Below are 69,015 nucleotides of genomic sequence, written 5' to 3'. Positions count from 1 at the left end.
GCTGCAAAAATTTTATTACCACACTATGGGCATAGCTTATTTTGTGGGTGTAGCTTGCTGGCCATGTGACCAGGTGGGAGTGGCTTCATGATCATGTGGTGGTGTGGCTTAAAGGTCATGTGACTGGCTTAAAGGTGACCAAATTGACATCACTCATGTCAAGGGTTTGGGTTAGGGTAGAATGCCTGGCCTCTCCTTGCCTCAAAGATTTCCAATCACAATTTCCCAATCTATTTACTATTACTGAACATCCAAAATATATTATTTAATTCTATGTATACAGTATATGCCATATGTATACATACATATTACAGGCACACAAAAATATACATTATCTACTATATAAACTATGTGTATATACACACACACACAAACACACACACATCTCTTCTACAATTATACATATTCAACCTCATTTACTGAGATAGGAAAAACATACCCAGAGCCCAGAAGGGGAGGGGGGAATTCAACTTTTTTCTACCGGTTCTGCGTACCTGACTGTACCTGTAGTATCATCTGCAAATTTGATGAGTTTCCCTTCTATTTCCTCATCTAAGTCATTTATAAAAATATTGAATAGTACTGGGCCTAAGATGGAACCATGTGGTACCCCACTGCTGCTTTCCATGTGGATGCAATACCACTAAGCACTACTTCTTGAGTACGGTTTTTCAGCCAGCTGCAAATCCATCTAGTGGTGATTTTGTCTACCACACTTTTCTAGTTTATCAAGAAGTAGATTGTTTTATTTATTTATTTATTTTATTTATTTATTTATTTTGTCCAATACACAATGAGACTCAGAACAATCTACATACATATACCCATGAAAATCTACGAAAACAAATATATATACATTGCAAAACAATCAAATAGCCTGCAAGCTCCAACTACTCAGGATATCACGCCTAATCAACAACCATTAACTAATCAGCATACTTCAGCTACATCAACGACCCCAGATGTTACCCCACTGACTCACCAGGAAGTTTCTACACAGCAGGCAATTGCTGAGCCATCAAATCACACCCAGCCACCAGTATTTATAGAAGGAAGGCAGCTCAGGTCTCGCAGTGTTCGCCTTAGCACAAGGCCAGAAACACCAGCCTGAAGATATATATATATATATATATATATATATATATATAGATAGATAGATAGATAGATAGATAGATAGATATAGATATATAGATATATAGATATATAGATATATAGATGATATATAGATATATAGATATATAGATATATAGATATATAGATATATAGATATATATATAGATATATAGATATATAGATCTAGATATATATGACGGTCTTGGTATATTCGGGTTTCTTCCCGTGTAGGATTTGGAAATTTCTGGTGACGTTTCGACGAGGTCCCACTCGTCATCTTCAGGCTGGTGTTCACCTGAGAACAAGGACAGAAACACCAGCCTGAAGATGACGAGTGGGACCTTGTCGAAACGTCGCCAGAAATTTCCAAATCCTACACGGGAAGAAACCCGAATATACCAAGACCGTCATACCTGTACCCGTGAAAATCTACGAAAACAAATAGATACACACACACACATAGTAAAATACATGATGAAGGTTATAAAGGAGATACTCATAGTAAAATATATCTATGAAAGAATAGAAAAGAAGATATAGTAATAGAACATATCAATGAAAGAATAGAAGAAGAGATATAGGAATAGAAGAAAGGTATAGGAGATATAGGAGAGCAATAGGATAGGGGACAGAAGGCACTCTAGTGCACTTGTACTCGCCCCTTACTGACCTCTTAGGAATCTGGATAGGTCAACTGTAGATAATCTAAGGGTAAAGTGTTGGGGGTTTGGGGATGACACTATGGAGTCCGGTAATGAGTTCCACACTTCGACAACTCTGTTACTGAAGTCATATTTTTTACAGTCTACTTTGTCAAATGCCTTACTAAAATCTAAGTATACTATATCCACGGCATTTTGCTGGTTTATTAATTTAGTTACTTTATCAAAGAATGAAATAAGATTGGTTTGGCCTGATCTATTTTTAACAAACTTGTGCTAGTTCCCACTTATAACTTTATCTGCTTCTAGTTGTTCACAGACCTGTTTTTTATTATCTTTTCCAGGATCTTCCCAGGTATTGATGTTAGATTGATTGGATGCTTTCCTATAGGCCAGGGTTTCTTAAAGCGTGATCCGAGGATTCCCCCAAAACATCCAGAAGAGTCCACAAAAACAAAATGACTTGCCAGATACTAGAGAAATTTACACAAATTTAGAACAATATCACTTTTTTGTTTATAGGATTTTCATGAATATTTTTATTTGTGTTATTATCTACAGGGTTTAATATTGCTATTTTTATGTGATTCAGTGTTCTACCCATGCATTAATGTTCATTGTTAATATGGTAAATATAGATAAATGTAACCTATACAGACAAAAGCTCTTTTGAAATTCTCCATAATTTTTAAACGTGGGAAGCATTCCTGAGAGCAAAGTTTGAAAAACACTGATTTAGAACAACCGGGCACAGCTTTCTACCCAACTGTTGACAGAAACTAAATACAGTAGTTGACAAAATGTATATTTTGACTGAATATAAATCAAATAAATTAATTAAACCACAACGTTATACATACTACTTCAGGAGGAAGATCTGGTGATCTTAATATGACAGTGATAGTGAATCTTTTTTTCCTGTCTGCATGCATGTTATCATGCATGTGCGAGTGCCCACACCCATAATTCAATGCCTGGGAAGGGCGAAAACAGCTTTCCCCAGCCCCCCGGAGGCCCTCTGGAGGCCAGAAATGGCCTGTTCCCCAATTTCTGGTGGGTCCAGTAGGCTCGTGTTTTGCCCTCTCCAGGCTCCAAAGGCTTCCCTTGAGCTGGGTGAGGGTAAAAATGTCCCCCCAGAGGCTCTCTGGAAGCCAAAAACACCATCCCAGAGGCTCTGTGTGAACCAAAAATCAGCTGGCTGGCACACACATGTACGTTGGAGCTGACCTATGACAACGGCTTGTGTGCCAGCAGATATGGCTCCACGTGCCACCTGTGGCACCCGTGCCATAGTTTGCCATCACTGGACTATGGCCACCATTTGATTCCAATGGACTATGAAAGAGTAGTGGTGAGGTGATCTACATTAGTCTGCTTGGTTTATTTTATTATGCCTTTATACAGATTTAAAGTTAATATTAATAGCTCCAAACTTGACTGTAAAAAATATGACTTCAGTAACCAAGTTGTTGAAGCGTGGAACTCATTACCAGACTCCATAGTGTCATCCGCAAACCCCCAACACTTTACCCTTAGATTATCTACGGTTGACCTATCCAGATTCCTAAGAGGTCAGTAAGGGGCGAGTACAAGAGCACTACAGTGCCTTCCGTCCCCTGTCCTATTGCTCTCTTATATCTCCTATACCTTTCTTCTATTCCTATATCTCTTCTATTCTTTCATTGATATGTTCTATTACTATAACTTCTTTTCTATTATCTCTTAAATATATTTTACTATGAGTATCTCCTCTATAACCTTCATCATGTATTTTACTATGTGTATATAGATATACTGTATACCTACTAAAACCCTCATTGTGTATTGGACAAAATAGATAGATAGATAGATAGATAGATAGATAGATAGATAAATAAATAAATAACAGGGCAGCTGGTGTTTACAGAACATGGCCAGAAGTAAACAGACTCATCCAAAAAATGAAGGGAAACCCCCCCCCCAATTTATTCCCTCTTTTTCCTTTTTCTGGCAGCGCTAACTCCAGGTATCAGAAGCTCTTGGCAAGCAAGTGGATAAATTATTATAAAATGAAGTATATGGCTATATATAAGCCATAGGAGAAAATCTATTTTACTCCACAACCAACATCAGCAACATGTAGTCTGCTCATTGAGTGTGCACATGTATACATGGAGACATGTGTATGCTGAAGAATTTCTAGTGGTTGTTAAATTTGGAAGCTATCAGCTTCATTTTCCATTGCATCCTGTAATGGAAAATTAAAATGGCAGCTCCTAGAACCAGTCTTGCTTTGCTGATCAGACAATGACAGATAAAAATATGGAGGGGAGTGAGTGTTAAAAAAGTTACTGATGGACTTATTTATTAATTTTTTTATTTATTAGATTTGTATGCCGCCCCTCTCCGTAGACTTGGGGCGGCTCACAACATACATTAGAACAATTCACAACAAATCTAATAAATTTAAAAAACATTAAAAGACCCCATTATTAAACCAGACATACACACAGACATACCATACATAAATTGTATAGACCCGGGGGAGGGGGGAATGCCTCAATTCCTCCATGCCTGACAGCAGAGGTGAGTTTTAAGGAGTTTATGGAAGGCAAGGAGGGTGGGGTCAGTTCTAATCTCCGGGGGGAGCTGGTTCCAGAGAGTCGGGGCTACCACAGAGAAGGCTCTTCCTTTGGGACCCGCCAGATGACATTGTTTAGTCGACGGGACCCGGAGAAGGCCAACTCTGTGGGACCTAATCGGTCGCTGGGATTCGTGCGGCAGAAGGCAGTCCCAGAGATATTCTGGTCCGATGCCATGAAGGGCTTTATAGGTCACAACCAACACTTTGAATTGTGACCGGAAATTGACTGGCAACCAATGCAGACTGCAGAGTGTTGGTGTAACATGGGCAAACCTGGGGAAGCCCATGATTGCTCTTGCAGCTGCATTCTGCATGATCTGAAGTTTCCGAACACTTTTCAAAGGTAGCCCCATGTAGAGAGCATTAGAGTAGTCAAATCTCGAGATGATGAGGGCATGAGTGACTGTGAGCAGTGAGTCCCAGTCCAAATAGGGCCGCAACTGGTGCACTGGACTTGTTGGAACTAAGGCTCTGTGGTGATTGACTGAGGATAATGTGTACCAACAGAGTGTAGCTTTGTGTTAGAAAATGTTACAGGATGGTTCCTTGAAAATCCAAGAGATTAATCGGTTTTTTTCTATTGTGAATCTTTTGTCCAATGTATAACATAGGTTAAATGGACAGGCATCTTTTCATAATTCTGAAAGCAGCCTATAAAACTTTTATTTGTTTGTTTGTTTGTTTGTTTGTTTGTTTGTTTGTTTGTTCGTTCATTCATTCATTCATTCATTTATTTGATTTGTATGCCGCCCCTCTCCATAGACTCGGGGAGGCTCACAACAATAATAAACAGTATATGACAAATCTAATAATTAAGATCATTTTAAAAAAAACCTTATTAAAAAGAAAACATACACTTGCCTACTTTTTATTTGATTTGTAGAAAATGGAAAAAAAGAGAGCAGAGAGATCTTAGATATTACAAGACAATGAAGCCTGACGTTAGATGTAGCAATGAATAATGGGCTGGAGAAGTAGTGCTAGCATTGAAATAACATGTAAGGCTGAGCTCCTGCAGAAGGGAAATCGTATGTGGTTAAGCCCCATACAAGCTTTTCTTTAGCTGTTCCTAAGCCTAAGGAAATAAATAGATTTCTATACACTGCAGAGTGTACAATCAGGCTCACAAAAGATGAGCAAGCAACAATACATCATAAACCATTCTCATCTCCCCAAATCCTAGGTACACTTATCTCACTCCTGTCTGACTTATTTCTGAATAGATGTGAATGAAACTTGAACTGGGGACCAGAGGATGTTTTCCCCTTCTTCTAAATATTGTTTTCTATTTGAAGCCAGTTCTCAATCCTATAAGCCAGGAGTAGGGAACTATGGCCTTTTTATGACTTGCGGACTTCAACTTGCAGAATTCTTGGCTTTCCTGCTGGCTCGGGAATTCTGAGAGTTGAAGTCAACAAGGCATAAAGGGGCCAAAGTTCTCCACCTCTGCTATGAGCATAAGAGAGAAAGTCTGCTTGATTTTGAAGAAGGAGGGGGTTGTTTTCTATGCCCCTGTTCACACACTGAATTAAGCCATGCTTTCCTTTAAGCAGAGCCTATTGCAGCAATCCCAGCTGACTGGATTCACCTAGCACGTTAAGCCTTAAAACATGGTTTATAACCACATATTAACTTGGACACAAGCAAAGCACATTATAGTTTAATGTGTTGTGTGAATTAGGTCTGTGTGTAAAGCTGCTCCCGGAAGGATGGATTAAATTTATAGTCATGGAAATACTGTAAGTCAATAAATAATAGAGAAAACAAGCCGAAACCAGTTGTGACCCTCTGACCCCAGCTTTGTCAACTGGGATTTGCAAGGGTCTGTAGGGGTTTTGCGAGCTATCATGATGGGAAAATATAAACATTGCTTCGTGAACTTCATGGACTGCGCAATGCAAAAAGCTCACCTTGGTGAAAATTTTATGTGCTGTGACTCATATGCTTCATCTGCTGCTTTATTGCTGTTGTAAAGGTTATAAAATGTGGAATATATAGGTTAGAAGTGAATTGTCTTGTGAAATTGCATATTTTATGATTTTTATGCAAGACTTTCTGAGACTTTATAATTGAGTGGGATTCAAAAGTTTCCGCAACCGGTTCTCTATCAGGTTGCTGGGTGGGCGTGGCCATGGGGGGCGTGGCCAACTTGGGCTCCTGCACCAAAGTGGGGGGCTTTCCTTGAGCCTCCAGGAGGGCAAAAACAGCCTTCCCTGGGCTCTGGAGGCCCTCTGGAGGCCAGAAACCAGACCATTTTCAGATTTCTGGCACTTCTGGGAGGTCCATTTTTCACCCTCTCCAGGCTCCAGAGAATTTTCTTGAGCCTCTAGGAGGGCAAAAATGGCCTCCGGAGGGCAGCTTGTCTTGCCTTATGCCAGTGCTTTTCAAATAGTGGGGTGCCCCCTTGCCCCCCTTGCCAGAGGGGCACATGACACCGGGGAACGTGGGCTTTTTTGCTGCAGAAAGTAGGACACACATCCTACCTCACACTTATACCAGTACCTCTGTCGCATCCTCGGCATTGTGTCCAGGACAGACCATTCTGAGAGAAAACGTCTCTCGAGTTCAATCAAGCTTCCCGAACTCACGAGACGTTTTCTTTTAGAACAGGCTGCCCCGCACACAACGGCGAGGAAGGCAACGGAGGTACTGGTACAAATGTCAGGTAGGACGCATGTCTCGTGATGGGACGCAATTTGGAGGTGGCAGGTGAGGTGGAGCAGGCCGCAATATTATTTACAGTCATGGCAGACAGTTGTGGGGGCGCACAAAACGGTTACTTCTTCCTAGAAGGGGCGTAAGAGAAAACAATCGAGAAGCATTGCCTTAGGCCCAAAGCCAGTTGGGTGACATTAGGCCTGTTTCTCTCTCACCTTCCCTCCCTCCCTCCCTCCTTCTCAACCCTAGGAAGCAAACAAAAGAAAGCCGCTTCTGAAATCTTGCCAAGAAAACTGCAAAGGCTTGACCAGGAAGTGGCCAGGAATCAACACAGGCTGGAAGGCATCCAGATAAATAAATAAAAATGAAATACAGGACCTGAGCAGATGGCATCTGGGCCTGTTTAACTGTGACTGGAGCCCAAGATGGGCATATCTGCTGAGATAGTTGCTGGTTTCAAAAGGAAGGGCTTGACTGGGTAATCAAATACTGCCCCTTTTTTCGTCATATGTGGCTTTGGAAGAGCAATTTTGATTCAATCAGACTAGAGCTTGGAGACCTTCTAGTTTGGGGTTGTCAAACTCCCAGCCCATGGGCCAGATGCACCATGCAATATTCATGCCCATGCCTAGTTTAGTGAAGAAGAAAAAGTCCTAATACATCATGTGATGACCTGAGTTTGATATCCCGGTTCTAGTTCAGCCCCCTGCTCAAGCAGGAGACCCTATACCAGGGATGGTGAACCTTTTTTCCCTCAGGTGCTGAAAGAGCATGGGTGCGCGCTATTGCACATGCGCGAGTGCCCACACCCATAATTTAATGCCAAAAACACCTTCCCCCACCCCCTGGAGACCCTCTGGAGGCTAGAAATGATCCATTTCCCAACTTCTGGTGAGCCCAGTAAGCTCATGTTTCACCCTCCCCAGGCTCCAAAGGCTTCCCTGGAAGAGTAAAAATGTCCTCCCCAATCCCCCCGGAGGCTCTCTGGAAGCCAAAAATGACCTCCCAGAGCCTCTATATGAACCAAAATTAGCTGGCTGGCACTCACATGCATGTTGGAGCTGAGCTAAGGCAACGGCTCGGGTGCCAGCAGATATGGCTCCGTGTGCCACCTGTGGCATCCGTGCCATAGGTTCGCCATCACTGCCCTATACCATTTCATACAAGGGGCTGTCCAATCTCTTCTTAAAAATCTCCAGTGGTGAAGCACCTACAACTTCTGAAGGGAAGGTGTTTCACTGGTTAATTGTCCTCACTGTTAAGAAGTTTCTCCTTAACTTCAGGTTGCTTTTCTCCTTGAATAGTTTCCATCAGAGGTGGATTCCTGCCGATTCGGACCCGCTCTATAGAACCAGTAGCAGGAATTTCCCCCCACTTGCTGAACCTGTAGCAATGGCTGGCTGGACATGCCCCTGAACCGGTTCTCTCAGTGGAGCCGTAGACACCGCCATCTTGGTTTTTGCTCCAGGCATGTGCAGAAGCAGTGTTTTTAGCACTGCACATGTACATGCGCCCTTACAGTACGCAAAACTTGTGAACCGGTGGTAAGGTAATCCATCCCTGGTTTCCATCTATTGTTCCCTGTCTGAGTCCTTGGAGAGGGGCGGCATACAAATCTAAATAATAATAATAATAATAATAATAATAATAATAATAATAATAATAATAGTTGTTTTGTTGTTGTTGTTATTATTATTGTTATTATTATTATTATGTCAATACAACTCAGAAAACGAGATCACTATGCTGGATTTCGTATTTCATCACCAATCGGGCGCTTCCCAAGCACCTAGGACTGCGTGATGTAGCGGTGAATTATGTTTGCCGATCCCAGTAAAGCGGCCTTTTGCAATTGACAGATGGAGATTTTGTCAATTCCGATGGTTTTCAAATGTCCGCTGAGATCCTTTGGCACTGCACCCAGCGTGCCAAGTACCACTGGGACCACTTTCACTGGCTTATGCCAGAGTCGTTGAAGCTCGATTTTTAGATCTTCATATTTCACTAATTTCTCTAGCTGCTTCTCCTCAATTCTGCTGTCTCCTGGGATTGCGATGTCGATGATCCATACTTTCTTTTTCTCCATGATCACAATGTCTGGTGTGTTATGCTTCAGAATTCGGTCAGTCGGAAGTCCCACAGTAGTTTTGCTTGCTCATTTTCGACCACTTTTTCAGGCTTATGATCCCACCAGTTCTTTGCCACTGGTAAATGGTAGTTCCGGCACAAGTTCCAGTGGATCATCTGTGCCACAGCATCATGTCTATGCTTGTAGTCAGTCTGTGCGATCTTTTTGCAGCAGCTGAGTATGTGATCGATTGTTTCATCTGTTTCTTTACAGAGTCTGCACTTTGGATCGTCTGTTGATTTTTCAATTAGCAATAATTCAATTTCAATTCAAATAACAATTTATTATTATTGTTGTTGTTTGTTCTGTCTGGGTCACTCCAGAAGCCTATACCAACCCAAAAAGAGAAGCCAGACACACCGATAAAAGGCAAATGCAGTTTATAAAATTCAAGAAAAAACACAGGTAACAGAAAATGTCCTTACAAACAGGAAAATGCTGTATCTTCAGATATATCCCTGAATGCAAAAGTCCATGCAGCAATACAGGATTCTTGCTGCCAATACGAGGCTGTAGATAGCAGACCTACACCTCCCACGGGTCTTCCAAACTGCTGGGCCACAAGCCAGGAACAGAGACGCCGAGAACAAAGCAGGACACCGTAACTCCAATTGATAACACTCCACATGGCTTCAAGGACTTGCCTGCCTTTTAAACCCTGCTAAGGAGGACCACACCCAAGCCCAGCTGTTCCTAATTCAGTGCTGATAATACTTCTTTAATTGCTCCTTTCTCTGATCTGAACGTCTCTGTCGCATGTCAATGACGGCTTGTGCGTCATCACCTAATGACTCCAAGCTACTGGCTGGGGAGAGCCCCCCCCCCGGGCTCTCATGCTGTTCTCCTTCATCCCATTCCTGACTTTCCTCTCCCCCGTCCGACTACTCAGCCCCCTCCTCTTCACTGTCATCCTCCTCCGGGCATGGAGCCAGCAGAGACACAGCCGGTCCCTGAGCAGCCTCAGGCTGAACCACAACATTGTTGTTGTTGTTGTTGTTGTTGTTATTATTATTATTATTATTATTATTATTATTATTATATTATTATTATTGTCTTGCCTTCTGGTGCTTTGAAAATAAGTTGACCCCCTTCTTCCTTGTGGCAACCCCTCAAACACTGGAATATAGCTCTCACGCCACCCCTAGTCCTTCTTTTCTCCAGACAAGCCCAGTTCTTCATATGTTTTTCTCTCCAGACCTTTCATTGTCTCTGTTGCTCCTTTGCACTATCCCCCAAAGCCTCAACATCTTTTTCCCTTCTATATCCTGCATGATGTGTTTTGTGACCATCTCCATGGGTCTCTGAGCTTCTAAGGGGTTCCAATGTGTGCCTTAAATGTAGTTCAAGGTTTTGTGCTCCCCCCACCCCCCCGATTTAATTCAAGGCTCCAGAGGAGGCTTGAAAATCCAGTGGGGCAAAGAGTTATATTTGCACTGTGCAGTCCATCACGCAAGCACAGATTACAGAATGTTTGACTCCTACAAATCCTGGAGCAAAAAAAATCTATTTTTAACCCCACCGCATTCTGAAACCTTGGCCAGCGTTGTGGAATGGAGCCTGCTACTAACATGACATCCACGCCTGATTCTCCTGGCAGCAGTGTGATCCAAGGAGAGTATCCGTTTTCTTGCCCCATATTATTGGACTGAATATAGGGAGGGGGAGGAAGCAGAGAGAAAGGAGCAATAAATATACTTCCGGGGTGGGGGGGGGGGAGGGGGGAGGGAAGGAACTTCTAATAACAAATCTCATTTTTTAAAATTAACATCATCTCATTTAGAGCTGCTGTAAAAATATGCTGCATTTGGGCTTATTTCTATCATTGCGCAATGGGGAAATAAATGGCTGTAGATGGCAGATCCGGCCTGTTCTTTCTGAGTCCTTCTTACCCTGGAAAACAGAGTGGGTTCGTTTGGATGGGTCATAAAATGGGTCTGTTCTGGATTTGGCTTCATGTGATTTGTATGAAAAGAATATTTATGTATACAGTACAATGATTCTCATCATTCCTATCACCCATTTCCTCCCACTTAGGACTGTATGACTGTAACTTGTTGCTTGTATCCTTAAGATTTTTATTAATATTGATTGTTTCTTCATTGCTTATTTGACCCCTATGACAATCATTAAGTGTTGTACCACATGATTCCTGACAAATCTATATTTTCTTTTATGTACACTGAGAGCATATGCACCAAGACAAATTCCTTGTGTGTCCAATCACACTTGGCCAATAAAGAATTCTATTCTGTTCTGTTCTGTTCTGTTCTATTTTATTCTATTCTATTCTATTGATGAACCCATATGCTGTCTCAGTCTCAGCATACTGGTGTGTGTGTGTATGTCATTTGGCGGGGCCCAGGGAAAGAGCCTTCTCTGTGGTGGCCCCGGCCCTCTGGAACCAACTCCCCCCGGAGATTAGAATTGACCCCACCCACCTCGCCTTTTGTAAGCTCCTTAAAACCCACATCTGCCGTCAGGCATAAGGCAACTGAGATATTCTTTCCCCCCAATTTATGCATGGTGTTTGTTTGTATGTATGTTTGGTTTTACAAATAAGGGTTTTTTAGCTGTTTTAGTATTGGATTTACATGCTGTTTTTTATTACTGTTGTTAGCCGCCCGAGTCTACGGAGAAGGGCAGAATACAAATCCAATAAATAAATAAATAAATAAATAAATAGATAGATAGATAGATAGATAAATAAAATAAAATAAAATAAAATAAAATAAAAAAATAAAAATAAATAAATAAATAAATAAATAAATAAATAAATAAAAAATATGTACCGTGTGCCTTTGAGTCAGTGTTAACTCCTGGCAACGGTTTCCATCCCTGATATTTTCTTGGCAGGGTTTTTCAGATGTGGTTTGACCTTGCCTGCTTCCTTGGGCTGAGAGAGACTGACCAGACCAAGGTCATCCACTGGTTTTGTGCTAAGGTGGAACTTAACCCCTACACCAAAATTGGATTTAAAAGTGCTTTAGATATCCTAAAAACTCCCTTTTTTTAAAAAAAAACATCAGCTTTTCAAGTCATTATCCCTCCCTTGCCCGAATGGTTCTATTTTTAATGATTCTGATTTCTACTCCATTTATATTCTATTTTTATCTTTTCCCCCAAAATGCTTCTGTTTGTGTGGTGTTACAATTTCAGCTTTGTAAAATGTTTTTTTTAATCAATGTTTGTACAAAAAAAATCAATCATAAGGTGAAGACGTGCACAGGAAATGCTTCTGGTAAACCACTCCCCTCCTAATCAGCAAGCGCATGTTCCTATAATTCGTATTAAAAACATTCCAAATGCCGCTTGTGTCGGAATAACAGGCTTGCTGCTTCTAACAGTGATTCACTCCTCTCGCCGGCTATATAAAGAAAATCCGGGGCTCTGGTACGAAGAGCTAAGAGCGGAGCCTGTATATGTAAGCATCTGCGTCAAGGACAGAGGCCTTGCATTTCTGGTAGCTGTTGGCATCTGGCCAAGCAGCTTGGTGCATGATATAGTAACAAATCGTCCTTTTCTCTTCTGATGAGATGGCAAGAATGCAATTCTGTTCGACAGCTGAAGGTCAAAAGGAGAAACAAAAGCCCAGCAGCTGAATCTTGTGCTCTTTTTTTTTATTTTGCTTTCATCCTGCGGGTCTTGAAACGGCTCACAAGGAATTATTTTACTTTCTGCTACCTTCTCCTTCCTGGAAGTTGAAAATGTGTATGGTGATTTCTGTTCGGAGGGAAGGGGATTCACCCAAGTGTAGTTGTTGTGGACACAGGGGGATTTGAACTCTGTCTGTCCTTATTCCACTCTCCTATTATGATCCACGCTGGTTCTTTACCTTATTAGGGCAAGGTAAAGAAAGAAAACAGATGTACCGCATAAGATCTTATCGCCGAAGCAAGTGCCGTCTCTGGGGAAATAAATTTCCCTCTGGCATGTTTATTGTAATTGTGACTGCTGAATGGAACAGGCTGGGAGGAATGACATAACCCCTTTGTGGCTATGCCTCTGCCATCATCCTGGCAATTCACCCACACACACACCCCACAACACACACAGCAAGTTGCCTGCTGTCTTATCTCAAAGGGCTACTTTAAGACAGGGTAATCCAGCCCCATGTCAACGCCTCAAGCTCTCAAAGGTGGCATCTAAACAATGTCGTCTGGCGGGACCCAGGGGAAGAGCCTTCTCTGTGGTGGCCCGGACCCTCTGGAACCAGTTCCCCCCCAGAGATTAGGATTGTCCCGACCCTCCTTGTCTTTCGCAAATTCCTTAAAACCCACGTCTGTCGTCAGGCATGGGGGAATTGAGACATCTCCCCCAGGCCTATATAGTTTTATCTATCTATCTATCTATCTATCTATCTATCTATCTATCTATCTATCTATCTATCTATCTATCTATCTATTTGATTTGTATGCCGCCCCTCTCCGTAGACTCAGGGCAGCTCACAACAGCAATAGAACAATTCATAACAAATCTAATAATTTAAAAACATTTTAAAAACCCCATTATTAATCAGACATACATACAAACATAAATTGTATAGGCCCAGGGGAGATATCTCAATTACCCCATGCCTGGCGGCAAAGGTGGGTTTTAAGGAATTTACGGAAGGCAAGGAGGGTGGGGGCAGTTCTAATCTCCGGGGGAGCTGGTTCCAGAGAGTTGGGGCCACCACAGAGAAGGCTCTTTCCCTGGGACTCGCCAAACGTATGCTTGTGTTGTATGTTTTTTAAATAATGGGTTTTAGATATTTTTTAAATATTAGATTTGTTCTTTGTACATTGTTTTATTATTGTTGTGAGCCACCCCGAGTCTCCGGAGAGGGGCAGCATACAAATCTAATTAATAATAATAATAATAATAATAATAATAATAATAATAATAATCCGTCTCCCAGCTCCATCCTTGACTATCCTGCAACAGTTGGTTACCACAAGGTTTACAACAAAATGCGATGCTTGCTGGGTTTACATCTAGATGGATGCTCTATATCCATCATGGCGAACCTGTGGCATGCACAGCTGTGTCAGAGGGCACATGAGGCATTGCCAGGGGTGGGTTGCTGCCCGGATGTGGGAGGGAACGCAGTGGGGTAACAGAAATGGAGCTCCATCCCAGAGCACCCAATTTGCGCTGAAAGATGTTGAAAGAAAATGCAGGGTGTCCTGCATAAGCCACACCCACATTATGGTAGTAAAAATTTTGGTAGCCCTTCACTGGGTGTTGCTCTATGTCAGTGCTCATATGTGTGCTAGCCAGCTGATTTTGGCCTTGGGAAGGACCATTTTTTCCTCCGGAGGCTTCAGGGAAGCTTCCCCGAAGCCCCAAAGTGCAAAAAACAGCACAACGGGCAAACCAGAAGTCCATTGTTCCGAACTTCTGGTTTGCCCATTTGGCCGTTTTTTCACTGTCCCAGGCTTCAGTGAGGCCTGTGCACATGCGCCAGGATGGGGGGGATTGTGCACATGTGCAGGGGCAGTGCAGGGAGGGGGTGCATGCATGTGTGTGGCGGGGGGAGGAACTGGTGTGGGCACATGCGTGCATGTTACCCTTTTGGCACATGAACCGCCATCACTGCTCTATATTGTATGCTAGATACACTACAGGCAGTCCACAATTGAGACCATTATTTCTGTTGCTAAGTGAGACAACTGTTAAGTGAGTCATGCCCCATCTTATGACCTTTTTTGCCAGTGTTATTGAGTGAGTTACTGCAGTTATGAAATTAGCAACACCCTTGTCAAGTGAATCTGGCTGCCTCATTGACTTCGCTTGGCAAAAGGGGATTCCATGACTCTGGAACACTGCAACCATAAAAAATGTGAGCATCTGAATTTTGACCACCGGGTATCTGAAAAATGGCCATAGGTCACTTTTTAAAAATGCTGTTGTGTTATGCTGGCCCTTCACTAAGAGCCCCTCTAATGAGTTAGCAAAGTAAACTCAAACACAAACACACACACCATCTCAGAGTAAACAGAAAGTAAGTTTATCAAACAAAGAGTGCTGTACGCACGCACTTTAAACAGCCAAAGTGCTCTCCCACAAACAACAAGCCTGGAATGCTGCGAGAGGCAAAAACAAAACAGAGCAGATAAAGGCAGCTGTGAAGGCGTCACAGCCACCCCCCCTTCACAAGATGTACTTAACTGTGAAATATCCAAAAAGTCTTTGTAAGTCCTGGAACAGTACAAACCAAAACACTTGTTCTTCTCCAAATGGATAAATTCCCATATACGCTCTCTGCAGCGCTGGTAATTTATCAGCATCCCCATTAGCCTAATTGCCTCAGCAACAGGGGTTCTCCCTTATCTCCAATGATACCTGCGCAGTTGGTCCCTTCTAGCCACGAGCCTGCACATTCAGGCATCTATCCACCAATCCTCCTCTGAATCTGATGACGTACTAATGAAGTCATTAACTAATGGGCTGGCTGCATCCATCTCTCTATCTGATTCTTTTCCCCCAGCGTCTGACCTTGGCAATGACTCTTCACTGTCAGAAGCTGGTGGCAGTAAGATAAGTCTCTGGGAGCCTGAGGATTCTCCTAAACCAACATCCAAATTCCCCGTTGCAGGAGCTGGCCCAGAGCCAACCACAACATGTTGTAACTTCAAAAGGTCACTAAATGAACTGTTGGAAGCTGAAGACTTCCGGTACTGGGTGTGTCATCTCATTAAATCTGCTAGATGTTTGAATTCTGTCCATTTAATTTATTATTGCATTCTCTGGATTCTCAAAGGCTTCCTCACAGTTGCCCTGATGAGTATACAATGCTGATCCGACACTCGAAGAAATCCAGTTTGACATCCCAGGTGTAGAGGTATTGCGTTGGATGCAGACAGAAGAATGGATTTTTTTCCCCAGTGGAAGAGAATAGCAAAAGCCATAGCAATCACATTTATATACTGTTTCACAGTGCTTTACACTGCCCTCTCTAACATATTCCCCCCCCCAACCATCTGGGTCCTCAGTCTTTTCCAGTTATACGTCCTTTAGATGTATTGGGCTGCACCTCCACAATCTTCAGCAGTTCCAGAGAAAAGTCTTTCTTAGGAATCCAAATTCTTCATTTAAAAATAATTTTTGCATTTGGGTAACACGTGCTATAGACCAGAGGTGTCAGACTCAATTTCATTGAGGACCACATCAGGGTTGCAGTTGTCTTTCGGGAGGGGGCTGATTGTGTGGGTGTGGTCAACTGGGTGGGTGTGGCCAGATTCATGCCACTCCCCAAATTGCTGGCGTGTTTCCTCTTTACATTGGATAGACTGGGCCGAAACCATGTTGGCCTAATCTTTCCTCTTCAAACTGGGTAGACTAGGAAGGCCCTGCGGGTGTATCCGTTCCATTGCATGTTGTATCCAGCCTGAAGGCTTTGACACCCCTGCTATAAACTATGCATCTAATATCTGTTCAGAAATGTCCCTGGGAGTTACTTTAAAGAAAGTGTGCTTAAGGTTCCAGAAAGATATTGTGCTATATGGAGAAACTTGAAATGATGAAAATTCCAAAGTCAAAGGCTTTGATATGGGATGGCTGCCAGGTTAACAGTAGTTAACAAATACAGTACAAGTTGATTGTTTGGAATAGCCCTGATAACAATGCATCCAATCTGACAATGTCCCAGTAGGGTCCTCTTGAGAAAATGGACCTGTATGGGCTTCTCTTAAAGGCCCCTTGCTCTTCTCAACCAAACACAAAAGTTCTTTTAAGCCAAAAGAGTCCAAGGAAATCTGAGTGGAAAGCCTAAAATGCTTTGACCTCAGTACTCTTTCGCCAGAGCCTCAGTGCCCAGCCTTTGCAGCCTTTGTAGGGCACACTCAGCTTGCAGGCGAGCCTCCGGTTCAGGATCCCAACAGTCTTCCAAGAGCTCTTGCAAGGAAATAGCTACCTAGGGGAGAGGAGAGAGAAGAGGAACAGCAATGGTTAGGAAGAGACAAGAGGAACTCCTACTAGAACCTAGAACAGTGGTCCTCAACCTGGAGGTTGTTCTGTCGGGCTCTCTGGTACACTCTTCTCCCAAATTCACAGGTACAAATTTCAGGCACACACACGTTTGAAAATTCAAAACAATGTTCTTTATAATGAAAATTCACTTAAACCAAGCCCTCTTTTGGTATAGCAAAGAGCACTCGTCTCCAAACAAACTGGTAATTTGTACAAGTCCCTTATCAGTTCTGAGATACTTATCTAGCAGCTGTGAGGCAATTCACAGTCCTTCTTCTTTCACAAAGTGAAACACACTTTGCTCTGGTTTAGTTTCAAAGCAGGGAAAAATCAGCACACAAAAGGTCAAAGTCAGTAAAGCAGTCACGAAACACCACGATCAGATAATCCTCCACAATGGCCAAACCCACAGGCTGCTATTTATAGCAGCCTCACTAATTACCACAGCCCCACCCAACCACAGGTGGCCTCATTTTATTTGATAATAATCTCTCAGTTGTTGTTGCCTATGCATCGCTCTCCGCATGCGTGGCTGTATCATTAACTCTTGTTCTGAATCCAAGGAGGAGCTAGATAATTGATCTCCTTCTGAGCTGTCTGCCCCACTCTCCTCCTCCCTGTCACTCATGTCTTCTTGGTCAGAGGAGCCTTCATCAGCAGATTCCACCAGGGGCAAAACAGGCCTGCAGCATGTGGATGTCTCCCCCACATCCACAGTCCTTGGGGCAGGAGCTGGGCAGAGCTAACCACAACAGGGGTCGGGACCCCTTTCGGGGTCAAATGACTGTTTCACAGGGGTCGCCTAAGACCATGGGAACAGACAAATTTCCTATGGTGTTAGGAACTAAAGCTTCTATTCTGGCGCCTTGGAACATATTTTTACAATCCGACCAATCGGGCGTTTACAGTGGGGGGGGTGTCCCTCTGACCTTCCTGCCAATCAGCTTAAAGCTCTGTTGGGAGAATTGGGGCTAGACTTATGGTTGGGGCTCACCACAATATGTGGAACTGTATTAAGGAGTCACGTCATTAGAAAGGTTGAGAACCACTGATATTTTAGTGTATAAGAATCCTCTTTTTCATTTGAAGCAAAATCTATTGTTGCTTCCACTCCAATCTTCTTCTGTTTCAACTATTTTTAGCACAAGGAAAGGAAGTTATTTTGTTTCTCCTGCCACTAATAAATAGGGAATAAAATTCTTAATGAACTTGTAAAATGCCCAGAGTTCTACCAATGGATCCAGACTTAATTTCTGCTCTCCTTGCTGTTGTTATAAGATCATGGGTCTGTTCACTGAGTTCCCTTCTTGCCTTAGCTCCAAATCTTTCCTCTCCATTAAAGTTCTCTAGGAGCTTGTTCAATCTTCACTTGCGATAATCACCTGATGGATTTGTCCCCTTGATAGCACTATTATCTTCATTAGACTTCAACTCCCAGAATTCATGGCTGGCCAGGAATTCCACCAGTCCACATGTCAGAAAAGAGCCATAGTTCCCCACTCCTGGAATAATCATTTTCATTCCTTTTACTGCATCTAAATTGGGCCCAAGGTTTTGCTGTGCTGCCCTAAAGCAAAAGGTCCTCAGGGCTCTTGCCTATTTCCACCTCTCAATTAATACCCCCAAACCTCCACCAGCCGTGCAGTATTTTTATTCTCCACAGCTTCTGCCTTGAACTCGAGCCATTATTTCAGGGCAGGAACAATATTGCCCAAGAGTCAAATACAGGCTTATCCTATCTGTGGCCTCCAGAACTGACAGGGCCGACATTTCAACCCATGTCATCTCTTTTTTCCTGCCTTTTTTGCCAGAGGAACAAGGCAAGCTGTGTTCCTTTAACCCTGCAGGGTTTAAGGGACCCAATTATATTTCTTAAACTCAACTCCTGATCCCCTCTTTTTGGGAGTGTGGCTGCCAAACAAGCAGGGGTGAGCTACTGCCCAGATGGGGAGCAACACAATGGGGTAGCAAAAATGGAGCTCCACCCCAGAGCACCCAATTTGCACTGAAAGATATTGAAAGAAAATGCAAGGCGTCCTGCATAAGCCACACCCACAGTGTGGTAGTAAACATTTTGGTAGTGCTTCACTGCCCCCGGTCACATAATCATCAAGCCACTCCCACCTAGTCACATGGCCAGCAAGCCACACCCACAAAATAAGCCACACCCACAAACAAACCACACCCACAGTGTGGCAGTAAAAATTTTGGTAGCCTTCACTGCCTCGTATACAAGCCTACGATGTTATGGCATAACGTACTTGCCCAAATTTTGTCCAAGCTGGTGGGACAATTGGTCTTCGCCTTTCCTCAACTGCCAACCTTCGCAGTTCACTGTACGTAGGGGTGCTACCTAATTCGGCTTCGTAGGCAAGCTGGAAGGCCGGAATGCCGTTCTCTGAAGAGACAAAAATGGCCTGTCTTAGCAAAGCAGGGTTTCGTGTGGACACACATGTGAACCAAGCATCTCCAGTGCACGAACAGCAAAGTTATCGCTTCAGCTGACTTCTTCACACTTCACAGTACCTACCCATCCCGTAACAAAATTCCACTTCCAAGTGGTTGCTGCATTTATCATTATTTATTTATTTATTAGATTTGTATGCCTCTCTGCAGACAGTGGTTGTCCGTGGGCTCCGTGCAGGTAGTCCTCCATTTATGGCCACAACTGAACTCAAAGTTTCTGTTGTTAAGCAAGACAACTGTGCACTTTGCTCCATTTTAGGACCTTTCTTGCCACAATTGTTAAGGGAATCTCTGCAGTTCTTAAAAGCACGGTTGTTAAGTGGCTTACAAACAGTTGCCAAGTATCTGAATTTTGATCAGGTGACTTGGGATGATGTGCAACGGTCATAAGTGTGAAAAATAAGCAGTGATGGGCTACCAAAATTTTTACTACCATACTGTGGGTGTGGCTTATGCATTTTGTTTCAATATCTTTCAGTGCAAATTGGGTACTCTGGGGTGGAGCTCCAAATTCTGCTACCGGAACTGGGCGTGCATAAGTGCACCAGTGTGCCTTCCGTCCCCTGTCCAATTGTCTCTCCTTATCTCATTTATGTTTTCTTCCTTTCAAATATGTTCACCTATACTTTTATATCTTTTCTTCTATTCTTTTCTTTACTTATATTATTACATATCTTTCTCTTCAATGTGTATTATGTATTGGACAAAATAAATAAATAAAAATAAATAAATAACTGCGTTCCTGACCGTTCCCGTAGGTGCCCATCACTGGTCGTAAGTCACTTTTTAAAGTGCCTTTGTAACTTTGAATGGCCACTAAACAAATGATTGTAAGTTGAGGACTACCAATAAAGAAAACTCAGCAGCTTGCACTGTTGTTACTGGTCATTGACACCCCCTGTGTACCGAACATTGATTCACAAAAGGCAAGTCTTTCGCACAGGAACTAGCTATCCATTTATGGTCGTTGGTCCTGAAAATTATCAAGAAAAAGTGGGGGTTATTATACCAAAAGGAATCTTTAGTGTGTTACTGCCTATTTTCATCCTGTCACCTTTTGGTGGGGCTGAGCCTTGCATGGATTACTGAGGGCAAAGATTGTCTTTAGTTTAAAAAATAATGTGCACCCCCTCGCTCTGACCTGCAGAGCAAGCAACCTTTATCAGCCTTGTCAACTTTAAGCCTTGGGGACCTAAAACTTTGAGTATGCTGACTCAAAGCATTCTGGGAGTTGAAGTCCACATATCTTCAAGTTGACAAGGTGGAGAAACACTTCCGTAGAGGGATAAAAACGTTCATATTGGAGACCCATACTGCTATTAAACCTTAGTGGCCCCTCAGTAACGCATGCTCAGCCGGTGTACAAGTAAGTTCTCAATTTACAACAGTTCATTTAGTGGCTGTTCAAAGTTACAGCAGCACAGAAAAAAGTAACCTCTGACCATTGTTCACACTTATAACTCTTGCAGCTTCCCCGTGGTCAAATGTATTCAAAATTCAGACACTTGTCGCTGGCCCATATTTATGATGGTTTTGCAGTGTCCTGGGGGCCATACGATCCCCTTTGGGAACTTTCTGACATTTTTAGCACAAGGCAAGGGAGTTATTTTGTTTCTCCCGCCACTAATAAATAGAGAATAAAATTCTTAATGAAATTATGTGTTGTGGTTAGCTCTGGCCCAGCTCCTGCCCCAAGGACTGTGTATGTGGGGGAGACATCCACATGCCGCAGGCCTGTTTTGCCCCTGGTGGAATCTGCTGATGAAGGCTCCTCTGACCAAGAAGACATGAGTGACAGGGAGGAGGAGAGTGTGGCAGACAGCTCAGAAGGAGATCAATTATCTAGCTTCTCCTTGGATTCAGAACAAGAGTTAATGATACAGCCAGGCATGCAGAGAGCGATGTATAGGCAACAACAACTGAGAGATTATTATCAAAGAAAATGAGGCCACCTGTGGTTGGGTGGGGCTGTGGTAATTAGTGAGGCTATTATAAATAGCAGCCTGTGGGTTTGGCCATTGTGGAGGATTATCTGATCGTTGTGTTTCGTGCCTGCTTTACTGACTTTGACTTTTTGTGTGCTGATTTTCCCCCGCTTTGAAACTAAACCAGAGCAAAGTGTGTTTCACTTTGTGAAAGAAGGACTGTGAATTACCTCACAGCTGCAAGCTAAGTATCACAGAACTGATAAGGGACTTGGACAAATTACCAGTTTGTTTGGAGATGAGTGCTCTTTGCTATACCAAAAGAGGGCTTGGTTTAAGTGAATTTTCATTGTAAAGAACATTGTTTTGAATTTTCAAACGTGTGTGTGTCTGAAATTGTATCTGTGCATTTTTGGGAGGATTCTACCAGAGAGCTCGACAGAACATTATGTAAAATACCTAGAGTTCTATCAGTAGATCCAGATTTAAATTTCTACTCTCCCTGCTGCCGTTATATGTTCACTGAGCTCCCTTCTTGCCTTTAGCCCCAAATCTTTCCCCCTCCGTTAAAGTTCTCTAGGAGCTTGTTCCATCTTCACCTGCGATAATCACCTGATGGATTTGTCCTTTTGACAGTCGCGCCTGCAGCATTATTATCATACAGAAGCCAGATTCACTTAACAACCGTGTTACTCCCTTAAGAACCGCAGGGATTCACTCAACAAGGAAAGAACAGAAATTTTGGGCTCAATTTTGGTCGTAAGTCAAGGACTACCTGTATTCCAATTCAGCCTCTATTCTTTTTTTCTTTAGATTTTTGCATGGAGGACACTGCCTGTTCCCTGGATATAAGCTCCAACATATTAGTTTGTAAAAATAAAAAAAGAAAGAAAAAATCTGATTGATTAACAATTGTAATTGTATGTATACAAAAATAACAGTCTGGTGCTTATTTTATTTCAGTAAAAGATTGAAATAAGATATATACGAAAACCAAACGTATCTATTTATAATTTTTCTGCTATTTCATACTCAACTTTATCTCTTATTTATATACAATGTAATTGTTTAACTATACTATATCGGGATATTCAGAATATTCATAGCACAACTTATTATCATAGATCTGCCGTTCACCCACCCAACCTTTTAAATGTATTTTCTGTTGTTATTGTATATTGTCTATAGATGTTTATATGTTGTTATGTTTTTTGTATATAGTCTTGTAAATAAAAAATATTTTTTTTAAAAAAGAATATTTTTCTCCTTCAACAATCTTTTTTCTTTAACAAATCAGTCTTGCTAGGAGGCTAGGGGTCTGGCTGGTGCCCAGAGAGGCTGGGATGCTATTGCTCACGCTGCTCCACAAATGACTCCATCTCATTGTAACGGAGATGAGTCACCGTACTGCTGAAGCAACAGAACAAAAGCCTCTTGTCTCAAGTGATTTAAAAGGTCACCCAAAGTCTGAAGATGGGAAGGGGGAAGAGGCAGCAGAATGAGATTGAGTTCAAGAAGACCAAGATCATATAATCCCACCCCGGAAGTCTGCCGTTTAGCTATATCCTTGTCAAGCTTAAGACGTCTGCATTTGTTGTGGATCAAAAGGCAGGATGTGCTCTTGAATTGCCACCAGATGGCAGCATACCCCGCACCATTATCACCACTGTATGCTTGCTCTCCCTCTTATATATCTTGACACGATCCGAAATCAGACCAAGCTATAATGTGGTGCCTCAAATAGGCAAGGGGTGGCCATCTGTGACTTCAGCATGTGAAACTGTTCTCAGTTATTAGTGCAACCCAGAGGTGGGCTCAGTGATTGGCTACCAAAATTTTTACTACCACACCGTGGGCGTGGCTTATGCATTTTGTTTCAACATCTTTCAGGGAAAATTGGGTGCTCTAGGATGGAGCTCCAAATTTTGCTACTGGAACTGCGTTCCTGACTGTACCCGTAGGAGCCCATCACTGGGTGGGCTGCTGCCCGGACCGGGGGTGGTGGTGAGGTAGACACCACACAGTAGGGTAGTGAAAATGTAGCTCCACCCCAGAGCACCCAATTTGCACTGAAAGATGTGGAAAGAAAATGCAGGGCATCCTACATAAGCTACGCCCACAGTGTGGTAGTAAAAATTTTGGTAGCTCTTCACTGCCCCGGGTCACATGATCATCAAGCCACTCCCACCTGGTCACATGGCCAGCAAGCCACACCCAAAAAATAAGCCACACACATACAGTGTGGCAGCAAAAATTTTAGTAACTTTCACTGCAAACAAGCCTACTGCCCCGCAACCGGTTGAGACCACAATAAAGGGCAGAACCCAAGTTCTCTCCTGCCACCTTTCTCTGGTGCTCACCTCCTGCAGGGGCCAGGGCGCAGGGAGAAGGCTGGGTGGCCCCAACTCTGGCCATGTGGTCTGCTCTATGCTCTCCCACGCCACAGGTGTCTTTCCTGCAGCCAGGGAGACCAAAGAGCAGGCCACGTGCCCAGAGCTGGAGCAAGCCACTTTTGCCGCATGTGCAGCAGCCGAAATCTATTTCCGGCAACAAAAATTGCTGGTTTCTTTGCTTCTGAGCATGCGCAGAAGCAAAAAAAACCAGTAACTTTTACTGGAATCACGTCGGTTGCACATGCACAGCATGTGCACGCTGGGCGGCAATGGAACGAGCCTACGCGCTCCATTCCCGCCATTGGTACAGCATTCCCGGCATTCCGGTTTGAGGCCCATCCCTGCCTAGTTTGCATAATGAAACATCTTCGGAGAGGGGCAGCATACAAATCTAATAAATTATTATTATTATTATTATTATTATTATTATTATTATTAAAATAATTTTTATTACAAATAAATGGGGGAAGGGAATACAAAAAACAAAAGGTCTATTTAGTCATTGGTATAAATTCGTGCAGTTTTAAAGTATGCAATTCTAAAATAGTATATATATTTACATTGGGAAGAAAAGGGGAAATAAAAAGTAAGAGCATGGAAAAGAAAAAAAAGAGGGGTAGAAAGAGAAAGAGAGAAGAGAAAAGCTAAGTAAAAGAAGAGAGAGCATATAGAGAGAAGATTGAGAATAGGACCAGCAAACAGCTGGTGTATCGTATCCTTACGACGTAAAGTTCATATTTATCGTTGGAGTGTCGTTCTCTAATTGTAAATTTCTATTAGTTAGATTAGGACTATAGTTTAAAAGTTTTTCCCGTGTTATATAATAATAATAATAATAATAATAATAATAATAATAATAATGATGATGATGATGATGATGATTATGATGATGATAACCAAGCTCAGAAAGCACCATGGACCTCTCAAAAACAGGCTTCATTGTTTTTTTAAAATGTGCATACCAACACATGGGATATGAAAATATCGAAGGCAAGGGTGACTTCATCTTGGAGGCTGCCAACATATGAGCTCTGGGTTTTGACCTTGCCCTTCCTGTCCTTTTGCCTTAAATCTTGCAACAACAAAAACACACACACACAGTGCCTGGGGCCTTGGCAGCAGCAACGGCAGGCAAGTAGCATGGAGGGGGGAACGAAAGGAAGAGAAACCACTGCTCCCCCACCCACCCACCCACCCAGCTGTCACCTCATTTGGCTCGACCAGCACTGAAGTCTCATCTTATCAGTTCTTTTCAGGAAGACCCCGTCAAGAAACAGACACGGTGAACTAATGGAACTCGACTGTATTATTATTATGACCAGAGGATACGCTAATCAAATATTGAAAACCTGAAGGAGGTTTTTCTCTTTTCCCCTTTTATAGTAGCCAGGTGCAGCTATCTTCATTTCTTTCTTCCCGCCTGCATCCCCAATCAGGGCCAAGCTGATGTCCTTCTTCAAAGCTATCTTCAAGCTCCTCCGTACCTCTCCCCCCAGTCTGGAACTGAGACTGAGAAGCCGGGCGGGGTGGGTGGGTGGAGATAGCTATGGGACTCAGACTTGCTACTGTAGCCATAGCAGATAAATAGGGGTTTTAGGAATCCTGCTCTCTTTCCTGCCCCTACATGGAAATTTTTTTTAAAAAAATCACAAAAAAATATTCGCTACCAGTTTGGGCAAATTGGTTTAAACTGGGAGGAACCCACCTCTGGATTTCAGCATCTGGTTATGATAAGAGCTCACCCAAAACAACCTGGAAGAAGTGAGCAGATGTTTGCATATTCTCATTTCTGGAGAAAAAAAATCAAACTATTCTTATTCTTTGGGGAAAAAAGAATTACCTACACCAGTGAGGGCGAACCTATGGCGCGGGTGGCACAGGTGGCACGCGGAGCCATATCTGCTGGCACGTGAGCTGTGGCCCTAGCTCAGCTCCGACATGCATATGTGTGCCAGCCAGCTGATTTTTGGCTTGCACAGAGGCTCTGGGAGGGTGTTTTTGGCTTCCAGAGAGCTTCCGGAGGGATGGAGGAGGGCATTTTTATCCTCCCCTAGCTCTAGGGAAGTCTATTGGCCTTACCAGAAGTTAGGAAACAGGACATTTCCAGTCTCCAGAGGGCCTCCAGGAAAAAAACGTTCACCACCACTGACCTATACCCTTCATATTAAGAAAATTGGATATCATTAGGACTATAATCCTAGTTACCATATTTTTCGCTCCATAAGACGCAGTTTTTTTCCTCCCAAAGTAGGATGAAAAATCAGCCACGTCTTATGGAGCGAAGATGCAGGCAGGGAGGGGGGGGAGGCGCTGGAGCAGAGGGGGGGGGGCGGCGATATACTCATCTGGAGACCGCCGCCTCTGTCGCCGCCTCTCCTCTTCCCAACCCCGAAGAGAGACGCGCCTTTCGGCCTCCGGAAGTGCTGGGCCGGGGGACGCCTCCACCCCGCAGGTTTAGGAGGCGGAGCGGCACCGGAGGAGCGTTGGCGGTTCCGAGCCTTTGGGAAGGCTACGGGAATCGCTTCAGGAGGCGGGGAGGTCTCGAAGACCCAAAACCCAGCCAGTCGCTCGCAGCCGGCCGCCGCCTGTGCAAAGTTTGGCTGCGAACTCGGCTGGCTAGCTGCTGCCTGGCCCCCTCCCTCCCGGAGGAGGGTCTCCCTTCGCACCACCAGCGGCGCTCCCCCCGCCAGCCAGCCAGCCAAGCCCCGCGCCCACCAGAGCCAGCTCCTCGCTCTCCCCCCGCCGCCCGCCGCGTTTGCAGGAGGTGGGGAGGGTCGGGCGGCCCGCCAAGGCCAGGAGGGACGCCGCTGCCCCCCCTTCCCTCTCTCCGCCCGCCGCTGCGCCTCCTGCTGAGCCCCCTCGGCCCCGCGCGGCGCCTGTCAGAGGAAGCTGCCCTGTCCCGGCCAGGATCCGGGGGCGAGGTCGTCGGGGTTTGAGGGGCCCTAAACCGCCCAAAGCAGAAAAACAGAAAAAATAAGGGAGAAAGTAAGAGAAAGGAAGAGGAGAAATAGAAAGGGGGAGAGAGAAAGAGGGAGAGATAGAGAAGGAGAGAGAGAAAGAGAGAGATACAAAGAGAGTGAGTGAGAGAAGGAGAGATAAGAGAGAGAAAGAAAGAGGGACAGAGAGAAAGAAAGAAAGAGAGGGACAGAGAGAAAGAAAGAGAGGGACAGAGAGAAAGAAAGAAAGAGAGGGACAGAGAGAAAGAAAGAGGGACAGAGAGAAAGAAAGAGAGGGACAGAGAGAAAGAAAGAGGGACAGAGAGAAAGAAAGAGAGGGACAGAGAGAAAGAAAGAGAGGGACAGAGAGAAAGAAAGAGAGGGACAGAGAGAAAGAAAGAGAGGGGCAGAAAGAAAGAAAGAGGGACAGAGAGAAAGAAAGAGAAGAACAGAGAGAAAGAAAGAGAGGGTCAGAGAAAGGGAGAGGAGAGATAGAAAGGGGGAGAGAGAAAGAGGGAGAGATAGAGAAGGAGAGAGAGAAAGAGAGAGATACAAAGAGAGTGAGTGAGAGAAGGAGAGATAAGAGAGAGAAAGAAAGAGGGACAGAGAGAAAGAAAGAGAAGAACAGAGAGAAAGAAATAGAGGGACAGAGAAAGGGAGAGGAGAGATAGAAAGGGGGAGAGAGAAAGAGGGAGAGATAGAGAAGGAGAGAGAGAAAGAGAGAGATACAAAGAGAGTGAGTGAGAGGAGAGATAAGAGAGAGAAAGAAAGAGGGACAGAGAGAAAGAAAGAGAAGAACAGAGAGAAAGAAATAGAGGGACAGAGAAAGGGAGAGGAGAGATAAAAAAGGGGGAGAGAGAAAGAGGGAGAGATAGAGAAGGAGAGAGAGAAAGAGAGAGATACAAAGAGAGTGAGTGAGAGAAGGAGAGATAAGAGAGAGAAAGAAAGAGGGACAGAGAGAAAGAAATGGACAGAGAGAAAGAAAGAGAGGGACAGAGAGAAAGAAAGAGAGGGACAGAGAGAAAGAAAGAGGGACAGAGAGAAAGAAAGAGAGGGACAGAGAGAAAGAAAGAGAGGGACAGAGAGAAAGAAAGAGAGGGACAGAGAGAAAGAAAGAGAGGGACAGAGAGAAAGAAAGAGGGACAGAGAGAAAGAAAGAGAAGAACAGAGAGAAAGAAAGAGAGGGTCAGAGAAAGGGAGAGGAGAGGTAGAAAGGGGGAGAGAGAAAGAGGGAGAGATAGAGAAGGAGAGAGAGAAAGAGAGAGATACAAAGAGAGTGAGTGAGAGAAGGAGAGATAAGAGAGAGAAAGAAAGAGGGACAGAGAGAAAGAAAGAGAAGAACAGAGAGAAAGAAATAGAGGGACAGAGAAAGGGAGAGGAGAGATAGAAAGGGGGAGAGAGAAAGAGGGAGAGATAGAGAAGGAGAGAGAGAAAGAGAGAGATACAAAGAGAGTGAGTGAGAGAAGGAGAGATAAGAGAGAGAAAGAAAGAGGGACAGAGAAAGAAAGGGACAGAGAGAAAGAAAGAGAGGGACAGAGAGAAAGAAAGAGAGGGACAGAGAGAAAGAAAGAGGGACAGAGAGAAAGAAAGAGAGGGACAGAGAGAAAGAAAGAGAGGGACAGAGAGAAAGAAAGAGAGGGACAGAGAGAAAGAAAGAGGGACAGAGAGAAAGAAAGAGAGGGACAGAGAGAAAGAAAGAGAGGGACAGAGAAAGGGAGAGAGAGAAAGAGAAAGAAAGGTAGAGAGAAAGAGGGAGAGATAGAAAGAAAGAGAGAGGGGGGCTTGTTTGTATATTTTCCCAATTCCCCTAGGGCAGTGTTAGGGTTAGCCTACTTTTTGGCTCAAAATATTTTTTTTCTATTTTCCTCCTCTAAAAACTAGGTGCGTCTTATCAGCAGGTGCGTCTTATAGAGCGAAAAATACGGTAACAGTGGGAGGGAATAAACCCTAAAAGAATTAATCAAAACGTATTGAGTATTGTGTCCTCCGTACAGGGAAAGTCTACCTTAGCATAAACTAAATTTATTTATTTGAGGCACATAATGAAGATGCAAGTGTCTTAGAAGAAGACCCACCGCTTGGAAAAATTGAAGAAGAAGATTGGAAAAGAAGCCATCAGAAAACAGAAAATAACTGGCTACTCCTGTGCATTACATAAGCCCAGGCTTACAAAAACAGAAACAAACAATTACTAACAGAATATAGTAAAATGATGACCATAAGCCATGAAGAAAGTTGGAAAACAGTGAGTAAGTCTTGAGTTTCAAAACAGATGAGGACTATCTAATTTTCAAGGTATCCCCTTTGTCAAACCCATCCACAAAAGTGAACTAGCAAGATGTTAGTGCAGGTAGTCCTCCACTTACAACAGTTCACTTAGTGACCATTTGAACAACAAATTACAACAACACTGAAAAAGGGACTAACAACTTATAGGACTTTGGCACTATAAATATCACTGAATGTCAGTTCGCATCAACTCTGATTGTTTGCTCTGGTAGTGATAGAACATCTGCATGATACCACAGTAGTAAATTTTGACTAAGCTCAGTACAAAGTACAAAAGAGCTATTATGCTGTCTAATCATGGTACTACATCATCACAGTCACTGAAACTGACATGCCAGGCAAGTTCACAACTGACATAAACATTAGATCTGGCATTATTTTATTTTAATAAAAAGGTTTTTTTGGGATGGTCAACAAACTGTTATAAGTCAAGGACTACATTTATCACCCAAAAATCTGCTACTAGGATCAAAGAGATACTAAAATGTCTAGATTCTAAGAATCTGAAACGGTTCTTGGATGTTCTGTTTTCTTGGTTTTTTCTTGTTTTTTTTAATTATTATTATTATATTGATGGTCTTTGACTGTAATAGAGGTCTATTATTATTATTTTAATAAAATAATATTATGTTTATGTTATTAACCATTTATGTTATTTATGAAAAAAGGGACTAACAACCATTTTTTTCAAACTTATAACTGTTGCAGCCTCCACATGGTAAGGTGATCAAATTTCAAATGCTTGGCAACTGACTCCTCTTTTTTTGATGGTTTTGCAGTGTCCTGAGGTCATGTGATCCCCTTTTGCGACCTTCCCACAAACAAAGTCAACAGGGGAAGCCAGGTTCACTTCACAACTGTTTCACTACTTAACAACTGCAGTGATTCACGTAACAACTGTGGCAAGAAAGGTTATAAAATGGGGCAACATTCACTTAACAACTGTCTCACTTAGCAACAACATTTTGGGGCTCCATTAAGTAGTTGTGAGCAGTGTTCTTCGTAAGCTGCGCGCGTGAGCACGTGCGCCCCCCAAAATACCCCCCCTGGGCACCCTTTTCCATGGGCGCGCACTCCCCATCCCCCTGCCAGCCCGCGGGGGCGGGGGCGGGAAGGCACCGGCAGTAGAAGGCGCTGCCCCCCGCCTGCCCGATCCGCCCTCTCTCCTCCTCTTCCGCCGAAAGAAAAGCACGGAGGCTGCCTGCTTGAGCCTCCCATTGCTCCACCCTGCTTCACCCTGCCTGTCATCTTGGACCTCTGCTGTGTTTTCGGGGGGGAGGGGCGGGAAAGCCCCGTGCCGGCTGGGAGGGAAAGAGAAGTGGAGAGGAAAGAAGGAGGGAGGGAGGGAAGGAAGGAAGGGAGAGAAAAGTGAATGAGAGGGAGAGAGAAATGGAGGAAGAGAGAAAGAGAGGAAGGAAGAGATAAATATAAAGGGAGAGAGGGAGAAAGAGAGGGAGAGGGAGGGGAAGAGGGGAAGGAAGGAAAAGAGAGAGAGAAAGAGAAAAAAGTGGAAGGAAGAGAGAAGGAAAGAAAGCAAGGGAGAGAGAGAGAGAAAGAGAAAAAAGTGGAAGGAAGAGAGAAGGAAAGAAAGGAAGGGAGAGAGAGAGAGAGAGAGGAGTGGAAGGAAGAGAGAGAAATGATAGAATAAAGGGGAGAAAAAAAGAGAAATGAGAAAATGATTGAGGCAGAGAATGACAGGAAAGAGAGAGAAACAGAGAGAGAAGTGACTCTTGATTTAAAGCATATGGTAAAAGCACTTAAATAATAACAGAGAAAAAAACTCCCAGCCCTCACCTGTTTTTATTAATAGTTATGTTTTTTGATTTGCTGGTTGTTTTAGTTTTAATAGTAATAGAGTTTTGTTTTGTTTTATTATTAATTTCTTTTAATAAAAAAGAAAGGATTTATTATATTTATCTATCTATCTATCTACCTACCTACCTACCTATCTATCTATCTATCTATCTATCTATCTATCTATCTATCTATCTATCTATCTATCTATCTATTTATTTAGTTTATTTATACTTCTATGCCGCCCAGTCCCAAGGGGACTGCCGCTCAGACACTATACTTTTCTGCCCACCCCGAAAAAAAATTAGAGGGAACATTGGTTGTGAGTCAACTACTTGTAAACTGTATTTAATGTTAGGCTTGGGTAAAGTACAGAATCTGGGAAACTATGAGAGGAATTTTGCACCCTCCGTTGCAGCGCATGAATTCAGGCGGAATCTCTTTGAAGGGTTTGCAAAGGCTTCCTCCCCCTACTTCTTGCCACCTGGATTAAGTGGCTATTTACAAAAGAACCTGCCAACTAAATTGCCTTCTCTTTGATTGTTTAGGTCTACTTCCCAATTTTTGCAAAGAAGGGCAAAAAATGGGCCGTTTCTTGCAAAAACGGGAGCATTTGCATTCTGCAGGTCTCCTAAGCCTTCTGCCCACCCCATTTTTATTTATTTATTAGATTTTTATGCCGCCCTTCTCCGAAAACTTGGGGTGGCTTTGCCAGAAATGGGCAAAAAATGTGCAGTTTTTTGCAAAAATGGGGGCATTTTTGCCTTCCTCCAACCCCTAGGAGCACTCTGCAGGCTTCCCAAACCCTCTGTGTGCCTGATTTTTGACAAAAATGGTTGAAAAACAGGTCTGTTTTTGCAAAAAAAAAGGGGCACATAAAGGATTTGGGAGGATTGCAGAGTGCTCTTGGGGATTGGGGAGGACAAAAACTTTGTTTCTTACTTACTTCTTTGAAATCTTGGTGCGCCTTATACACTGGTGCATCTTATAGTCCGAAAAATGCAGTGCATCTGGGTAGGATTTCTTTTTACTGATTGTACCACATCGATAAATTTTCTCCATGTGTTTTTACATTTATTTACACACACACACAAACACTTTTCTATTTAAGCTAACCAACAATAAGAATAAAGTGATATAGGCAACAATAGTTTACACTGTTTCTTCCAGCTTGCACTGAAACTTTCATTATTGAGTGGTTTCCTCCTGTTATGCAACACACATTTACTTTTCTCTAAAATGCTGGACATGATTTCTAGCTACATAAACAACAATTGCTTTTGGTGTGAACAGCGGGTTCCAGTTTATCATTTCTTTTCTAGCAGGCTAATTGTGGGAGCTGAGAATTCCCATCAAACTACAGCTCCCAACATTCTTTGGAAGGGACCTTGGCAATTGAATGATTGCAAATGCAAATCTACTGGACATCATCTCCTGTAATTCTCAGCCAAGGTTTCTGGCCATGCGGGCTGGGAATTGTGGAATTCCATAATGCTTTACCTGGGAAAAGTGTAGAGCATCTCATCAGGATCTCCCACAGTACCAATGCCAGGGAATAGACATCCGCTTGCCTCAGTGCAGAGCCCACATCCTGCAGATTCAAGTTCTCATCCAAAATTTCGGGAGCTACGTAGCGTTGAGCTCCTGCCTAGGGGAAAATAACAATGAAAGATGCAGACAGCGGACTTTAGAACACCATCTTTTGGCTGTGGCAAGGAGGGCGTTTGCCCAGGTTTGCCTGGTGTACCAGTTGCAGCCCTATTTGGACAGGGAGTCCCTGCTCACAGTCACTCATGCCCTTGTCACCTCGAGGTTCAACTACTGCAACGCTCTCTACATGGGGCTACCTTTGAAGAGTGTTTGTAAACTTCAGATCGTGCAGAACGCGGCCACGCGAGCAGTCATGGGTCTTCCCAGATACACCCATATCTCCCCAACACTCCGTGGCCTGCATTGGCGGCCGATTGGCTTCCAGACACAATTCAAAGTGATGGTGATGACCTATAAAGCCCTACATGGCATCGGACCAGACTACTTTATTTATTTGTTTATTTTGTCCAATACACAATGAGGGTTTTAGTGGGTATATATCTATATATACATAGTAAAATACATGATGAAGGTTATAAAGGAGATACTCATAGTAAAATATATCTAAGAAATAATAGAAAAGAAGATATAGGAATAGAACATATCAATGAAAGAATAGAAGAAGAGATATAGGAATAGAAGGTATAGGAGATATAGGAGAGCAATAGGACAGGGGACGGAAGGCATTCTAGTGCACTTGTACTCGCCCCTTACTGACCTCTTAGGAATCTGGATAGGTCAACCGTAGATAATCTAAGGGTAAAGCGTTGGGGGTTTGGTGATGACACTATGGAGTCCGGTAATGAGTTCCATGCTTCAACAACTCACTTCGACAACTCGGTTACTGAAGTCATATTTTTTACGAGACCGCCTTCTGCTGCACAAATTCCAGTGGCTGATCAGGTCCCACAGAGTTGGTCTTCTCCAGGTCCCATCAACCAGACAACGTTGTCTGGTGGGGCCTAGGGGAAGAGCCTTCTCAGTGGCGGCCCCGGCCCTCTGGAACCAGCTCCCTCCAGAGATTCGGACTGCCCCAACCCTCCATGCTTTTTGCAAGAGCTTTAAGACCTATCTATGTCACCACACATGGGGCAACTAGCATATGCCCCCCCTTCTGACCATTAAAAGTTATGTGTGGGTATGATTGTAATATTGAGTGTTGATTGTGTATTGCTGCTTGTTTTAAGATAATGGGTTTTAGCTATAGTTTTAATTATTAGATTTGTATTTATATTGTGTTATTGTTGTTGTGAGCTGCCCCAAGTCTCCGGAGAGGGGCGGCATTCAAGTCTAATAAATTATTATTAATTATTAATTATTTTGTATAATGTCTGCTTGGAACAAGAACTGGTTATGCCCAAATTTTATTTATGGTAGGTAGTCCATCTCAAGAAAAGTACAATATGAGAAAGAGCCATGCAGTATTTCAGGCTAATTCTGCCAACTGCCAGCAGTTCGATCCTGACCGGCTCAAGATTGACTCAGCCTTCCACCCTTCAAGGTCCGGTAAAATGAGGGCTGAAATTATTGGGGGCAATATGCTGGCTCTGTAAACCGCTTAGAGTGGGTTGTAAAGTGCCATTGGCAAGAGCTCTATGCAACTACCAGGATGCTGTCCGATCTCAAACACAATGCTGGAATCAGACATACTGATTCTGCATCTCAACTGGAATAATAGCAATAGCATTATAGCATTTATATATTATTTATTATTATTATTATTTGGATTTGTATGCCGCCCCTCTCCGAAAACTCGGGGCGGCTCACAACAAGTGAAAAGACAATCCAATACATAATCCAATTAATTAAAATATTATAAATTTAAGAAAAACCCCTATACTAACATACACACACACAAGCATACCATATATAAATTCAATGTGCCCAGGGGAAGATGTTTAGTTTCCCCATGCCTGATGGCAAAGATGGGTTTTATACTGCTTAATAGTGCTTTTACGGCTCTCTAAGTGGTTTACAAAATCAGCATATTGCCCCTAACAATCTGGGTCCTCATTTTACCCACCTCGGAAGGATGGAAGGCTGAGTCAACTTTGAGCCGGTGGCAAGATTTGAACTTCTGAACTACAGCTAGCAGCTAGCTGAAGTGTTCCACTCTTGTTGTTAACTATTGTCTGAACTGTATCGTGATGATTGTTGTCATTTTATGGGTTTTCAATATTAGATGCCTGGGGCTTAAAGTTCAATGTAAGTAAATGAATTTTAAAAGAACTATTGATTACATTTCAACAATATGCATTTCTTTGGGACCTTCTATGTCATCTATGGTACCTTGTGTATAATGGCTTCTGCAGGATCTTTCCTTGACTGCTCGTGTCGCAGAGGGAGGGTCATAGCAAAGCCAAAATCAGTTATGACGCAAGTCCTGTCTTCCCGCACCAACACATTCTGGCTGCTAAGGTCACGATGGGCCACCCCAGGTTTATGCAGGCCTGGCATCACGGGAAAAAAACCCAACATGAGATGAAACTGCATGGTAAGGAAAGTTTGGTTAAAATCTGCAATGCCTAGTATCATCCATCCATTCATTCATTCATTCATTCATTCATTCATTCATTCATTTATTGGATTTGTGTGCCGCCCGTCTCCGTAGACTCGGGGCGGCTAACAACAATAATAAAAACAGCATATAACAATCTAATATTAAAACAGTTAAAAACCCTTATTATAAAACCAAACATACATACAGACATACCATGCATAAAATCTCAGTTCCCTGATGCCTGGCGGCAGAGGTGGATTTTAAGAAGCTTATGAAAGGCAAGGAGGGTGGGGGCAATTCTAATCCCTTCTCCTGGGTCCCGTCAAGCGACATTGTTTAGTTGACGGGACCCGGATAAGACCCACTCTGTGGGACCTAACAGGTCGCTGGGATTCATGCAGCAGAAGGCGGTCCCTGAGATAGTCTGGTCCGGTGCCATGAAGGGCTTTATAGGTCATAGTAAAAATCTCATAAATCATGCTAAGGTGTGTTCAGAGCAACCCTTGAGTTATCAAGGACATGCACATAGAAACAAGGTATTGCAGTAGATACGAGTAATTATCCAGTCACACACACAGATGCACAGATCATGTTTACTTTAAGAAACAGAAACAGTTCAAATAAACATTCCAGGTCATACATGTTCAAATCAGTCAATCTCTAGAAGTACAATCATCTTTTTTACTAGTTTGTCTTTGTCATATACATTCAGCAAAGAGAATACAGCTTACAAACACATCAAAATAACAGAATTGTGCGGGTTCGGTTTGCCCATCACTAACCATAAATGCAACTTTTTTTTTTTTTTAGTAGAACATGAAGCCTGGTGCTAAATAATATTTTGGGAGTGATAGTGGGGGGAACAGAGTTCTTAGAATTAAGGCATACAAATGTCTCTGAGCACATGCTCGGTCCAATGCTGCTTTCCTATCAACCTTTCCTCTTGTATCTCAGCAGCCAAATTATTAAAAGGAGGAGGTTTTCTAGGTATTACTCTCTGACTAGTGTTATCTAGTAATTTAGTCTGTGAGAATTGAATACTCTTCGTAATTAAGACAGATGCCTTCCCTGGCTATCAATGCTGAATCCCACTTCAGTTTCTGATAATTGTTGTTTTCTTATTTGATTCTTCTCCCAAGACGCCCCCACTCCCCGAGTGGTAGAGATAATATAATATAAAAAAAGATAATATTATAAAACAAATTGCTATTCCCACTTTCATTATAAAATCCTCTATCCTGTATAATATTTACACATTGGATTGGGGTTTTTATAAATGTAGATAGTGCTCGACTTACGACTATGATTGAGCCCCAAATTTACGTTGCTAAGTGAGGTAATTTGTTAAGAGAGTTTTGCCCCATTTTACGACCTTTCCTGCCATGATTGTTAACTGACATTAATGCAGTTGTTAAGTTGGGAACATGGTTGTTAAATGAACCTGGTTTCCCTATTGGTTTTGCTTATCAGAAGGTCGTAAAATTTGATCACACAACCCTGGGACACTGCAGCTGTCATAGAAACATAGAAGATTGACAGCAGAAAAAGACCTCATGGTCCCTCTAGTCTGCCCTTATACTATTTCCTGTATTTTACCTTAGGATGGATATGTGTTTATCCCAGGCATGTTTAAATTCAGTTACTGTGGATTTACCAGTGCTGGAAGTTTGTTCCAAATGTCTACTACTCTTTTAGAAAAATAATATTTTCTCAAATTGCTTCTGATCTTTCCCCCAAATAAATATATTGAGTCATAAATATGAGTCAGTTGCCAAGCATCTGAATTTTGATCACGTGAGCAGGACGATGCTGCAACAGTCACAAGTGTGAAAAACAGCCATAAGTTGCTTTTTTCAATACCTTTTTGCAACTTCGAAGAGTCACTAAATGGATTGTTGTAAGTCGGAGACTACCTGTGGATGATATCCAGCTGGTTGCATCCCCTGGTGGTGCCTCAGGAGTCACAAAGTGGTCTGTCAGGAAGCCCCCAGGGCAAAGAGTCATCCTGTGGGCTTCCTGATGAATATTCTGGCTGCCTACCTTCCTTCCGTTTCTCCTCATGCAAGAAAGCAAGGCCACGGGCAAGGGACGATCCCAGCCGGATGCTGATATCCCAGGGACAAATGTGATGGCTGAGGAAGTTCCGTAGGGATCCCTTAAGAAGAAAATGCAACTGATTCAGTTTAGGCCGAAACACATCTGACATCAACATTCAACCGCTCATGATTATGGTGAAGGTTTGTGTCCGGATTAAGTAAATTTACAGAATAATTTTGGATAATAGGCTCCTCCGAGGCCCAGCTATAGCTTTTTTCCTTCCTTTTTTTTGGTAGGAAGCTAGCATCCGCCCTAGAAAAATGTAATATCCTAGGAAATATTAAAAAGGCAGAATATTGAGCCGGGGTGGCGCAGCAGGTAGAGTGCTGTACTGCAGGCCACTGAAGCTGACTGTAGATCTGAAGGTCAGCGGTTCAAATCTCATCACCGGCTCAAGGTTGACTCAGCCTTCCATCCTTCCGAGGTGGGTAAAATGAGGACCCGGATTGTGGGGGCAATAGCCTAGCTCTGTTAAAAAAGTGCTATTGCTAACATGTTGTGAGCCGCCCTGAGTCTAAGGAGAAGGGTGGCATAAAAATTGAATGAATGAATGAATGAATGAATGAATGAATGAATGAATGAATAAATAAATAAATAAATAAAATAAATATATTGAATATTCCCGGAAATATGCTTTTAAGCAGGAAAAAGGACCCGGATTGTGGGGGCAATATGCTGGCTCTGTTAAAAAGTGCTATTGCTAAAATCCTGTAAGCCGCCCTGAGTCTAAGGAGAAGGGTGGCATAAAAATTGAATGAATGAATGAATGAATGAATGAATGAATGAATAAATAAATAAAATAAAATAAAATACAATAAAATACAATAAAATAAAATAAAATAAAATAAAATAAATATATTGAATATTCCGGAAATATACTTTTAAGCAGGAAAAAGGACCCGGATTGTGGGGGCAATATGCTGGCTCTGTTAAAAAGTGCTATTGCTAAAATCCTGTAAGCCGCCCTGAGTCTAAGGAGAAGGGTGGCATAAAAATTGATTGAATGAATGAATGAATGAATGAATGAATGAATGAATAAATAAATAAATAAAATAAAATAAAATACAATAAAATACAATAAAATAAAATAAAATAAAATAAATATATTGAATATTCCGGAAATATGCTTTTAAGCAGGAAAAAGGACCCGGATTGTGGGGGCAATATGCTGGCTCTGTTAAAAAGTGCTATTGCTAAAATCCTGTAAGCCGCCCTGAGTCTAAGGAGAAGGGCGGCATAAAAATCAATCAATCAATCAATCAATCAATCAAACAAACAAACAAACAAACAAACAAACAAGTAAATAAATAAACAAGCAAGCAAGCAAGCAAGCAAGCAAGCAAGCAAACAAACAAAAAGACTCACTCGTAATAGCCCACACCTTTGTCAATGTGCCATCAAGGAATGGCCCAGCTCACTCATCCCCCCACCTTTGTTAATAGCCTGGACCAGACTATTCTACATAACAAAGATCTACCTCCTGCAGACAGAACCCTATTAGGAATTACCCAAAGTCCTTTCATTACACCATCACCCAGCAAGGCTCAGCCAAACTTGAACTCAAAAACGCAACCTACAGAGTTGCCCTTACATGGCTCCATGGGAGTCTGATAGCCAATCAGAGTACATTTCTTGCACAGGAGCAGAAGCCTCCCCCCCCCCCATAGCGAGGCCCAAGAGAAGGCATAAAACAAGGAACTCTCAGCATCTTAGCCCTTTTTCTCTTCACCCAACATCTGGAAGCATGTGGTCCACCTTTTCTGTTCAGGAACTCATGCCATGTGTTCCTGTCCACCATTAAACCTTATTTTTCCTTTTCTTTTTCTTTTCCGCTCTTCTTTTTTCTTTCTTTTTTTCTTTCTTTATTTTTCTTTTATTCTTTAAAAAAAAATTATTTCCTTCCTGGGCTTTTAAAGAGGCATAAATTTGGATATTTTCTATTGTTAAGGGCACTTACAATAAAATGAGGGGTGGGGTTTTTTTCCAAATGAAAGTAGGAATGTGTTTTCTAAGAACGCTAGAAATGGACTGAAGCACGATGGCATAGTTAGGAAAAATAGCAAATAGCCAAGAGAAATCTAGAGAGCTATAGCACTTTAAATATAAATGAAAGCGAAGAACATTATCTAAAATCCAGATGATAGCATTTGGAAAGAATGTAGCACAGGATGAATGATATATACCAGAAATAATTGTATAAATAATTAGAAAAATTTGATTAATTCGACTAAGAATTTGGCATTTGATATTGTATTGTATGATATTTTAATTTGAGGTGTGAAAATTGGAAGGTGTGAAAAACAATAAAAAAAATTGTACCCAAACCTTCTTTTCAAGCAACTTCCATGAATCTGCAACAAGCCCTCCAACCTCTGCAACACACCCTCCTATTTTCCCCACAACAACAATCCTGTGAACTGATTTGAATTGAGAAAGAGTGACTGGTCCAAAGTCATCCGACTTTCAGAGCTAAGGCGTAACAAGAACTCCCAGTCTCCTTAACCTGGTGCCTTATCCAAACTAGCTCCCTGCACGTAGACACATTCAAGATCACTTTTATTTTTTTAACACCTAGTTCCAATCAATTCCACCCACTCTTGCCCACGGCTCTTACCAGTGGGTACAGTGTCAGTACCAGGAGACCACCATGTTCTTCACTTGGTCCCCCATATCCAGCAGTCACAAGGCGTGCCACATTTTCGTGGTTCATCAACGGGAGGCTGTACACGGCCCACTCAGATGCAAATTGTTGGTGGCACAAAGGTGGGAAGGCCTTGATGGCCACAGGTTGCTGGCTGAAGGTGCCTTGCCACAGTTTAGAAAGCTGCCCTTCGTGGATAATCTATTCCAAAAAGAATTAGGGGAAATGGTTAGTTAAATTCCTGTCAATGCTTCAAATAGAAGACTCTTGTTTTTCAAGTGTACCAAGAAATTACAAACTCTTTCCATACTGATCTCTTTAATTTTCTGTGCCTTATGATATTTGCTCTGCTGGTTGGGGAATTTTGTAGTAAAATTCACAGCTTGGGCAGAGCTGTTATAGATAAAGCTAGTTTCCAGCTGATACAGGTAGTCCTTGACTTACAACGGTGAATTAGTTGCTGTGGTTCTCAACCTGGGGGCTGGGACCCCTTTGAGGGTCATTTCATAAGGGTCACCTAAGCATGGGAAAAGACAAATTTCTCATGGTGTTAGGAACTAAAGCTTCCATTCTGGCACCTTGGAACATATTTTTACAATCCGACCAATGAGGCTTTTACAGTGGGAGTGTCCCTCTGACCTTCCTGCCAATCAGCTTAAAGATCTGTTGGGAGAATTGGCACTAGACTTATGGTTGGAGATCATTACAACATGAGGAACTGTATTAAGGGGTCGCGGCATTAAAAAGACTGAGAACCTTGGTTAAAAGAAATAGTAAAAGAAGAAATTGAAAAAAAAACAGAATTGTATTTATTGGGTATTTTTAATAAAAAATGGAAAAAGAGGTAAGATATTTAGTTATACACATACTAACAGCTGCCAGGATAGCATATGCCCAACAATGGAAAATAGACAAAGCACCGGAAGAAAATATAGTAATTAAAAAATATTGGACTGTGCAGAGATGGACAGGTTATCTAAAAAATTAGAGGGAAAAGAAGATTCAGATTATTATAAAATATGGGCAAAATTTTATGATTGGTTAAAGGAAAGAGCAACAAAGAAATAAATAAAAATTCAAGCAAAGCAACATGTCGAATAAAAGAATTCAAAAATTAATACTATGTGAAAGAAGTAAAATTCTCTGATCGAACACATAAAAAGTGGGGAAACTTGTATTTCCCAAATGTTGTATGTGTATGTTTCTCTGTATGTCTTTTTTTTTTAATGTTATATTTGAAAAAAAAAACAAATAAAAATAATAATAATAAAAAAAAGATTGAGAACCACTGAATTAGTGACTGCTTGAAGTTACCACAGCACTGAAAAAAGTGCCTTACCAAATTTTTTGGACTATAAGATGCACCGGTGTAGAAGACGCACCAAGATTTCAAAAAGGTAAGTAAAGGAAGAAAGTTTTTGTCCTCCCCGGACCCCAGAAAGTACCCAGTAAGCCTCCCAAACCCTCTGTGTGCCCCTGGGTTTTTTTTGCAAAAACTACTGTTTTTGCCTTCCCCAGCCCACAGGAGTACTCTGAAGGCCTTTCAACCCCTCTGTGCACCCCACTTTTGTGAAAAAGTGGCCCATCTTTCACAAAAATGGGAAGCGGGGCTTCAGGAGGCCAAAAATGGCTGTATTCGGAGTATAAGACGCACCAACATTTCTACCCTTTTTTTAGAAAGGAAAATGGTGGGTCTTATACCCCAAAAAACACGGTATGTCCATGTCCCTTTTTACATTTACAACCCTTGCATCAATGCCATGAGGTGATCAGAATTCAGATGCTTGGCAGCTGACCCACATTAATGATGGCTGGAGTGTCCCAGGGCAATGTGATCCTCTTTTGCAATCTTATGACAAGCAAAATCAATGAGGAAGCCAGATTAATTGATATTAATTTAACAACTGCAGTGATTCACTGAAAAAAGATTGTAAAATAGGGCAAAACTCTAACTTAGCAACGTCCATGTTGTACTCAATTGTGGTCATAAATCAAGGACTACCTGTACTGGCAGGTAACTCACTCTGGTTAAACGCACATGTTTTTACAGCTTTATATTTTGGTCCCGGATTACTTCTGTGGGATCACCAGGTTGCCAGACTGAAGAACCTCCTTATTTGGAATGGCAGGCATGTGAAGGAAACCTTTGGCCAGGGGTGAAATGCTCCCGATTCACTCTTTCCTGTCGGTTGTAGAAGAGCCAGTTGTGAAGCGAGCGCGAGGCTCCACCCACCAGTTGTGAAGGGAGCGCGAGGCTCCGCCAGATGTTGAATCCTTGCTGGAATGAGGGACTGCACTCTTGTTGTGAGTAACGGTTCTTTATTAACAAGGGGTAACGGTTACAGAACAGAAACAAAAGACAACATGGCTGTGCCTGGCAGCTATATATATATGTGGGGCTGACAGGCTGAGCCAACCAATCCCCTTGTAGTATTTTCCCGCCCAAAGAGTATGGGGCGGGTACAAGGCCTAACTGTCCTCTGGACATAACACCACCCACCAGTTGTGAAAGGAGCGCGAGGCTCCACCCACCTTCCCAGATGCCGCCATTTGGGTTCTTTTACACTCTGTGTATGCACAAAGCCTTCTGTGCATACACAGAGGGTAAAAGAAATCATCTGGGTGGGTTGAGCCTCGTGCTCCCTTTGCGACCCACTCTCCTATGACCGACAGACACAAGCGAACCGGGGACATTTCACCCCTGCCTCTGGCCACCCCAACAACTGCTATCTTGGCATTGGCATTAAGATTGACAAAGGGGGAGGAGGGCAGAATAAATTATGGTAGGACTACCACCTCTGGCCTGCAGAGTTCCAGGTGACCTCTAGACCAGTGTTTCCCAACCTTGGCAACTTGAAGATATTTGGACTTCAACTCCCAGAATTCCCCAGCCAGTCCAGATATCTTCAAGTTGCCAAGGTTGGGAAACACTGCGACAGATACAGGAATTCCAATGTTTGCCATATAGGGGTCATCTGTTTTGTTTTGGCAATGGATTTGGTAGGCCTAGTGGTGTTGACTCTGAGTGGCTTGGCTCCTCCCCAGATGGAATCATACCTGAATGAATTGGAGATCCGGAACCTCTAGCCTGGGCAGTTTTTTCTCGTCCTTTACTTCTGAGCCTGTCGTTACTTTGTTGAGTTCTCCAGTTTCTTTTGGTCTTAGTAGCGCTGCATGAACTTTCCGATGCCTTAGAACTAAAAGGTCACAGAAAGACATTTCCTCCTCAGTGACATACTCTGTATATTTTTTTTCCCTTTGCTACATCCCCTCTAAATTAGGCAAATGGTAATCTATTTGAAAAAAACCCCAAGTTTGCTATTCAGGGGAAAAATAAAAGTATTTACGGGACCATCTCCTGTGGCATACCTCCCTATGACTGATTAGAGCCCACAGAGTTGGCCAGTTGGTGGGCCTGTAGGGCAGGGCCTTCTCTGTGGAGGCCCCGGCTCTTTGGAACTAACTACCATCTGAAGTCCGCATGGCCTCCACCCTACTGGGTTTCCGAAAAGCCTTAAAAACCTGGCTTTGCCAGCAGGCCTGGGGCCCATAATAATAGTCACTTCTCTATCCAGTCGAGACATGAATTGATTGGGATGTGTGGTTTATAAATGTAGTGATGTAATGTAGTGATTATATTGTACGGTTTCTATCATTATGAAATGTTTTTAACTATTTATTATGAAATATTTTTTTTATTATTATGACATGTTTTAATTTGCTTATATTGTTTTATAATCATTGCTGTAAGCTGCCCTGAATCCTCAGCAATTGGGCGGCTTATAAATTAAATTGAATTAAATTGAATTAAATTGAATTAAATTAAATTATTATGACATGTTTTAATTTGCTTATATTGTTTTATAATCATTGCTGTAAATTGCCCTGAATCCTCAGGGATTGGGGGGCTTACAAATTAAATTGAATTAAATTAAATTAAATGTACAGGGCAGAGAAGCTGTCCTGACCATGATCATAGAAGAAGCTCCCTTATATTTCAACTAGAAAAACCCACTGAACCACTCAACAGTTTGCTAGTCATTCAGATTTTTGCAGCCCAGTTTTTAGATTGAGCCGGGGTGGCGCAGCAGGTAGAGTGCTGTACTGCAGGCCACTGAAGCTGACTGTAGATCTGTAGGTCAGCGGTTCAAATCTCATCACCGGCTCAAGGTTGACTCAGCCTTCCATCCTTCCGAGGTGGGTAAAATGAGGACCCGGATTGTGGGGGCAATATGCTGGCTCTGTTAAAAAGTGCTATTGCTAACATGTTGTAAGCCGCCCTGGGTCTAAGGAGAAGGGCGGCATAAAAATCGAATAAATAAAATAAAATAAATAAATAAATAATAGTAGCCCTGTTTTATACTGAATTCGATCACTGATCCTTTTAGCTCAGTGGTGTCAGCACATTGGCCAAGGTTTTCCAACATTTTCACCAGGGTTTTTTTTCCCCAACTTTATTTGAAAAATGTGCTGAAACTTGAATCAGGGACTTTCTACATGCCCAACAGCATACACAGATGGTGGGTTCTTTGGTTTTACTCTCGAATTTCACTCTCTGAGTCTTCTCAGTATTTATATCTTTTCCATATAATGGAACATGCTGCTACCATAATTTTTCAGGGGTGTTTCAGACATTAGGGGAGCTTATTTATTATATTTTATTAATTTATTTGTCAAACAAGTATGGAGTTATAGTTTGTATCGTGCAGAACGCAGCCGCGAGAGCCATCGTGGGGCTTCCAAGATTGGCCCACGTTTCTTCAACACTCCGTGGCTTGCATTGGCTGCCGATCAGTTTCCGGTCACAATTCAAAGTGTTGGTCATGACCTTTAAAGCCCTACATGGCATTGGACCAGATTACCTCCGGAACCGCCTAGTACCGCACGAATCCCAGCGACCGATAAGGTCCCACAGAGTTGGCCTTCTCCGGGTCCCGTCGACTAAACAATGTCGTTTGGCGGGCCCCAGGGGAAGAGCCTTCTCTGTGGTGGCCCCGGCCCTCTGGAACCAACTCCCCCCGGAGAATAGAACTGCCCCCACCCTCCTTGTTTTTCGTAAACTACTCAAGACTCACTTATACCGCCAGGCATGGGGGAGTTGAGATATTCCTTCCCCCTAGGCCATTACAAGTTATGCATGGTATGTTTGTGTGTATGTTTGGTTTTACAATAAGGGTTTTTAGTTGTTTTATTATTGGATTGTTACATGCTGTTTTTATCATTGTTGTTAGCTGCCCCGAGTCTACGGAGAGGGGCGGCATACAAATCCAGTAAATTATTATTAAATTATTATTATTAACGTAACATACCCTGTTTCCCCGAAAATAAGTCACCCCTGAAAGTAAGACATAGGAGAGGTTTCTTAGAATTGCCTAATATAAGGCCTCCCCTGAAAGTAAGACGCAGGAGGCGTTTCGTTTCGCAACATTCCCGAACAGAACATATATAACACTGCTGTCCATAAATTGCATCCCAAAACGCTGCATCAATCAGATTTAAAACACATCTAACATGCATCCAACCTGCAGCTGCATGTTTGGATGAGTTTTTGCTGCAGCAGGATACAGGACACAATTAAAAAAAAAACAAGACATCCCCTGAAAATAAGAGATAACACATCTTTGGGAGCAAAAATTAATATAAGACGCTGTCTTATTTTCGGGGAAACACGGTAAGTAGAAAGTAGTGATAGAAAGGATAAAAAGACAGTAGCACAGGGGTCCTGTCGACTAAACAATGTCGTTTGGCGGGACCCAGGAGAAGAGCCTTCTCTGTGGCGGCCCCGGCCCTCTGGAACCAGCTCCCCCTGGAGATCAGAACTGCCCCCACCCTCCTTGCCTTTTGTAAAGTTCTTAAGACCCATCCCTGCCATCAGGCATGGGGGAACTGAGACATGTCCCCCGGGCCTATACAGTTTATACATGGTATGTTTGTGTGTATGCTTGCTTTTAATAATGGGATTTGTCTTTGTTATTGTTGTGAGCCACCCCGACTCTACAGAGAGGGGCGCCATGCAAATCTAATTAAATAAATAAATAAATAAATAAATAGATAGATAGATAGATAGATAGATAGATAGATAGATAAATAAATAGATAGATAGATAGATAAATAAATAAATAAATAAATAAGATAGTAGGCACAATGGTGCAGTTATGCACTCCCCTTCACTTCCTCTATCTCAAAGTCAAGGCTTTTGTGCAGGCCAACTCTTAAAAAAAAACAACTTTATTTGAAATTGCCATACCTAGAAATGCCGAGAAACAAAGGAGGATCAGTAGGCAGGTTACCATGATCCAGGCAATCCTGGTGGCACTAGGCAAGGACTCAGCTGCAGAGATAAAACAAGAGAGCACAGATGGCATATTATAATGGGAGAAAAAGGAGGAGAGCAAGTTTCCGAGAAACCAGAGCAAATCTCTTTCAAACCCATTTGCCATATAATGGCTCTATATATTGCTAAGCATCTTGGCTCAAAGTCTCGGGCCCTCCTCCACATTTCCAGGTGCCTATAGGCCTCTGCAGGTCCATCTCCAATCTCTCTGCCCATCCTCGATATCAGCTTCTTCGCCATCCTCCTCTCCTAACCCTTTCCTCTGAAGTTTTAATTAAAATTAAAGCAGGGGAAAGGACATTTCCCTCCCTATAAGAAGCAGCCGATTCCTTCTGAGCCAACATTCCTATGTCCTCCCCATAGGTTTTGAAGGTTTGAAGGCCATAATATGGCATTACAACACTACAGAAGGCTCTGCGTATGGGAGTGTCTGTTTGTGTTATACACATTGGAGGGATGATAAAACAGCAGAATGGGGGAAATGGGAATTATAAGGACTTTTATTAGAAGAATCTAGTTCTCTCTCTTTTTTTTGCTTGAAATGTGCTTGCTCAGCCACCAAGAAAGTGAACATGAATGACAGACAACACTTAGGTTGCCCAATGCTGAAGTGAGCGATTAATATCTCTCTGGGCGAGATCATCCAGGGGCATGGAGTGAGGTATCATCAGTACGCGGATGATACCCAGCTGTACATCTCCACCCCATGTTCAGTCAACGAAGCAGTGGAAGTGATGTGCTGGTGCCTGGAGGCTGTTGGGGTCTGGATGGGTGTCAACAGACTCAAATTCAACCCTGATAAGATGGAGTGGTTGTGGGTTTTGCCTCCCAAGGACAATCCCATCTGTCCATCCATTACCCTGGGGGGGATTATTGCCCCCTTCAAAGATGGTCTGCAATGGGTGTCCTCCTCAATCCACAGCTTACATTAGAGAAACATCTTTCAGCTGTGGTGAGGGGGATGTTTGCCCAGGTTTGCCTGGTGTACCAGTTGCGGCCCTACCTGGACCGGGACTCACTGCTCACAGTCACTCATGCCCTCATCACCTCGAGGCTCGACTACTGTAATGCTCTCTACATGGGGCTACTTTTGAAGAGTGTTCAGAAACTTCAGATCGTGCAGAATGCAACTGCGAGAGCAATCATGGGCTTCCCCAGGTGTGCCCATGTTACACTAACACTCCGCTGTCTGCATTGGTTGCCGATCAGTTTCCGGTCACAATTCAAAGTGTTGGTTATGACCTATAAAGCCCTTCATGGCATCAGACCAGAATATCTCCGAGATGGCCTTCTGCCGCACGAATCCCAGCGACCGGTTAGGTCCCACAGAGTTGGCCTTCTCCAGGTCCTGTCGATGAAACAATGTCGTCTGGTGGGACCCAGGGGAAGAGCCCTCTCTGTGGCGGCCCCGACCCTCTGGCATCAACTCCCCCCGGAGATTAGGACTGCCCCACCCTCCTTGCTTTTCGCAAACTCCTCAAAACCCACCTCTGTTGTCAGGCATAGGGAAATTGATTCCCCTGGGCCGTTTCCGCTTTATGTATGGTCTGTATGAGATGTATGATTGCTTTTATATTAAGGGTTTTAAATTGTTTTTAAGTATTGGATTTGTACTGTTGTGAGCCGCTCCGAGTCTTCGCAGAGGGGCGGCATACAAATCTAATAAATAGATAGATAGATAGATAGATAGATAGATAGATAGATAGATAGATAGATAGATAGATAATATTTCTTTTTTTGTAAAGTCCTAAGTGGGAAGGCTGGAATAAGGAGAAAGTTCAAGGTGGAACTCCATTTTAATCGTTGTTCTACTCAATTATTTTTGAATATGGGGCTAATTTAAATACCAGGGTGGGGAATGTCAAGGATGGTTGGAGATTGGTATCAGCAGAAGACAAACAGCTTCAAAAGCACAGGGCTAATGGAGATTGGGAGAGAAGAGAGGATAGAATAGAATTCTTTATTGGTGTATATGCTCTCGGTATACATAAGGAGAATAAAACACATTCATCAAGAATAAAAAGATGCAACATTTGGTGATAGTCAATGTTACTATTAAGCTATCAAATTGTACTAGGAAACAAATAAACACAATATAAATTGAAAGATACAAGCAACATGGTTATAGTAATAAGTGGGAAGAGAAAAATAATAGTTATACAGTCTTAGTAAATTATTTGACAGTGTTGTGGGAATTAGTTGTTAAGCAGAGTGATGGCATTTGGGGGAAAAATTATCCTTGTGTCTAGTACTTTTGGTGTGCAGTGCCCTATAGAAGTGTAGAACAATTTGGGTCCAGGATGTGAGGGGTCTATGGATATTTTCCCAGCCCAGAAGAAAAGAGTGGAAATGTTCTTCAAGGGGTTAGGAGGGGCTACTTCCCTCTCTCCCTCTCTCTCCCCACTCTCCCCTTTCTTTCTTTCTTTCTTTCTTTCTTTCTTTCTTTCTTTCTTTCTTTCTTTCTTTCTTTCTTTCTTTCTTTGGCTCTCTCTATCTTTGGATCAGGTTCTGTGTCAAATTAAAAACTGCAAGAAATATTACCCCAAATAAAGGAAGGTTCTTTAATTCACAAGACAAGATAGAAAAGAGGGAGACCGGAGGATGTCACAGAATCTCTGATAAGTTGGCTTTGAGAAGTTGCAGAATAGAATTCTTAGGTTGCCAGATCACGATAGTCATCTTTTTAATATACAGACTTCCCAATCTCTTCTATGAAATTTAACCCCTTCAATGTCACTCCAAATGAAAAGCCTAAATGTAGTGGTATCCAATCTCCAGCTTCCTGAATTCTCAGTCAGCATAACCCAGAGAGAGCAACAAATTGGAGGAAGCTGCATTAATGTGTATGAATGAATTTACTCCCGTTTGTATTAATCCCTTGTCCCTCTTTCTTGTCTCAGAAAGCCCTACCATCCTATAAATAGGATTAAATGAACTATTCCAGATATCTTTATGAATAGTTTTGTTGGTAGGTTTTCTCTATCACAAGAGGATAATCATTCTCTGTGCATTCTTCAAAGAGGAAACAAATATCCAAACTTTCTAGCTTCACAATGGGAAGATGATACCATTTCTTTCCATGCTCTATAGAAACATAGAAACATAGAAGACTGACGGCAGAAAAAGACCTCATGGTCCATCTAGTCTGCCCTTATACTATTTTCTGTATTTTATCTTAGGATGGATATATGTTTATCCCAGGCATGTTTAAATTCAGTTACTGTGGATTTATCTACCACGTCTGCTGGAAGTTTGTTCCAAGGATCTACTACTCTTTCAGTAAAATAATATTTTCTCATGTTGCTTTTGATCTTTCCCCCAACTAACTTCAGATTGCGTCCCCTTGTTCTTGTGTTCACTTTCCTATTAAAAACACTTCCCTCCTGGACCTTATTTAACCCCCTGACATATTTAAATGTTTCGATCATGTCCCCCCTTTTCCTTCTGTCCTCCAGACTATACAGATTGAGTCTTTCCTGATGCATTTTATGCTTAAGACCATCCACCATTTTTGTAGCCTTGTCATGTTCTGCCTGAACTATGGTTATCTTCCTAATCAATTCAATGGCAACTTTTGCAGGGAAACCATTCTTTGCTAAGGTCCCCAAAACTGGTTGACAATATTGTATCATCTCATTAGAGCTGGAGAGATAATCTTTTCCTTCTGTCCTCCAGACTCTATTGCTTCACCAACTGATTCCTTCCTTCCAGCAAAGTGATTGCATTTGAGCAGAAGCTTCATTTGAAAAACACTCTAAATTTGAATATTCCCAAGAGAATATACTAGAGAAGGAACAAAGCAAGAGTTAAATCCAAGGATTCCCATCTCTTCCATGTCAGCCAAACTGGAAGTCCCAAATGGGCTACGCACATTTCTTTAAAGGGAGATTTTGCTTGGGACCAACAATCCCCCCTTTTCACCTGAAGCCTCTCCTGAAAGCAGCCAGGCAGCTCCCCCTCTTTTGGTATGCATTTATCAGCCTGACTCAGAGATCTGGCAATGTGGGCTTTCTCTTGGCACCCTCAAGGTCTCTTCTGAGTTAAAATGCTCTTCTCAGCACCTCCCACCACCTATCCAGTTCTGCATCTCTTGGTGAGCTTGCGGGAAGGGGAGGAGGGAATAAATCAAAGACGCTCCAAATTTTCAGGGCAAGGAGAATAGATAAAAACAGGAGGAGGAAGAAGAAGAAGCACACAATAGATTCAAACTCAATGTAAACTGCTCGAGAGACTCAACAGCAGAAAATGCAACCTCTGCAATAGAGTGATCAATGCCTGGAATGCACTACCTAACTCTGTCGTTTCTTCCCCAAACCCCAAAAACTTTAATCACCTTAAGCTACAATCGACCTCTCCCCTTTTCTAAGAGGTCTGTAAGGGGTGTGCATAAGCACACCATCCTGCCTACCTTCCCCGTCCTACTGTCCTATTGTCCTTATTTATCTGTATTTACTTTCTTCATGTTTATGTTTATACTAATACCTGCTACTTGCATAAGTTCTGATAAATAAAATAAAATAAAATAAAATAAAATAAAATAAAATAAAATAATAAAATAAAATAAAATAAAATAAAATAAAATAATAAAATAAAATAAAATAAAATAAAATAAAATAAATAAATAAAAAATAAAATAAAATAAAATAAAATAAAATAATAAACTAAAATAAAATAAAATAAAAAATAAAATAAAATAAAATAAAATAAAATAAAAATCAAATTAAATTAAATTAAATTAAATTAAATAAATAAAATAAAATTAAATTAAATTAAAAAAAATAGAAGGAGGAGGAGGAGGAAGAGGAAGAGGAGGAGGAAGAGTAGTAGTAGTAATGGAGCATCTGCATAATACATACTGGGTCAGAGATGGGGGGACATGAGGATTCTTCTATCCATAACTTCCCTGACACTTTAATTTAATTTATTTTTAATAGACTAGAATAAAATTCTTTATTGGCCAAGTGTGATTTGCTACACAAGGAGTTTGTCATTGGTGCATATGACCTTGGTGACCTTGGTGTTCTTCTGTGACTTCCACTTCCGACCCATAAATCTTTCCCCATCCTCCCCCCACTCCCCGCGACGTCCCACTTAGCATTTCCTCCCTGACCTCTGACCTCCAGATTTCTTACCAGGTCTGTCTTCAGGCTTGGCATAGCTGATGTTTGCATTACACAGATCGGAGTGGCACCTACAGGACAAAGTGATGGCAGCGGTGGAGCGAAACTCACAAGCTGGGGAGTCACAGGCTTTTTTTTCACTTATCCAGCAACCTGAATGGATTTTGGGGTGGCGGGGGTGGGGTGGGGAAGAAGTGAGGAGAGGAGGGAATTCAGGAGGACAAAGTTTCATGAGAGCTTTTCTGCAAGGACTAAATTTTGCCCTGGCAAGTTTTAGAAAGAAAAACAGAAGGGAACAGACCCAAAAGGGTTTTTTTTTCAAGAGGCAACTGGACTGACTTCCTTTGTTTTTCCTTGAAGATGTTTCACTTTCCATCCAAGAAGCTTCTTTAAAACTTGTATGAGAAGCCAAATGTCTTGAAAGAAAAATAAAGAAAGTCCAGTTGCCCTTTGGAAAAAATAAAACCACCTTCCAAGGTCGGTAAAATGAGGACCCAGATTGTTGGGGGCAATATGCTGACTCTTTGTAACCGCTGGCTCTGTTAAAAAGTACTATTGCTAACATGCTGTTGTGCTCTTTGTTAAAAGGGCATTGTAAATAAACATTATTATTATTAATAATAATAATAATAATAATAATAATAATAATAATAATAATAATAATAAAGTTCTATTTACAAGCATATATACAGAAAATACATTGAGGTACAGACAGCAATATAGAAACAAAAATTGTGTATCAAATTTTAGGCAATATGCATTTAACCAAAGACAAAACAGAATAGAACAAAACAAACAGAAATGGAAAAACAAACAAACAGGACAAAAAAAAAAGGGTGGGCGAGGGTAGGGTAGATCTGTATTGAAAATATGAACTGAAAATATTCTCAATAGCTCATTACAATATAGCTAATATTCTAAATTATGCATAAGTAAATGGAGTGTTGCATACAGCAAAGCCAAGAGATTTTGAGTAAACCATTTTAGTTTTTAACCTGAAGAATGGCAACTTATATGGAACAGGAACTTTAAATTGACTTTAGCCACCCCATATAAGGACATTTGATTAAAATGTTCTACAGATGGCATATGACCCCTATAAAACTTGCCAAACTAAATTATTATTATTATTAAGGGGGCTTTGAAGCACTGTGAAGCAGTATATAAATCTAAATGCTATAAATGCTATTGCTTAGAAGTGTGAAAATGGTCACAAGTCACTCTTCTCAGTGACATTGTAACTTTGAACAGTCACTAAATGAACTATTTTAAGTTGAGGACTATCTGTACATAGTTCGATGTCTCCCCCCCCAAAAAACCCCTCACCCTAGAATGCTTTGGGGACATTTTGATAAAGCTGGAGTTGTTAAAATTGTGAACTTCATTGATGGAGATTTAGGGCAGAGAGGTCCAAACACCAGCTTCGTCTTCTATTTTGTTACTTTGTTGTAATTCCCCACTGCTTCTTTCCCTTTCATGCTTTCCATCGAGGAGGATAATAACAAGGAATAATGCAGAAACCTCTTAGGACTGCCTCCCGTCTCCACATCTGGGAGTAGTTCTTATTTCAACCCACCATCAGAAGCATGGAAAGAGCCACATCAATAACCCAGAACCGTGGGAGAGGAGAGGATCATAAATGTAGGAGGCTGGGGGTAGAGCTTTACATGAGAAGGAATCCCTCCGATCCACAAGGTCTTAAAACAGGGATAATAATAAATAATAATAATTAATAATAATAATAATAATAATTTATTAGATTTGTATGCCGCCCCTCTCCGAGGACTCGGGGCGGCTCACAACAGCATAAACAGTGTACAAATCCAATTTTAAAATGCAATTTAAAACCCTTGTAATAAAATAAAATAATCACACAACCAATCAAACCATACACCACCCTTGGCAATTGGGGTGTGTGTTAGTTTCCCCGTGGCTGGCGGCAAAGATGAGTTTTTAATAACTTACAAAAGGTGAGGAGGGTGGGGGCAGTCCTAATCTCTGGGGGGAGTTGGTTCCAGAGGGCCGGGGCCGCCACAGAGAAGGCTCTCCCTCTGGGTCCCACCAGACGACATGCTGCATGAAGGCCATGCAACAGTCTCATTAAACATGGATAGGATTGGACTGTATTCAATGATGTAATTTATCCATTACTGTGTTTGCATTTAAGAGACAGAAGGGGGGAAAAAACCCCTCACTGAGGTTGCAAAAGAAAGAGAGAGAGAAATTACATTCAAGGCCGCTATAGGGAGTCCACTGTTTTGCCTGGATCTGAGTGAGTGTGCCTTGTGGGTGTGGATGCTTTAAACATGTACACATGCACAGTGTTGAAAAATTTGGGGGGGAGGAGGGAATAGCCAAAAACAAGATGGCGACCGCATGCACAGTGCCGGAAACTTGGCTTTTTCTTTTTTTTTTTTAAATAATATTTTTATTGGTTTTGCACATTTGTATATAACAAAACAAACATAAAACAGTGCACAGTGCATGTGCCCATCACCCGACTGACAATACCCACCACCACCACCAATTAGGGGGTTCAAATATTTACTAGTTTATGTTCTTTTATTTCCTTAGCTCTAATTTGCATTTGTTTACTATTCAAAGAGTGATTGGAGTTTATTTTTCACATTTTCGTCACAAATTCTACTCAACATATAATCTTTCACCTTATTCCATCGTACCATCAGCTTCTCCAATTGGCTTCTGCATATGCTCAGATGAAATTTGTAAAACAAATGTAATTATTTTTTTAAAAAAAAATTCAAAAAAAGATGGCAGTGTCCACAGACCAGCACTGACCGAACCGGTTCTGTGGCATCATTGTGACATCACTAGCTGGTTGCTACCGGTTTGGGCGAACCAGTCCGAACAGGTCCAAACCCACCTCTCCTGAGCAGAATTGAAAATCAACTGCAAACGGTAATATTTAAGATCTGATTTCTACAGTTCATCCCTCCCTTTCCCCAAAATCATCCCTCTTAAAATATGGGATCCTTCTCAAATGTACAGGGGGGGGGGGGGGAATAGAAGATTTGGACCGGGAGTCAATGCTCACAGTCGCTCATGCCCTCATCACCTTGAGGTTCGACTACTGTAATGCTCTCTACATAGGGCTACCTTTGAAAAGTGTTCGGAAACTTCAGATCGTGCAGAACGCAGCCACGAGAGCCATTGTGGGGCTTCCAAGATTCGCCCACATTTCTTCAACACATGGCTTGCATTGACTGCTGATCAGTTTCCGGTCACAATTCAAAGTGTTGGTCATGATCTTTAAAGCCCTACATGGCATTGGACCAGAGTACCTCTGGAACTGCCTGCTACCGCACGAATCCCAGCAACCGATAAGGTCCCACAGAGTTGGCCTTCTCCAGGTCCCGTCGACTAAACAATGTCATTTGGCGGGCCCCAGGGGAAGAGCCTTCTCTGTGGTGGCCCCGGCCCTCTGGAACCAACTCCCCCTGGAGATAAGAACTGCCCCCACCCTTCCTGTCTTTCGTAAACTACTTAAGACTCACTTATACCGCCAGGCATGGGGGAGTTGAGACACTTTTCCCCCAGGCTATTTTTTATACTTTGTTTTATGTTTGGTATGAATGTTGCTGTTTGGTTTTTAAGTAATGATAGGGTTTTATATGTTTTTAATATTAGATTTGTTCCACTGTTATATTGTTTTTATTGCTGTTGTGAGCCGCCCCGAGTCGTGGGAGAGGGGCGGCATACAAATCTAAATAATAATAATAATAATAATAATAATAATAATAATAATAATAATAATAATAATAATAATGTGGGAATACTGTGCATGCCACCTTGAGCTCCTGAATGAAAGCCAAATCTAATAAATAAATAAATGAATGAATGAATGAATGAATGAATGAATAAATAAATAAATAAAATAAAATAAAAAATAAAATAAAATATAAAATCAGCCTTCCCCAATGTACTTATATCCATATGCATTGGGTCACCTCAAATGAGACTAATCTGGATGGACAATTATGAGAGTTATAGTCCCAACACTCTTGGGCCAGGAAATAATAGATCCATTGTGCCAGGACCATGGATCTTTCTCCCTATTTGACAGAACACAGGTAGTCCTCGACTTATGACCACAATTGAGCGCCAAGATTATTGTTGCTAAGTGTGATGTTTTGTGACCTTTCCTGCCACAATTGTTAAGCGTCTCACTGCAGTTGCTCAGTTAGTAACATAGTTAGACAAAGAAGGCAGGAATGGTAGGGTTTGTTGTGTTTTTGCTTTTTGCTACACACTTGCACAGTGCAATACTCTGACCTTATCTTCCTTGCTGCTCTCCATGGTAACTGCAACTCCCAGGCATGATTCAGAGAAAACTGTAGATATCTCTGTAAGAAGAGCCAGTTTGCAGTCTTTTTCTCAGGCAGAGATGAGCCAAAAATAGACTGGAATGTGCTGGGCAAGATCTCTAGATGGCTTGCAGAAGATGTGCAAATTATTTATTTTTTTATTTTTTTATTTTGTCCAATACACAATACATATAGAAGAGAATAGACATGATATAAAGAAAAATATAAAATAGAGGAGAAGATGTATGAAAGGAAGAAAATATATATGATATATGAGATAAAGGAAAGACAATTGGACAAGGGACGAAAGGCACACTGGTGCACTTATGCACGCCCCTTACTGGCCTCTTAGGAACCTGGAGAGGTCAATTGTGGATAGTCTTGACTTTTCAGTTTAACTCAAAAATCTTTTGCTGGTTCCTGAAGTGAAGAGAACCTCATAGAGGGTGGAGGTGTGGAGGATTCAGGGGAAGAGGAAAATCAGGAATTTGACAATTTGGATGAAGCTGTTCTTCCTATCTCTCAGGATTAGGGAAGATGTGTTTAAGGAGGTAGTTTTGCTCTCGCTACTGTGAGAGATTCCTGAATAGAGGAAATATTCATACCTGCTGGTTAATGATTCAAGTATAGCCCACAAGATCATATGCTGCAACGTCCTACCGGTCAATGACTACTTCAGCTTCAACCGCAACAACACAAGAGCACGCAACAGATTCAAACTTAATACGAACCGCTCCAAACTTGACTGTAAAAAAATATGACTTTAACAATCGAGTTGTCGAAGCGTAGAACTCATTACCGGACTCAATAGTGTCAACCCCTAACCCCCAACATTTCTCCCTTAGACTCTCCATGATTGACCTCTCCAGGTTCCTAAGAGGCCAGTAAGGGACGTACATAAGTGCATGAGTGTGCCTTTCATCCCCTGTCCAATTGTCTTTCCTTTATCTCATCTATCATGTATATTTTCTTCCTTTCATATATCTTCTCTATTTTATATTTTTCTTTATATATATTACCTCATGTTTATTTTCTTCCTATGTATTTGTATATTCTGAATGAATGAATGAATGAATAAATAAATAAATAAATAAATGTGTTTTATCTGTTGTGCTATGTTTATTCCATTGTTCACTTCAGTGCATATTTGCTCAGTGAGCTACTAGTCAAATACTTAAGTCCTAAGTACCCATTTAAGGATTTAAAGATGGGGATTTTGTTGTGTTCTTTTAAAGACCCTACAAACCTGGAATCCTTTCAGTCTGCTGCTCTGCAGCTGTGCGCCCCAAATTCACAGATGAGTTTTATAGCTCCACATGCTTATTGGGGAACCCATTTCTAGAGAGGCAAACACCTCCTCTATTTCCTGATCTGTCTTTCCTTCAAAAAAAAAAAGGTAACACTAAATATTATTAGAATGATTGACACATCAGGGTCAAAATAATAGAAACCCGAGAGCAGCGGATTCAAATCACTCAACTATGAAACTAATTGAGTGGACCTCAGCCAACTAACTAGGCATTATTTTCTTAGCCTACTTTACCTTCGAGGGTTTTTAGAAGGAGAACATGAAATAGACAAAAGTCCTGCCAAAGTGAGTTCCTTTCAGCCTGAAATATAACAAATAATGTCTCCGAATAATCTCACTATGCTTAATAAAAAATGATTGATGTACCGCTTAATATGAAACTTCACTATCTGAGATGAAAGTAATGAAATGACCCACCTACTTACAACCCACCATAGGGAAGATAAGTTTAAGTGAGCAGAAGCGTAAAGCTGATAATTACAAATTTCAATGGAAGAACATACATTTCAATGAGGCAACCCCAAATCTCATCTCTTTACTTCCTATACTGCAACAGGGAGTATATTTCAGCCATTCAGCTGGGAATCAAGCAGAGGTGAGACAGTAGTTGACCAAAATGCCTGTGTAGATCAATCCTTAGAAACATAGAAACATAGAAGATTGACGGCAGGAAAAGACCTCATGGTCCATCTAGTCTGCCCTTATATTATTTCCTGTATTTTATCTTAGGATGGATATATGTTTAGCCCAGGCATGTTTAAATTCAGTTACTGTGGATTTACCAAGCCCGTCTGCTGGAATTTTGTTCCAAGCATCTACTACTCTTTCAGTGAAATAATATTTTCTCACGTTGCTTCTGGTCTTTCCCCCAACTAACCTCAGATTGTGCCCCCTTGTTCTTGTGTTCACTTTCCTATTAATCCTTAGAGAAACATCCACACATGCGTTGTCTTTGAATTTGATGCATGTCAGACAGAAGAACCACAAAAATAGCAGTTGCATCTTGAATTTGCCCTCTACACTCAATCCCCATTTTCAATCTGGGCTAGTATGAAGAATTTTAAGCTGGTGAACCCTACTTGAAGAATGTAGCATGTGCTTCATGATTTCCTGCTTTGTGGCAAAAATATAAAAAGATCCTGAAATTCAATCTGTATAGTCTGGAGGACAGAAGGAAAAGGGGGGACATGATCGAAACATTTAAATATGTTAAAGGGTTAAATAAGGTCCAGGAGGGAAGTGTTTTTAATAGGAAAGTGAACACAAGAACAAGGGGACACAATCTGAAGTTAGTTGGGGGAAAGATCAAAAGCAACATGAGAAAATATTATTTTACTGAAAGAGTAGTAGATCCTTGGAACAAACTTCCAGCAGACGTGGTTGGTAAATCCACAGTAACTGAATTTAAACATGCCTGGGATAAACATATATCCATCCTAAGATAAAATACAGAAAATAGTATAAGGGCAGACTAGATGGACCATGAGGTCTTTTTCTTCCGTCAGTCTTCTATGTTTCTATGTTTCATAGTTTTGAACAGAAGCAGATGATGGAATTGTTTCCCTAACTCACGTAATCTTACATTTTTCTTACATTCTCACCACCCTTTGTTAGCAAGAAAAATAAAACATTCAACGTGCTTGCTGTTATTCTGCTTCCATTTCACCCTCGCTCCCAAGGGAAGACTGGTTGTATCTCCTCACCTTGCATCTTGACTTGAAGTTGTCCTTGGTTCAGGTCCCAGATGCCAAAACAGCACTGGTCGTGAGGACACTGGATCGTACCGTTGCGTCCGTCTTCCAAGATTAAGCCTTGAAGATGCTCCAGTCCCTCAGCCAGAGCATTGGATCCATAGGAGACACAGCTGCGGTTTTTACCCAGGGCATCCATATACCTGCTTTGCTGCACCAGCATCAAAAGCCAAAGGAGAAAACTGTGGAATCCCATCTATTTCCCCGCAGCACCTAGTCTGGATATGTAAACCCAGCTTGCCCGCTTTGGTGTCTTTCCTCCAGGCCCAGGTGGGAAGGACTTGGCAAGCTCCAGTGTGTGGGATGGGACTAACCCCTGTCAGCTAGTGACCACAAATGAACAGGGGAGGGAGTGTAGTCAAGGAAGGGCAAAATGAACCTCTGGATCCCTCTTTATTCCTATGTTCCCCAGACACCGTAGAAAGAAAGAGAATCACCTCCCACAAGACAGCTGTATCCACCCTCAGGAAAAGAACTCCCCTGCAAACTCAAGGAGAGAATGTGAGATGCGCTAAGCTGGGATATCGACTATATAGGCCAAGGACACATTTTCAGGTTTGGACACACATGTGAGTGATGCTTGTGGGAGGCAGGCAGGCAGAAAAAAAACACATTTGAAGGTGGTTATCAGCAAAACTTAAAACCAACTTAGACAGATGTGTTTAATATGTCGCACATTGCAAGTTTACAAGTCTAGAATTTGGAGGGGGAAGGGGTGTCATAAAAACCACAGAAGAGCAGGATTATCAAGATGGGACGGTCCACCTCCCATATATTATATCTTGGTTATCCACGTCTAGTGTACGTAGCTGTTAAGCTTTGTAGAACCAGTTAATTAGCTAGTGGTACAGATGACCCTGAGAAAGTATCCAGCTGCTTTGAAACACTGATTTGAGTTGGGGATGTGTCCTCTCCCATCTTGATAGAGTTCTGACCATAGGAACACTTCAGCAGCACTATAATAATAATAATGCACGTTTCCATCTTATTCTTCACATTTTAAGAAACGTTTCGATTTTCTAAACTTGGGGACGGATAATGGCTTCAGTAAGCAAGACAAGGAAACAACCTACCTAAGAATTTGGAGATATCTTATCAGTCATAGCAAATTGGCCAATTGTATTTAGCTCAGTTGCATATATGCAGACTTTGAGAAGCCATAGGCTAGAGCAGTGTTTCCCAACCTTGGCCACTTGAAGATATTTGGACTTCAACTCCCAGAATTCCCCAGCCAGTGAATGCTGGCTGGGGAATTCTGGGAGTTGAAGTCCAGATATCTTCAAGTGTCCAAGGTTGGGAAATACTGGGCTAGACTGTAGAAGCTAGATTAACAGATTAAAAGATTTTAACAGAGTTGGGAAGGACCTTGTAGGTTATCTAGTCCAACCCCCCCCCCCCCGCCATGCAGGAGACCCTGCACCATTTCTGACAGATGGCATTCCAGTCTCTTGAAAGCTTCCAGTGATGAAGTTCCTGCAACTTTTGAAGGCATCTTCTGTTCCTTTGGTTGATGGGTCAAAGAATTCCTCATTTCTAGGTTGAATTTCTCCTTAATCAGTTTCCATCCATTATTCCTTGCCTGGCCTTCGGGTGCTTCAGAAAACAGGCTGACCGATTGGTGAAATCCATTTTTTTTTTACTGCAGGTTCTGTGATCATGACTTGGTGGGGGTGGCAGGGGAAGAATATTGCATAATCTCCATTCTCACCCCATTTGTTGTTTCTCTGAACGGCTTAAAATTTCCGCTACCGGTTCTCCGAACTACTCCAGAACCTATCGGAACCTGCTGGATTTTGCCCCTGGATTGACCCCCTCCTCTCTGTGGCAGCCCCTCAAATATTGGAAGACTGCTATCACGTCTCCCCTGGTCCTTGTCTTCACTAGACTATCCATGCCCAGTTCCTGCAACCGTTCTTCATATGTTTTAGTCTCCAGTCCCCTAATCACCCCAGTTAGTCTCCTCTGCACTTTATCTAGAGTCTCAACATCTTTTTTATACTACGGTGACCAAAACTGGATGCAGTACTGTAGATAGACTAATTTCCAGAATTGCTGCCTTTACAACTCCCTGGATTCTTGACATTCTGGAATTAGGGAGATGTAGTTGAAGCCTATCTATAAGGCCCTACATTGGAGGGGGCTGATCTGGGGAACTAAGGCACAAGGCCAATTGTGGCTCTGATCCAATTACTTTCTCCCAGGTTTTAGCTCATTTTCCATATAACAGGAATCTCCCTGCATTGAAAAAGTTCAGGTACATAGACACATGCATAAAAGTCTTTCATGAAATAAGCACATCAGACATATGGACAGAGGAATATAATGACTATGTTATGACTATTATTCTAAAAAGCCACTTTTTCAGTTTTTAATTACTCTAGAGCAGTGGTTCTCAACCTTGCTAATGCTGTGACCCCTTTATACAGTTCCTCATGTTGTGGTGACCCCCAACCATAAGTCTAGCGCCAATTCTCCCAAGAGAGCTTTAAGCTGATTGGCAGGAAGATCAGAGGGACAGTCCCACTGTAAACACCTGATTGGTCCAATTGTAAAAATATGTTCCATGGCACCAGAACAGAAGTTTTAGTTCCTAACACCATGGGAAATTTGTCTTTTCTAAAGGTCTTAGGTGACCCCTGTGAAATGGTTGTTTGACCCCCAAAGGGGTCCCGACCCCCAGGTTGAGAACCACTGCTTTAGAGAGAGATGAATGTCCCTGAATTATTTATTTATTTTATTTATTTATTCTATTTTTTTAATGCCGCCCTTCTCCTTAGACTCTATTCTATTCTATTCTATTCTATTCTACTCTGCTCTACTCTACTCTACTCTACTCTACTCTATTCTATTCTTGTTTCAGTTACCTTGAATACCATTTCCTCAGTATGCAAGGGTTTCTGTATTCTCCTATTTCCTTTTGGTTGCTTAAAAAAGCTGAAGCAGCTGTGGTTGGTGGTGTAAACACTTCTGTGGAATGCATTGATTCACTGGCTCCGCGTCTCTTTACTTTCTGACCATCTCAATGCTCTGTTCGTATTCAGGATGATAAAGAACTTTGCTGTAGTCAAAGCATATTCCCCACCTTACAGTACTCAGGGCTGGTCTTCCCATGTTTGCTTGTAACCGCTCATTATTAAGAACAATAAATATTCCCCGAATAAGGATATATGTGTCTATCTAGAGTGGGCTCTTACTTCCTTTGCACTAGAATTCTGAAGATCCCACAAAATAATAATAATAATAATAATTAATAATAATAATAATAATAATAATAATTTATTAGATTTGTATGCCACCCCTCTCCGAAGACTCGGGGCAGCTCACAACAATGATAAAAACAATATTATAGTGAAACACATCTAATATTAAAAAAGAAATATATAAAACCCTATCATATTAAAACCAGACAACACATACATACCTAACATAAAATATAAAGAGCCTGGGGGAAAGAGGTCTCAACTCCCCCATGCCTGGCGGTATAGGTGGGTCTTGAGTAGTTTACGAAAGACAAGGAGGGTGGGGGCAGTTCTAATCTCCGGGGGGAGTTGATTCCAGAGGGCCAGGGCCGCCACAGAGAAGGCTCTTCCCCTGGGGCCCGCCAGACGATATTGTTGTAAATGGTGTAAAATGATGCAGAATCATCTCAAAATTTGCAGAGCTTAGTTATGCCAGCTCAGGAGGCCAGGAAATTGGTCTCCATGTGTTAGCTTTGGTCACCTGGCTGGAGCCGCTGGGACTGATGATTAATCCAGAAGGCCATAGCTATCCCAACAGAAGTAGCTGTTAAATGACCTTGATTATCTCAAGGGCATTAGTATCTTGATCAATCTATAAAATCTTTCAGTAAATCCCAGCAAGCACTAGACAGAAAACCCTGGGAAAACAAAAGGACAAATGATCTCTTGCTTCCAAAAATATCATTATAACCCCCGCTGTTTTATTTACAGTACATAAACTACAAGCAGTCACAGATTTATCCAGGAAGGCCTCAAATAAGTTTTGTCCTTTGGTCTGAGTTGCAATTACCATTTCGGCCAAGGCCTTGATCAAATTCTTTCCAAATACCTACAACTAATCTTTTTCTATAGATTTTTAAAATACTAGTCCTCCTCTAAATGCACTTTTTTGTCCTCGTTTTTTAATTCTAGATTTATAATGATTACATAACCTAAGCATAGCCCATAAAATCATCTGCTACAACGTACTTTCTGTCAATGACTACTTCAGCTTCAGCCGCAACAACATATGAGCACACAACAGATACAAACTTAAAGTAAACCACTCCAAACTCAACTGCAGGAAATATGATTTTAGTAACCGAGTAGTTAATGCATGGAACTCACTATCTGACTCTGTAGTATCATCACCTAACCCCCCAAACATTACCCTTAGACTATCCACTGTTGACCTCTCCCGATTCCTAAGAGGTCAGTAAGGAGCGTGCGTAAGTTTCTTTTTTTTACTAGTATCATGTATATAAACATTATTATATCTTTGTATACCACCAATATGTACTTGACAAAACAAATAAAATAAAAAACAAATATAAAATTTCAACATTATTCACAACGGTGAGAGCACAGCCAACTTTCCTACAGCCAATATAACAATGCTGCCCTCTTGAGTTAATTGCTGTGTAAAAACAGATGTTTGGATAGGGCACTCTGATTCGAATCATTATGGTACTCAGCTGGAATGAGAATTATTCTCTGTCTCCCAAGTCGGAGAAATGGAGAAGGACAAATATTGCAGCCTGCTAAGAGAGATAGACGTCGACATCGATTGGTGGCAATATGCCCAGATCAATTCTAGATATCAAAAAGACGTCAGAATTTTTATTTTAAAAAAAGATAATAATATACTTGGGAAACTATTAATTCAAAATCAAGGGAAATTAATTGGGAAGTTATATAAATATTTAATAAATTATAAAATGATAGGTTGGATATTGAAAGACAATATGATTAGTTGGTGTAAGAATTTTGGAAAGGAAATAAATTTAGTGTTCTGTCTGGGTCCCTCCAGAAGCAAACACCAACTCAAAAAGAGAAGCCAGACACACTAGTAAAAAGCAAAGGCAGTTTATAGAATTCAAAGCAAACACAGGTAACAGAAAATGTCCTTACAAACAGGAACACGCTGAAACTTCAAAGATGTTTCACGAAGGCCATGAAGTAAAACAGGATTCTTGCTGTCAAAAACAACGCTGGAGATAACAAACATACGCCTCCCCCAAGTCTTCCAGTCTTCTAGGCCACAAGCCAAGATCAGAGACGCCGAGAAGCAAAGCAGGGTCACAGAACTTCCAGTTGATAACGCTCCACATGGCTTCAAGGGCTGGCCTGCCTTTTAAACCCTGCTGAGGAGAACCACACCCAAACCCAGCTGTTGCCAATTCAGTGATGCCAATACCTTTCTAATTGGTCCCGTCTCTGAGCTGCACGTTGCTGTCTCATGTCAATTATAGCCTGTGCTTCCTCATCCAATGAGGCCAGGCTACTGGCTGGGGAGAGCCCCCCCCCCTCGGGGCTCTCAGGCTGCTCCCCCTCATCCTCTTCCTGACTTTCCTCTCCCCCGTCTGCCTGGTCCCCCCCCTCCTGTTCACTATCCTCCTCCTCCGGGCCTGGATCCAGCAGAGACGCAGCCGGTCCCTGAGGAGCCTCAGGCTGAATCACAACATTTAGACACATGGGAAAAGGTATGGGTATATAACTGGAAAATAACTAAATCAGTTTCTTTTAAAGAAAATCAAATTAAGATGTTTTATAGATGGCATCTTCCACCATATAGGATTTCAAAGATGTTCCCAAATACCTCTCCTATTTGTTGGAAATGTAAAAAAGAAATTGGTACATATTTTCACATATGGTGGACCTGCCCTAAAGTTAGGACCTACTGGAACAAGGTAGAAAAATGGTTAAAGGAAATAACGAATAAGGAGATTAAAAAGACTCCGGAATTTTTCCTCCTAGGCATTACTGATACTAAATATAAAAAAGAGATATACGATTTAATAATTCACATATTAGTAGCGGCAAGAATTACACTTGCACAAAAATGGAAAGAAAAGGAAATACCAAAAGATGAGGAGGTTTTTAAGAAAATCATGGAATGTGCAGAATTAGATATGATGACGAGATGGCTAAATAATCAAATGGAAACAGAGTTTTATAAAACTTGGGAGAAAGTATATAATTGGTGGAATATTAAATTGAATAAATGATATATTGAAATTTCATAGATAAGGTTTTTTTAAATCCAATTAATTGATTTTATATATTTAACCACAATGTCATAATATAAATGTTGAAGTAGATATCATATTATAGTAGTATATTAAGAAATATTTTGAATAAGCTTTTAGAATTAATTGAATTTAATTATTTTAATTACAATGTTAAAATGAAAATGTTGAACTAGATGTTATAGTAGTACATTAAGAATTATTTTTCTGTATTGATCTGAATTATAGGGGTTTTTTTGTATTAGTAAGACTTCTATACTTAGTGGAGCAATGGTAGCTCCTATAAATGTTAAATGTTGTTTGTCTTGTTTGTTTTTTAAAAAATCAATAAAAAACATTATATATAAAAAAGAGAGACCTTACCTCCATGTAAAATAACCCAGACTATCTTTTGGTATAAAACTAGCAACAGCACTTAGACTTATATACCGCTTCATAGCGCTTTGCAGCCCCCTCTAAGTGATTTACAGAGTCAGCATATTGCCCCCAACAATCAGGATGGAAGGCTGAGTCAAAAACGATCCCTTCATGGGATTTTGGAGGTTGGTTACCAACTAAAACATCAAGCTAAGAAACTGGTGTTGGCCCATAAAAATAGAGTCACACCATCAGAATACGAAAGGGTTGCGAGGGGCTTGAATTCATTAGAGATCCACGGCTACTGCGTTCCCAACAAATGGCCATCCAGTTTAAATCATATCTTCCAGTGAAGTAATGTCTTCCAGCTTCCATAAGACTCTCTTGTAGTGTTCCTATCGCTAGGAGTTTTTTCCTCATGCCTCACCCCAGAAATGACTTTTAACAACTCAGCCCTACATTCAGCACGACAATCTTCCTGTCCACCTATGCTGTTTCCCAGTTAAATATACTCATCCAATTTTCCCTCTTAGCTTATCCTTTCCAGGCCCCTTCATAGAAACATAGAAGATTGACGGCAGAAAAAGACCTCATGGTCCATCCCTTAATCCTGTGTTCTATCTTAGGATGGATATATGTTTATCCCAGGCATGTTTAAATTCAGTTACTGTGGATTTACCGACCACGTCTGCTGGAAGTTTGTTCCAAGCATCTACTACTCTTTCAGTAAAATAATAAGATTCATAAGATTGCTATCCTCCAACATGCTCCAATGGGTTACCGTTGTTCCTGAAATGCAGGACCCAGAAGAGGGATCCAGTGTTCTAGGTGTGATCTGACTAATGCAGAACAGAGTAGGACAATGACTTTTCTTGACTCTGTTGATGCAGCCTAGGCTTGCATTTTGCACTTTGGGGGAGTTGCATTACACTCTTTGGCTTGTGATCCACGAATATTCCACTTCCTGGGTTTCCTTTCCACCTCAATCCCATATCGCAGGGTTCAATTTATAGCTATCTGGATGAAGTTTGCCTTCTAAACACGTTTTCCCACTTCCTAAAAGTTTGCTGCTGCTGTTAGTTATGAAGTCATGTCTGATCCATCGCAACTCCATTTGCAACATTTCTACAGGCCTTCCTATCCTCTATCATCCCCTCCGAGTACATCTAAGCTCACACTGACTGCTTCAGTGACTTCATCCAGTCACCTCATTCTCTGTAGTCCTTCTTCTTTTGCCCTCAATCGTTCCCAGCATCGGGCTCTTCTCCAGTGAGTCCTTCCTTCTCATCTGGTGGCCAAAGTATTTGAGTTTCATCTTCAGGATCTGGCCTTCCAAAGAACCGACAGGTTTGATCTCCTCTAGGACTGACCGGTTTGATTGCTTTGCAGTCCAAGGGACTCGCAGGAGTCTTCTCCAGCACTGTAGTTCAAAGGCCTAAATTCTTTGGCACTCAACATTTCTTATGGTCCAACTTTCACAACCATACATTGCAACTGTGAAAACCATAGCCTTAATTATACACACTTTTGTTGGCAGGGTGGTGTCTTCTGCTTTTTAATATGTTGTCTAGATTTGTCATAGCTTTCCTCCCCAGGAGCGTCTTTTAATTTCTTGGCTGCATTCCCCATCTTGGAGCCCAGGAAAATAAAATCTGTCACTACCTCAATTTCTTCCCCATCTATTTGCCAGGAATTGAGAGGGCCAGACGCCATGATCTTAGTTTTCTTAACATTGAGTTTCAAGCCAACGTTTGCACTCTCCTTCTTCACTCGCATCAAGAGTCTCTTTAGTTCGTCTTTTTTTCCTTCCAAATTTTTTTATTTTTTCTCCACATTCAACATACAACTTCATATACCTTCAATACATCTTAACATACATATATCATTATTCAAATTCAATAAACTAGATCACATTCCAGGTTAGCTTTATATTGTTATGTCTGTACCAACTTTCTTCTCTTCACTTCCTTCCTTCTATCTCAGGCGGCTATTCTGCCTTTACTACCTACTTTCTTACTTCTTCTCCCTCCTTCTGCTACTACCCTTACAGTATTTTAACTCGTGCTACCTCCTTGTCCTAGTTTTGTCTCTTGGGACTACCACCAATCAATTCAATTTTATTTCAAAATCATTGCTTATAGCTAAATTACTCAGTTAGTTGGTATTCCTTGTGCTTCTTAATTTTGTGTCTCATTGCTTCTTCTCCTTCTTTGATATATTAACTCTATTTCCCCCCCACCAATTTTTACACACACCCCCAAACCCCCACAAATATAACTCTCACTTTATCTTGTGGTGTCCTATTAACAATAACACTGTTATTTTGTAGCTTGATTTACATCAGTAACATCAATATCATAATTCTTATACTGTAATTTACTCTTATTTATAAATTATAGGTTGTTCGGATCTTTTATCAGGAAAACATTAAATGTGAACACATTTATTGTGCAATTTATGCTTACTTCAAACAATTGTTATTATAGATTCCCTTAATAGAAATACATCTATCTACTATAAAATATAAGCTTAACAATGTTTTATATCCTAATGAAAATGAAAATGGAAAATACATATAATCCTCTTATTATTAATTTGCTAATTTGATTGAACTAATTCAAATTTATAATTCATTGACTTTGTAACCAACTTATACAACAATAATAACTTAAACAATTATATTTTCCTCCATCAATTAAATTTGAAACTTCATTTAAAACAACCAATCTTTCAACTCATTAATCACTATTCATATACCATAATAAAATTCTAAAATAACAAACAAAAAAGGAGGAAGAAAGACAAAAAGAGAATAAAAACCCATTCCTTTCTTCATTAAACCATCCATTTTCATGTTTCCATCCCACTTTTCTTAACTCCTTTTTCCCCTTCTTCTTTTGGCATTTATACCCCCATTGTCCTTTCTCCCAAATCAACATGGACTGGAAACTTTTGCATCTGATTTGGAAACCAAGGACCCAGAGTATAGAGGAAGAAGGCACACACAGCAAGATGCTTGAAGTCCAGTATGAAGTTTCCACAGTCTGTGTTGATTTAGGGAGCCATGTCACCTGCTGGTATGGGTCTACTGGGCTTCATTATGTCCAATGTCAACGCAGCCATCTACCGGGAGATTTTTGGAGCACTTCATGCTTCCTTCCGCAGACAAGCTTTATGGGGATGCTGACTTCAATTTTCCACCAGGACTTGGCACTTGTGCCCACTCTGCCAAAAGCACCAAAACCTGGTTCAATGACTGTAGGATTACTGTGCTTGATTGGCCAGCAAACTCGCCTGACCTGAACTCCATAGAGAATCTATGTGACATTGCCAAGAGACCGAGAAAGATGAGAGACACGAGACCGAACAATGTAGAAGAGCTGAAGGCTGCTATTGAAGCATCCTGGTCTTCCATAACACCTCAGCAGTGCCACAGGCTGATAGCTTCCATGCCATGCTGCATTGAGACAGTAATTGCTGCAAAAGGGGGACAAATTAAGTACTGTACTAAATATATATGCATACATATGCATGTACTTTTCAGAGGTCCTATATTGTTCTATGTACAATCCTTGTTTTATGGATCACATGCAATATTCTAATTTTCTGATGGTGGATTTGGAGTTTTCATGAGCTGTGTCCCATAATCACAATTATGACAAATCCCAACTTGAATTATCTTGCCTTGCATGTAATGAGTCTCTCATATATTATATTTCACCTTTTAGGTTACATTACTGAAATAAATGAACTTTTGCATGATATTCTAATTTTTCGAGTTTCACCTATATCATCACTGTTGCAAGA

The 69,015-nt window shown here is 41.6% G+C and overlaps 1 protein-coding gene across 3 annotated transcripts; it reads right to left on the bottom strand.

Annotated features, from left to right (window-relative positions):
* Window positions 1–15,153: 15,153 nt before the first annotated feature.
* Window positions 15,154–58,879, bottom strand: AMHR2 (anti-Mullerian hormone receptor type 2). Of its 3 annotated transcripts, XM_070736041.1 has the most exons (10): window positions 58,557–58,879; window positions 51,232–51,372; window positions 46,013–46,096; window positions 42,823–42,962; window positions 39,739–39,966; window positions 37,068–37,182; window positions 34,817–34,977; window positions 32,438–32,585; window positions 19,396–19,532; window positions 15,953–17,078 (listed from the first exon to the last, which is right to left on the bottom strand). In XM_070736041.1, exons 1-10 carry the CDS (start codon window positions 58,798–58,800, stop codon window positions 16,950–16,952), a joined length of 1,527 nt encoding a protein of 508 aa, XP_070592142.1. In that variant the 5' UTR covers window positions 58,801–58,879; the 3' UTR covers window positions 15,953–16,949. The 3 variants fall into 3 exon arrangements, with proteins under 3 accessions (XP_070592143.1, XP_070592144.1, XP_070592142.1); XM_070736042.1 differs by lacking the exon at window positions 51,232–51,372 and having other exon boundaries at window positions 15,154–17,078; XM_070736043.1 differs by lacking the exon at window positions 46,013–46,096 and having other exon boundaries at window positions 15,154–17,078; window positions 58,557–58,867.
* Between the last annotated feature and the right edge of the window lie 10,136 nt (window positions 58,880–69,015).

The sequence above is a fragment of the Erythrolamprus reginae genome, chromosome 2, assembly GCF_031021105.1.
Source record: "Erythrolamprus reginae isolate rEryReg1 chromosome 2, rEryReg1.hap1, whole genome shotgun sequence".
Lineage (NCBI taxonomy): Eukaryota > Metazoa > Chordata > Lepidosauria > Squamata > Dipsadidae > Erythrolamprus > Erythrolamprus reginae.
This window is presented reverse-complemented; position numbering and strand designations above follow the sequence as displayed.

Coding starts and splice junctions, on each gene's coding strand:
- AMHR2 (XM_070736041.1), bottom strand. CDS start 58,800: ATGGGATTCCACAGTTTTCTCCTTTGGCTTTTGATGCTGGTGCAGCAA. Junction 46,097..51,231: donor CAAGCCTGAAGACAGACCTG/GTAAGAAATCTG, acceptor TTATCTCTGCAG/CTGAGTCCTTGCCTAGTGCC. Junction 34,978..37,067: donor TGAGGAGAAACGGAAGGAAG/GTAGGCAGCCAG, acceptor CCGTGATGCCAG/GCCTGCATAAACCTGGGGTG.